The following is a 72089-nucleotide window of genomic DNA, read 5'->3' on the forward strand; positions in this document are numbered from 1 at the left end:
AAGCCCGTCAGTGAAGACCCAAAGAACTGCAACTCAGCCCAAACTTCACCAGGAGAAAGAATCAGAGGGACTCCACTCCAACAACCGCTGCAAACACCGCGCCTCCCTGAGTGCCATCACCCATCAGCTCATCAGCCATCTGCAACCAACTGCCAAGAGCCCCCCCTTTTTCCTGCATCCAAATATACCAACTTCCTTTCATTTCTAACAACCTAAACTGTCCTATTTACCTGCTATATTACTTTAGGGTTGTGTTTCCACAAACTGCTTGCTTTGTAGAACAGTTTCCCTTTTTTAAAGTTACTCATTTTAAATCTGGTCATTGTATTTTCATGATTACATTGTTTGTGTCTATTCCGTTATTTTGTGTAGTTTGTTAGGTGTAATGTCTGTCTTATGTTAGTTGTAGGAATAAATGCATGTCTTTTACACAACTTCAGCCTCCGTCATTGAGTGCTCACAATAGTCCCTGCCTCTGTGCGATCTGGCTACTACGCTCTGAAACCTCAAACTCGCCTGAAATATCGCGAGACTCTCTCTCATCGGCCGTGAGGGGAGCTTCGCTACTGATCGTTTACATTACCTGGTGACGCAGCTCGCTGGACGAGTCTACTAACCCAGGTTATTAAGCGATACTGGTTATTAACGAATCCAATTTAAGTCTCACATTAACAGACTCACGGGGATTCACAATTGAGTTTGGAGGAGCCGCCCATTCGGCTTAACAATTGGTTAATAATTAGCATTAAATAATAATTAATTAATTAATTAATTAAAGTTAATTAATTTCAAACATATTGGTGGAGATATTAAAATTTACCTGAGCTAATAATTCCTAATAATAATAATAATAATTCCACAGCATGGTTCACAGGTCCCCCATCGTTATCTCGAACTGAAGATGTACAGTCTGGAGGACAGAGATTTGAACTCCTAAAACCTGAAGAAGACATAGAGGTATGACCAGAGGTAAAGACACTGGCCACAAACGTGCTGCGCCATTTCTCACATTGCCATTCAGGTCGCGGGTTTCTGGGTAGTGGGGAGTAAGAGGTACATTAGCAAGTTGATATACGAGTGCATCGTACTGTATGTCGTAAGCTTAGGAGAAGATGTGCGGTATAGAAGATGGCTGAGTACCAACCCCCCATTCACATATGTCAGCATGGATGTGTTTGGGCCTTGGAACTTTATCAGAGCCTCCAAGGATTTGGGAATCCCATCCAACGCTGATGAAAGGAAGATGACTAAGTTCTTCATGGACAAAGGATGCACGTGGACTTTAAACCCCCCTCATGCTTCGCATATGGGCGGAATGTGGGAGAGGATGATCGGAGTCACGCGTAAGATTTTGGATTCTGTTTATGCATATAGGGTCATCTAAGCTCAGGAAGTGCTCCCTACCTTCCTGGCTGAAGTGACAGCGATCGTGAATAACCGCCCATTGGTACCCATGTCAACCGATCCATCGGATCCGTTCATCCTCACTCCTGCGTCCTTACTGACTCAGAAGATTGAGCCATGTCTTCCACCACCAGGAGAATTCAACCAAAAGGATTTGTTCAGACAACAATGGCACTGAGTCCAGAGTTTGTCTAATACATTCTGGGACAGGTGGAGGAAGCAGTATCTAGCAACTCTTCAGTCCCGCCTAAAGTGGTCTGCAGAATGTGGAAGCATTGCACTCCTAAAAGACATCCAGAACTCACGCAATGACAGGCCTTTGGGTGTGGTCACAGTCACTTACCCTAGCAAAGATGGGCAAGTGCGTAAGGTTAAAGTGAAGGTTGTCAGAGGAGATGTGAGTACATCTCTTTTGAGACCTGTGACTGAGCTGGTGTTACTTGTTTCCCCTGTAGGGTAAATGTGTTTACTTATCTCAAGTGACGATCTCTAGTCATCTTCTAAAAGGTGGGATACATACGAGTAATATTTCACACCCTTAAGGTGTCAGGCGGGGAGTGTTCTGCCTCTGTAGTATTTATGTTTATTGTGGCAAGGTCAGAGATAGATGTTTGATATTTGGCTGCCATCTAGCATCAAAGAGCAAGAAGTGCAGGGATACAAGTCGCCGCTCGATGACATCTCTGGGAGGAGACACTGCACGCAAAAAGGAATATCCTTTATCGTTCATTCCTGCCTGTTTATTCTTCTGTACGCATCCTCCTGCTCTTTAAGTCGATCTGGGAAGGCATCGCTGGTATGTTTATGTTGTGATGTTATGAGAAATAGAAGGGAATAATTATATTAGACTGAGTTAACAAAGTTCTGTAAACTATTATGTTAGTAAAAGTAGTCTCATTCAGATTTTTTCCTTTATGTGAATAGAGCTCTGTAATAAGTCATACTAAAGGCTATTATTTGTTTTTTCTAGCTTCACTGTTCTTCCACCTCAATTATATGAAGATATAAATGGATTCGGTGTCTACGTGCTTTGTGGGGAAGAGTTAACTCACTGTCAACCCTGGCAAGATGCAAGGGAGGGGCAGTACAATAACGTACATACTGTAAAATACAAAGAAAACAAGAAACAGACATGAGATGATGTAGCAGGACAGCTCCCCAAAGCAAACATATGAGAGCTGAGTATTACGAGGAAACTACGTATCGATTCACATTTGCTTTTTAATGATTTTTATGCTATCTAACTGACGCTAGGGAAGAACTTCTTATTTCATACCTCAGCTCTCCACATGGTGTTACGGTCTATGCACAGACTCTTGTGTACATACTTCATCTGTCCTTGTGCACAAATGAGTGCAGTCGGTAGATGGAGGCCCACAGAAATGATAGTTCCCCAAGCCAGAAGTAGGCAGATGATGTCTTATTGGTCTGAATGAATATTTTTGTTACCCCAGTATTTGGAGTTTGTGTTCCACTAATTCATCACCAGAATTCATCTTAGTGCTATATATATATATATATATATATATACACACACACATATACACACTCACCGGCCACTTTATTAGGCATACCTGTCCAACTGCTTGTTGACGCAAATTACTGATCAGCCAATGACATGGTGGCAACTCAATGCATTTAGGCATGTTGACATGGTCATGAAGAACTGCTGCAGTTCAAACCGAGCTTCAGAATTGGGAAGAAAGGTGATTTAAGTGACTTTGAACGTGGCATGGTTGTTGGTGCCAGACGGGCTGGTCTGAGTATTGCAGAAAGTGCTGATCTTCTGGGATTGTCACACACAACCATCTCTAGGGTTTACAGAGAATGGTCCGAAAAAGGGAAAACATCCAGTGAGTGGCAGTTCTGTGGGCGAAAATGTCTTGTTGATGCCAGAGGTCAGAGGAGAATAGCCAGAGTGGTTCGAGCTGATAGAAAGGCAACAGTAACTCAAATACCCACTCGCTACAACCAAGGTATGCAGAAGAGCATCTCAGAACGCATGACACGCCGAACCTTGAAGCAGATGGGCTACAGCAGCAGAAGACCACACCGGGTGCCACTCCTGTCAGCAAAGAACAGAAAACTGAGGCTACAATTCACACAGGCTCACCGAAATTGGACAATAGAAGACTGGAAAAATGTTGCTTGGTCTGATGAATCTCGATTTCTACTGCGACATTCGGATGGTAGGGTCAGAATTTGGCATCAACAACATGAAAGCTTGGATCCATCCTGCCTTGTATCAACGGTTAAGGCTGGTGGTGGTGGTGTAATGGTGTGGGGGACATTTTCTTGGCACACTTTGGGCCTTGTAGTACTAATTGATCATCATTGCAATGCCACAGCCTACCTGAGTACTGTTGCTGACCATGTCCATCCCTTTATGACCACAGTGTACCCATCTTCTGATGGCTACTTCCAGCAGGATAATGCACCATGTCATAAAGCTCAAATCATATCAGACTGGTTTCTTGAACACGACAATGAGTTAACTGTACTCAAATGGCCTCCACAGTCACCAGATCTCAATCCAATAGAGCACCTTTGGGATGTGGTGGAACGGGAGATTCGCATCATGGATGTGCAGCCGAAAAATCTGCAGCAACTGTGTGATACTATCATATCAATATGGACCAATACCTCTGAGGAATGTTTCCAGTACCTTGTTGAATCTATGCCACGAAGGATTAAGGCAGTTCTGAAGGCAAAAGGGGGTCCAACCTGGTACTAGCAAGGTGTACCTAATAAAATGGCCGGTGAGTGTGTGTGTGTGTGTGTGTGTGTGTGTAATATATATATATATATATATATATATATATATATATATATATATATATATATATATATATATATAAAAGGAATAATTGACGACGGGCCGTTGAATTATTAGAAAATAATAATTTCTAATCGTCGTGGCCGCATCACCACCTCGGGTGTGCATTATTTTTCTAATAATTCAACGGTCCGGAATCAATTATTCCGCTTATACTACGGTTGCCACACCTCAAGACATCGATCAGATGATATATTTCAAGGGATTCGTCCGGTTTTTCTACTTAAATCGCTATTGTGAGTAGGATTATTTCTTCCACATCTCATCCAACGACTCTTTTGCTAGTTCAAAAACGTCATTTTAAAGCTGGTAATGGAGGCTTGAGCCGTTGATATCAGACTAATGCAGTTAATAATGAAGTTATTAGAAAGAGAGCGAGAGAGACAGAGACACAGAGAAAGAGAAACAGAGAGAGAGAGCTTGTATGAATTAGGCTACCTCTGTGTGTCCCTCAACAGTGTTCTGAAACACCGTCTCTAAACTGTAAGTCTGCTTTAAGATGCAGCGCTGTTATTACCTCGCTAGTGAGAAATGTCATGTGTAGCCTTTAAGTTGGTACACTAGGCTAACTAATACTGCTGCAGCCCAGTTGTTGAAAGTTTCATATTCACCGTAAATATTAAAATTTACTTTCGGAAAATCGTCTGTCATGTTGTTGTTTTTGTTAGTCCTGTGTGCTGTATAGGTACTGTATGCTAATTTCCGTTATTACAGTTAACTATGCGAAGTGATATGGAACTGTAATGCGGTCAAGAGAGCTGCCTGGAACTACGTTCGCCGTGCGTTTCCCTGAAAATAATTGCACACCTCAGAACGTTCGTCAGCCAATCAGATTCAAGCATTCAACGGTCCCGTAGTATAAATATATATATATATATATATATATATATATTCTACTCTTTCTTTGCTGTTCGCATGCAGTCAGTGCTGCCACCTATTGCACCAAATTAATCTTTTTATTGCAGTTGCCAAAGGATGACTACTGGAAGCTACAGAGGGCCATTAAACAGGTATAGATGACACAGAACAGCAAAATTGGGAAGTCGTCGCTAACATCCCAGGATAGCCAAACAAATTTATACTTCATGTACTTAAGCAATGCTACCTTAAGTAGGTAGCATTGCATAGAGCTCACCTTCACAAGGCAGCAGAGCAAGACAAAGCAGCATGAAGGATGTTGAGAAATTCTCATCTTAACACCTCACCAGCACAAGCTATTTCCTTTTTTTTTTTTTAAAAAAAAGACCCCTTCATTCCAAAAGTGCCTGAATTAAAATTAAAATGCCTAAAATCCAGTTGCTTGGAGTCACATCAGTGGTAGTGAAATGCCTGGAGAAGCTTGTATTTACATTAACAGCACAATCCAAAACTTCTTAGATGTTGTACAGTGTGCATTTCGTAATAACACATTGGTGGATGTTATTAGCAGATGGAATACCCTTGTTCATCTGCAGTTCACAGATAATACCTCAGCTATTATTTTTACTTAGTTGGTATCCAGACATAGGGATCTGTATCTGCCCAAGAGGATTTGGACTTTTTACTAGAACAAAAGTAGTGACAATAGGGCCATACATACAAAGCACTGTGGTGCCACATGGGTCATAAGTGCAAAACTTTACTCATTATTTAAAGTGGAACACCACTTGATCACTAGTGATAGATCAAGTAAGGCTTCCTATTTACTTGAATGAAAGCAAAATTTTCTTCCTTGATATCTTTATATTTTATATCATTCCATTCCATAAATAACCAGGAGGGGGAGCCACTATAATCATATATGTCTAAGAGGAGGGACTGTTACCATTTTTACTGTTGATTTTGAAAATGTCACCTTATATTTGTGAACTGGTAACAAATAACTTGAGGACAATTCACTGGTGTAACTGGTGTACTGTAAGTGTTAAAATCTCTGCTGGCAACAGTGCAGCAATAATATGCCTCTAATTACAGTATGTTACAGCCAAGGCCAATATTAAAAAATGTTTTGTTCCAACCGTTTGTGCTGACAGTAATAAACTTTGTTTTAAATTGTAATTTGGTTTAATTTGTTATTACCATTAGCTGGCATTACTACTTCATTTTCAATAGATTCATCTGCTTTTGATTAATTTCATATGTGTTCATATTTATATTTAATATTATTTACATTGCAGAATGCAAGGGGATTTTATTTGATTAAGGGTTGTTTCCTTTAAATATTTTGCATATATTTTAACTGTTTCGGACGTATATTTTATACGTCATTTCCTGTGTGCTTGCGGGAGAGGAATAAATTTTGCGAGCGGCGCTGGAGTTTTAGACTGCATAAGAAATTAAGAGAATATCCATAAGCAAGGATTTTCAAACATTCCCTCTTAGCTCACAAGCAGGCAAAAGTGGTATGTTGTACTTTGAGTTTATCGTTGTATATATGTTATTGTTAGCGAATATGTAATATGTATTTTCTTTGTATTTGTCCTGTATCTTTAGTTCTACGGTGTTTACGTCAGTGCTAAGTGTGCTGTAAATAAACATCAGTGTGCAAGACGCTTGGAACTTTGTGACTAAGATCGGCATACCGTTTTATTATTCTACTACACAACTGGACTAAGAAAACCAGTCAGATTTTAACAGCTGCTTCATGCATACAATACTTTGTTCATGAAGTAAGTATGCTGGAAAGTGTACTGGTTCACACCCAGTCTCTGCAGAACCCATCATGATCTTTCAGTGTAATGCTCTGTGTCTCTCTGTGTCATCCAGTTAGATCCCTTGTGGTAAATCATCATACGTTTAACACTATGAAATCCACAGGTAATGGGGCAGTAAGTGGCTCACCGGGTTCTGCTTCTGTGTCCAGTTCAAGCCCCAGCCTTTGCAAATTAATCACATCCCTGCTTAATCCTCTGAAAGGCTCCAGATGCGATGGGTGGATGGTTGACCCTGCACCTGAACCCTAAGCTTCTCTCTCAACTCTTATATGTTTGCAAAGCTTGTTGTAGCAATTTCTGATCTAACGGAAAGGAAGAAGAGATTTGCGAAAAGAAGCATTTTATTTGTGCAAAACAGAAAAGCAATGCATAATTTTTAAAAATATGTTGAACTTGTTTAAAGCTGTTAGGACACCTTTCTGAATGTGAAGTTTAAGGACAGGCCTTTTAAAACAGATTTAAAAGCCATAAAAGCCCTCCGCTGCACTTCATTCACCGGTGTTCCGCTTGTCTAATGGAATGCATATTTCCTGTCATAGTTGCCACTCAAAGAAGCTGTGCCATGGCCTAGAGGGAGTTTGGAGTGGCCCAGTAAAGGTCACAGCCCAAAATGCAACCACTGAGAGGCAGGGCTTGCTGTAATGGTTTGACACAGTTTATAGCCTGAAGTGGTAACTGTCTCCTCCTTAGCAATGCTTTGCTTTGTCACACCCCACCATCCTGCACCACCATGACATGTAGGTTTTACAAGACTACACACATACACAGCCCTGCCTCTTTCAGTAGTTGCATTTTGGGCAGTGATCTTTACTGCTGGAACGACAACAATGTGTTTCCAGGACAGCCCTGTCACCCTTCCCCCATCTAATCCGGATTCCTCCCATAACCTCCAGCCCCTACAATTCCTAGAATCACTGGATGGATATACATATGAAATATGAATGTCAATAAATGTCTTTTCACCTGAATGCCGCAAGTCTAACTGTTAAACTACATCTATTCATTTATTTCACATTCCACTTACATTCCAATTCGCAAAATCACTACCAATAACGTGGCTAACTGAATTTCTTTGTGTCTTAATGTCAGTCTTCAAAATGCTATGTCCTTCATACATCTAAATATTCATATTCTATTTATTATTTTTTCATTTGGACTATGATCCAGTGTTTTCCAGTTAAAAACCATAACAGGAATAGGAATAAGTAACTACAATGTATAATGTCAAACACACACATACAGACCGTATTTTGATAGTGATTTGCTTCTACTACCTATCGAGTATTTTAACTTTGGAAATAAACATATACAGGTGAAACTCAAAAAATTTGAATATCATGCAAAAGTTTATTTATTTTAGTAATTCAAATTAAAAGGTGAAACTAATATATGATATGGACTCATTACATGCAAAGTAAGATATTTCAAGCCTTTATTTATTATAATTTTGATGATTGTGGCTTACAGATTATGAAAACCCCAAATTCAAAAGCTCGGAAAATTAGAATATTGTGAAAAGGTTCAATATTGTAGGCTCAAAGTGACATTCTAATCAGCTAATTAATCCAAAACACCTGCAAACGGTTCCTGAGCCTTTAAGTGGTCTCTCAGTCTGGTTCAGTAGAATTCATAATCATGGGGAAGATTGCTGACCTGACAGTTGTGCAGAAAACCATCATTGACACCCTTCACAAGGAGGGAAAGCCTCAAAAGATAATTGCAAAAGAAGTTGGATGTTCTCAAAGTGCTGTATCAAAGCACATTAATAGAAAGTTAAGTGGAAGGGAAAAGTGTGGAAGAAAGAGGGGCAGAAGCAGCAGGGATGACTGCAGCCTGGAGGGGATTGTCAGGAAAAGGCCATTCAAAAGTGTGGGGGACCTTCACAAGAAGTGCACTGAGGCTGGAGTTAGTGCATCAAGAGCCACCACACACAGACAGATCCTGGAGATGGGCTTCAAATGTCGTATTCCTCTTGTCAAGCCGCTCCTGAACAACAAACAACATCAGAAGCATCTTACCTGGGTTAAAGAAAAAAAGAACTGGTCTGTTGCCCAGTGGTCCAAAGTCTTCTTTTCTGATAAGAGCAAATTTTGCATCTCATTTGGAAACCAAGGTCCCAGAGTCTGGAGGAACAATGGAGAGACACACAATCCAAGATGCTTGAAGTCCAGTGTGAAGTGCAGTGTATGCCTACCAATAATGAGACCTTTGAATCATTCATTCCTATTACACACTCAGAACTTTTGAGCTTAATTTTCTCCTGTAAATCCTCTACTAGCCTTGTAGACCCAATTCCTACAAAATTCTTCAAGGAAATTGCACCACAGATTGGCACTACCGTGTTAAATGTGTTAAACTCTTCTCTTAGGCTTGGATATGTTCCAAAACCTTTTAAAATGGCTGTTATCAGACCCGTCCTAAAGAAACCAAATCTTGAACCCAGTGTTTTAGGAAACTATAGACCTATCTCAAATCTTCCTTTCATTTCAAAGATCATGGAAAAGGTTGTAGTTCGTCAGTTGTCCTCTTTCCTACAAAAAACTAATGCCAATGAATTATATCAGTCTGGCTTTAGACCAAACCATAGCACAGAAACTGCTCTAGTCAAAGTAATGAATGATTTACTTGTGGCTTCTGACCGTGGCTGTGTATCTCTGTTGGTATTGCTAGATTTAATTGCAGCGTTCGATACTGTGGACCATAATATCCTCTTGGACCGGTTAGAAGGTGTAGTTGGAATTACAGGGACAGCACTTTCTTGGTTCCGCTCATATTTGTCTGATCGCTATCAATATGCCCATGTGAACAATGAATCATCCAAGGCCACTAAAGTTGAATATGGTGTCCCACAGGGATCAGTCCTGGGCCCGCTACCGTTTACCCTGTACATGCTACCTCTTGGTAACATTATTAGAAATCATGGTATTGGGTTTCATTGTTATGCAGATGATACACAGTTGTACATATCTGTTAACCCTGATGATATATCACTGCTATCTCGGTTAGAAGACTGTCTATTAGATATCTAGTGCTGGATGGCAAAAAATTTCCTTATGTTAAACACAGAAAAAACAGAAGTTCTGGTAATTGGTCCCAAGGCTGCTAGAAATAAGTTCCACCACCTCAACGATGGTAACCTTCCTACACAACCTAACATGGTAGTTAGAAATCTTGGCGTTCTTGTCGATTCAGATCTATGCTTTGATGCTCACATAAGAAGTATTACTAGAACTGCATTTTATCATCTACGGAACATAGCCAAGCTTCGTAAGATGCTCTCACTTAATGATGCAGAAAAACTAATACATGCCTTCGTAAGTTCCAGACTGGATTACTGTAATGCCCTCCTATCGGGTTGCCCGTCTGGATCCTTGCATAAACTTCAGATGGTACAGAATGCTGCAGCCAGAGTTCTAACAAACACAAAAAAATTTGATCATATTACACCGGTCTTATCCTCTCTTCATTGGCTGCCAGTTAAGTCTCGAATTGACTATAAAATACTGCTATTAACTTATAAAGCACTAAATGGCCTTGCACCAGAATACCTTAGTGAACTGCTGACCACATACAACCCTCCACGCTTGCTTCGCTCTCAAGCCATGGGATATCTGTTAGTGCCTAGGGTAGAAAGAGCTACGGCAGGCTGCAGAGCTTTCTCCTACAAAGCTCCTCAGCTGTGGAATGGTCTTCTACCGGATGTGCGGGTTTCAGGTTCACTCTCAATATTCAAGTCCAGACTAAAAACACACCTGTTTAGTTTAGCGTATAGGGACACTAGTTCTAGCCCTAGCTAACTCTTCACTCCCAGTCAGACCTGTAGTGTGAGGTGTAGAGCTGGGTGGGGATCGGTGCCATTGGCTTTGGATGAACTGGATTGTCAGTGCTGTCACTCTAGCTTTGCAATCTCTTGTAGAACTGGAGTGCTGACATTTCAGGGACTCCCCATGCCGGCATTCCCACTTGCCTCTCCCTCCTACTGATGCTGCCATAGCCATATCTGCCGGAGCTTGCAGATTGCACTTCATATTGTACTCACCTAGCTTTTAGCACTGCCAATAGCCTCCTCTACTATGCCTAATTGTACATTTTATTTCCCCTACTCCTCCTGGGGGGTGATGCCTGGAGACCTCAATCTATCAAGATATCCAGCACACCCGACCACCACCAGTGACGTCCCTGCATCCAGCTCGCCGTTCTGATCTTCCATGTATGACCCGCTGCCTTACCTCTGGTTGCCTGGCAATTGGAAGAAGACTCGGCTTCGGCATTGGCTTATCTTCCTTGCTCTCCTCTCTCTATTAGACTATCCCTGCCGGCCCCTGGAGGATGGGCTTCCCCTATGAGTCTGGTCCCTCTCAAGGTTTCTTCCTTCTAGGGAGTTTTTCCTTGCCACTGTCGCCTATGGCTTACTCACTGGGGGCTTTGGGTGAGGATACTGTAAAGCGCTTTGAGACAATGTAATGTTGTGATAATGCGCTATATAAAAATAAATTTGTTGTTGTTGAAGTTTCCACAGTCACATTTTAGAGCAAGCCTCATATTACCAAGCGCAATGTCAAGCATTGGATAGAGTGGTGTAAAGCATGGTATTACTGGACCCTGGAGCAGTGGAAATGTGTTTTGTGGAGGGACAAATCACACTACTCTGTCTGACAATGTGATGGACGAATCAAGATTTGCCAGATGCCAGGAAAACGTTACCTGCCTCTCTGCATTGTGCCAACTGTAAAGTTTGGTGGAGGAGAGATAAAAGTATGGGGTTGTTTTTGAGGGGTTGGGCTAGGCCCCTTAGTTCCAATGAAGGGAACCCTTAATGCTTCAGCATACCAAGACACTTTGGATGATTTTATGCTTCCAACTTTGTGGGAACCGTTTGGGGAAGGCCCTTTTCTGTTTCAGCATGACTGAGCCCCAGTGAACATAGCAATGTCCATAAAGACATGGTTGGGTGAGTTTCGTGGGGAAGAACTTGATGGGGATGCATAGACCCCTAATCTCAACCCCAACAAACACCTTTGGAATGAACTAGAACGGAGATTGTGAGCCAGGCGTTCACATCCATGCCTGACCTCATATAGGCTCATATGGATGAATGAGCAAAAATACCCACAGACAAACTCCAAAATCTTGTGGAAAGCCTTCCCAGAAGAGTGGCAGCTGTTATAGCTGCAAAGGGGGGACCAAATAGATCTTGATGTTTATGTATTTAGAATGGGATGTCATAAAAGTTCCTGTAGGTGTTTATGTCAAGTGTCTCAATACATCGGTATCACTCATAAGAAATTTACAAATGAGAAGAGGCCATTCGGCCATCAAGCTCATTTGGGGAAAACTTAACTAATAGGTCAGAGTTGTTAAAATCTTATCTAGCTCTGATTTAAAGGAACTCAGCGTTTTAGCCTGTGCTACACTAGCAGGAAGGCTATTCCATACTCAAACTTCACGCTGTGTAACAAAGTGCTTTTTCAAATTCATTTTAAAATGTTCTCCTGCTAATTTCCACTTATGGCCACAAGTTCTTGGTCATGACAACTGACAAACAACGGGAAAAGCAAAAAGACACAGGGGCAACAACAACGGGAAGAACAAAGGAGAAACAGGAGGACAAGGAACATACACAGGCGGCACAAAGGGCAGGAGGAAACGGGGAGCCGGAGGGAACTCCAGCAGGCGATGGGCGGAAGCCGCAGGGCCAGCAAGCGAGCGTGACACCGGAGCCAAAGGAACCCCCAGCGCACGTGAGGGAAGCGCAGGAGGGAACATTGAAAGGGGTGAGGAGGAAGTCGGAGGGACCAACGAATGGGGCGTGGAGGAAGATGAATGGGACACAGGTGGAGGGGAAGAGGGAACTGAAGCCGTGGCAGGTTTAGGCACGCCCGACCAATGAGTCAGAGATGGGGAACCTGCAGGCGACCGACAAGGCGTAAGAAGCAGGACCGCGCCACAGGCAGAACCGATGGTGACCCCCGAGCCGAAGCCAGGGGGATCACAGGTAACCACCGAGCTGACAGCAGTCCAGATAGAGAGCTGAAAAACTAAGTATAAGGCCTCAAAAATATTTAAGACATTGTATACTTAAATTTAAGACTAAGACCTTAACTTGGTTCAACTTCAATTTAAGACTTTTTAAGATGTTTTAATACCCGACATACGCCTAGAACAACAACAAATTTATTTTTATATAGCGCATTATCACAACATTACATTGTCTCAAAGCGCTTTACAGCATCCCCACCCAAAACCTCTAGTGAGTAAGCCATAGGCGACAGTGGCAAGGAAAAACTCCCTAGAAGGAAAAAACCTTGGGAGGGACCAGACTCAAAGGGGGAGCCCATCCTCCAGGGGCCGGCAGGGATAGTCAAATAGAGAGATGGTGAAGTGACCGAGATGGGGAAGCGCCAAGTCACATTGTCCCAATCATAAGATTTGGGAAATAACTGGAGAGCAAGGAAGATGACAAGCCAATGCCGATGCCGAGTCTTCTTCCAATCACCAGGCAACCAGAGGTGAGGCAGCGGGTCTTACATGGAAGATCAGAACGGCGAGCTGGATGCAGGGACGTCACTGGTGGTGGCGACGTCACATGTAGCCGGGTGTGCTGGATATCTTGATAGATTGAGGTCTCCAGGCATCACCCCCCAGGAGGAGTAGGGGAAACAGTTTAGACCAAATGATCGGCCTGTCCGGGGAATACAATGCTGCTGTTTGCAACAGCAATTTTAGTTTTTGAGGTATGTTGATCACAACATCTACTGTCTGAGCTGCTCCTGACTTTGCTATTGTTATGCAGGCTTGCTTCGATTTTGGTGCGATTTGACTCACTTTTTTGGTACCACTATGCAGCTTTTCTTGAATTTTGTAGCGCTGAGTCTCAAAATTTTATCATTTCCAGTTTGTCAACCCTACAATGTGCCTGCAAAGTTTGAAAAATACTTTTACAGTTATTGTGTTCACAAGACCAAAAGTCTTCTATAGCTGCCTTTCCTTCCTTTGCAGCTTCTTTTATGGGGCAATTTGTCGGAAGATGAAACCAGATGTATATCTTTATCCATATACTGTTTTTGTAAAGCAGTAATAAGATCCATCTAACACTTTTGACTTACCACATTCATAAGGACAAATGGAGTCTATTTTCACCCTTCCCTTTGCTATCACTAATTGTTCCTGGTTTAATTTTTTGGTGTTATCAGTTCAAGCTTGTCACCCCTAAAATCTTGTCACACCTTTGCCTCTGCAAAGTTTGAAAAAGATTCATCAAATATATGTTGAGTTATTGTGTTGATTGGGTCAGTTGCCAAAGCTGCCTTTATTTCGCTATCACTATGCAGCACTGCTTCAAATTTTTTCCAAATTTAATATCTCACATATAATTCCTCTGCAAAGTTTGAAAAACATCCATCATACAGTTTTTGAGCTATAGTTTTAACAGCATGTCCAGTGGCAGCAGCAGACCAGTATCAAAACCACAGGAATTCCCAAGCATCCAGGGAATATAAATAAAGTAAAATCTTTAACTCAAAAATGAATTTCATTTTGGTACAGTGTAGCATGCAAAATCAGTCCTTTTTCAGAATCAGCCACCGTTCCATATAATATCCAGCCAAGGCTGCGTTGATGTGATTGCATGTCACTGAGTAGAATGTTCCTGATATACAGTGGGATAGTGTTAAATAAAAAAAAAACAGTAGCATTGCATGTCTTGATACTCCAAACAGTGCACCTGGTATCTAACATATCCATTAGACCCCCTGCTAGCTGTTAGATGACAAAGGAACTTTCAGTTCATGCTCCTGAGATAAGCATAGGCTCAGCACTTTTACCAGGGGAAGATGTCAGGTGCTTCTGAATAGAATAAAAAAAAACTGCAGGAGTCACTATACTGACTAGAAAAACTAGCCTATCAAGTCTTAAGGGCATCTATCAATATCATGGTATAAATTAACCCTCTGGGGTATAGGGGTAAGAAACTGTCTGGGGCATGATCACACATTTCTTCAAATATAAACTCAATTCATGGCAAATACAACCCCAAATCAAAAAAAGTTGGGACAGGGTGGAAAATGTGAATAAAAAAATAAAGCAGTAATTCACAAATGTCCCTTAACTTTTATTTCATTGCAGACAGTATGAACACAAGATAATTCATGTTTTTTTTGGTCAACATCATTTGATTTGTAAAGAAACATCCATTCTTGCCATTCAGGCTTGCAACACATTCCAAAAAAAGTTGGGATGGGGGCAATTCAGGGGCAGTAATAAGACATAATAACTAAAGAATTATGTGATTTGAAACTGGTGATGTTAACAGGTGATTGCAATCATGATTCGGTACAATAGCAGCATCGAGGAAAGGCCTATTCCTTTAGGAGCAAAGATGGGCAGAGGATCGCCAGTTTGCCACCAAGTGCGGGCAAAAATCCTTGAAATGATGAAGAAAAACGTTTCTCAAAGAAAGATAGGAAGAGATTTGGGCATTCCTCCCTCTATAGTGCATAACATAGTGAAAAGAATCAGGGAATCTGGAGAAATCACCGTGCACAAAGGCCAAGGCGCAAGCCTAAACTGAATGGCCGTGATCTCCGAGCCCTCAGACAGCACTGCATTAAAAACTGTCATTCATCAATAAATGATATAACTGCATGGGTTCAAGACTACTTCAGGCAGTCACTCTCAAGCATTACAGTACGTAGTTACATTAGGAAACGCCGGCTAAAACTGTACTGTGCCAAAAGAAAGCCCTACATAAATAGTGTCCAGAAGCGCCGTCGACTTATCTGGGCTCGGAGGCATCTGGGATGGTCCATTGTGCAGTGGAAACGTGTATTGTGGTCAGACGAATTGGGGTTTCACATCTTTTTTGGAAGAAATGGATGCCATGTGCTGCGGACCAAAGAGGAAAAGGACCATCCAGACCATTACCAGATACAAGTCCAAAAGCCAGGATCTGTCATGGTATGGGGTTGTGTCAGTGCCTTCGGCAAAGGTAACTTGCACTTCTGCGATGGCACCATCAATGCTGAGAAGTATATCTCATTTTTGGAGGAACAAATGCTGCCTTCAAGACGACGTCTTTTCCAGGGACACCCATGCTTATTTCAGCAAGACAATGCCAAACCACATACTGCACGCATAACAAAAGCATGGCTGCTTAAGAAGAGGGTGTGGATGCTTGACTGGCCTGCTTGCAGCCCTGATTTGTCTCATGTAGAGAATGTTTGGCGCATTTTGAAACGAAAAATGCGTCAACAAAGACCCCGTACTGTTGCGCACCTAAAACGTTGTTTGCAGGAAGAATGGGACAAAGTAACACCTGCAACACTTAGTTACTTGATTTCTTCAATGCCTAAACATCTTTTAAGTGTTGTTAAAAGACAGGGGAACTGTACAAAGTGGTAAATGCTGTACTGTCCCAACTTTTTTTGGAATGTGTTGCAAGCCTGAATGGCAAGAATGGATGTTTATTTACAAATCAAATGATGTTGACCAAAAAAAAACATGAATTATCTTGTGTTCATACTGTCTGCAATGAAATAAAAGTTAAAGGACATTTGTGAATTACTGCTTTATTTTTTTATTCACATTTTCCACCCTGTCCCAACTTTTTCTGATTTGGGGTTGTACATTTTTTCCTATACATTTGTTTTTCCATTACACTCATCTTTATTTTCGTGTATATTGTAAATGTCACGATCGCCGGTAATTCGGGTGATCACACGGGCAGGTAGCAAGAAAGGAGATGAAGTACGGGGAAAAACGGGGATTTAATCAAGGTATGGGGACCAGGAAACATCGGACATAGTTCCTTGTCCGTCATTGATGTTAGTCTAAGGCAAGACATGGACTGAAATAGACGAGACTGGGCAAAAATAAGTGGACACAGCTGGGCAAGATCAGGGAAGCACACGTAGGTAATCGGGGGGTGTAGCATACACGAGGATCTTACAAGTAAATGTGTCATATTTTGGTTAAGTATGTAATTTGACGTAAAAGTATAGACATTGCAAAATGCAGTTTGGAACACTTGCAGAAACATAAAATCTGATCACCAAAGTCTTGGCTACATGAAGATGACTACTAATAAGTACAAATAAGTATAATGTTAGTAAGCAAAACAAAGTAAAAACTACTATCTATAACTTTAGAAGGGAAAAAGCATAAAAAGTGATTTTGTTGTGGCTTGATACTTTTCCAAATTTGTCTATGGGAAGTTTGGCGCAGCACACACCTAACCATGACTCAATAAATGGATGTTTTGTAAAATGTTTTCTTATTTCTGTTTCAGTTGTGTGACTCAACAATTGAATATATTACAGAGGGCAAGAAAATAAATGCAACATCCAAAACTATATATCACCTAGTTTTTTGGTGATGAAATTGCTGAGCAGCACAAACACGCCAACATGCAAGTATAAATGCATAAAATGATGTAGGCCACTTGCATTTCTCACGCTAAAGACTTGACACAGAAGTATACATCAAACTTTACAAGAAAATACTGTTAAAATCTTAGCAGAAAAAGTAAGTGCCTGGTGTTGTTTATAGAATTTTTTTAATTTAACTTGTGATTGATTTATGAAGTGATGCACAGGTTAAACTGGAGAATTTCCTAAAATCTATGCCTAAAGAGACACACGCATTTACTGAATCATTGATCATCCAACACGCATTATAAGTGAAAAGGTCCTGGACTTCAATTTGACTGCTTGAAAGAAACTGGAAAAGACTTGTTCCTCAAATAATGTACATAAAAAAAATTAAGCAAACCATATTTACTAATGAATAATATATAGCAACTTCCTTTTGACCACACTTCATGGTTAATTCTTTCCAATTCATTTTCTCGTCTTGAGTAACAGTGTCTGTAGCTTGTCGTCTTCAGATAACACCTGTAAAAAAAAAACAAAAACAATGGAGATCATTGTTTGCGGTTTTTTTCTTAGAAATTGTGGATTCTTATTTGCCCTACTAAACCTTTTTGTCTTGTCCCTAAAATAAGCAGTGCCAGAATATTTCTGTTTGTGTCTCTGCTAGTTATCATACTGATGCGCTGCATGACTAGTTGAGCTGTTCAGTGTTTGTATTGCTCAATGTAATGTAAATTCTTTAATATAAACATTGAGGCTGTCAAAATTAATGTAACATGCAAGATTAATTTGACAATTAAGATTAACACATTATTACTCTTTAATCATGTTAATAAAGCCTACTGTAGAAACCTATTTGGGGTCAGGATGATGTGTTTATTGAATATTTGTTCATCTACTCCTATCAGGTTTTTGGTGGTTTTGAGATTACTGCAGTAACTTCTGTATGTTTCCGACAGGAAGTTCCAGTGGGACAATGCCTCAGGCAACACAGTACTCATTTTACGCTACTGATTTACAACACTTGATAAAATCAGCAAAAGAATCTTTTAACAACGAAGCAAGTCCTTTGCTTGGTATTAGGGCTACACGATAAATCTTTTCGGCATCGTCATCGCGATGTATGCACGTGCAATAGTCACATCTCAAGACGTGTGATGTCAAGTTACGCAAATTCAATTAAGTGGCGTGGACAACACTTTTGGTGTTCTTGCAAAAGTAATAAATGTCACACTGTTCTTGTTCTTTTTAAACAATCCACAAAAGTCTGTCTAATATTTTAGGTCAATTTAACGGTTTTTGGGTACGGACCCGACACGCAGCTTTGCACTTGCAGCTAACGAACATATCGATCATAGAACGAAGCACCAATCACAAACATTCTTGATCCCAGCGCTATTTTGTCACTCATGTTAACTCCCATATGAGATAAGCTTCCTTAGTTTAATGCTCATGCTCTGTTTAGTACTGATTAAGTAATCATTACCATTATATTTCGGCAAAATCAGCTCAGTCTTTCTAGAATGATTAATTATACCAATAGAGCTACTTGTCACGGGTCGAGGGCAACGATCGCGAGCGGAGAACGGCGATCGTTCGGAAGGAGCAAGCAGACAAGCGGGATACGGGAAAACGGGGGTTTAATCGGGGAACGGGAAGCAGGAGACATGGAACGCCAACTAACATCAATGACAGACAAAGCAAACTGGGGAGACCAGGACTTAAATACACGGAACAAGGCAGCAGGAAACAAGACACGACTGGGCAGGATCAGGAAATCACACGTGGGTAATTAGGGGGCGTGGCACACAGGAGGAGCGGACGAGCCGGGCATGACACTACTGAACTAATCAGATTTTTAAAAATCCTAATATCGCAATATATATCACAGAAAGAATAAATATGGCAATGTCATTTTTTCCCCAATATTGTGCAGCCCTACTTGGTATTGCTCATTATAATTACTAATAATACTTTTACATTGTTACATTTTGGAAATTATTTATACGAGATATATAAATAAGGAAAAATCCTGTTATCCTCTTATGTTGTCACATGTGAACAATTATTTTAACAATATTGCCTTAATTGTCCAATAATGTATTAATGTACTTGCCCAGTAATAAATTGTTTTCCTGGAGTTGAACAGTTACAGTGTATTTTCAAAAGTATAATGTGACTGAACATGCAATTAAATTGTCTAATTAATCGCTATTTAGTACCTTATTCCATGCCGCAGTACTTCAATAACTCTGCATTATTAAGAAGATATCAGCAGAAACGTGGGCTGCGTTTGGCTCTAAAAAAGGATGTTGCTTTCCCTTTTTGTCTTCCCTTGAATGAAGATCCCTCATGAAAAGCACCAATACATCTGGGCATTTTGGGGATCCCCCTTGTTTAAAGGAAAGACAACTCCCAGAAGAAAACAACTTCTGGTCTCATTTGTTTTAAGGGATGTTCCTGGTTTCATAATGAGTATTTCACATGTTTTTGTCACGCCCAGCTCGGACGATCCTTGTGTGTGCCACACCCCCCTGATTATCCACATGTGCTTCCCTGATTGTACCCTGTTGTCTGCTCTATTTCAGTCCCCGTCTTGCCTCAGTTCAGTGTCTGTCATTGATGTTAGTAGATGTCAGTGCTTGTGTACCTTCTGTTGTCCCGTTTCCTTTCGAATAAATCCCCGTTTTCCCCTAGTTTGCCTGTTCCTTGCCGGCTTACCTGCCTGTGCGCTTCCCAGCGCTTCACCCGCATCGTGACACTTTTCATGCGTTTTCTAAATTTTTTCTTTTTTTTCCCCATGAGAAATATGTTCTTCAACAAAGGGGTGATGTGTGACTCAATGGGTTAAGACTCTGTGCCCGTGATTGGAAGATCACTGTTTAAAAAATGGTTTGCAGTGATTAGGCCCTTAACTCCACTTGACTCAGGGACATCGTCTGACCTGTCTCATCCTCACTTGTATGTGCAAAAAAAGCATAAAATAAATGTAAGGGGTCTCAACCTGCGGTCCGTACCTGTAGCAGGCTGGCTCAAACGATGGTCCCTCCTCCATCTCAGGAACAGTTTTGCTTTCCAGTCTCAGGATCTGAAAACATTACAATACACGGATCAACTCTGATTTCATATAACAGGCATATTCTTTAACTGCCACAATGAAAACAATGGCTCTACATTTTCAAAACACAAACAAGATGGGATGCGTATGTAGGATGAAACGGTTACTGGTTTTCCAGTAAACCGTGGTAAATTTTCCAACTGTTAGTATTACCATTTAAAATCTGAATTACCATTAATGTCATTAATTACCATTAATGTCATTATCATGGTTTGAAAAACTAATCAACTGTGGCAGAATGATGCAGCGCGACAATGGCGAGAAATGAGGATACTTGTTTTTAAGGGGAACCAACCCCCTTTTCTTAAGTTTCTAAAGGAGTTAATGCACACATTAAACAACCATCAAACACACATAATAGGGAAACACACAGAGGTCTGACGCCAGACAGTAAGGGACACACACGGAGGATAGTTTACACAAATAGTCAGACATACGAGAGGACCGGACAGGTTCCATGCAAAGCACAGGCAAGGGCACCGACGACAATTGGTAACACAACAAGTATTAACGATAACACACACAGGGGTTATTTACAATTTTCCCAGCATACTCCTGAGCCATTATTCGGCTCCACTACGCAGAGCCATCATGGTGGAACATGGACTTTACGTTAAATACCATGCAGTACAAACAAAAATGAGCAACAATCTCCCACATGCAGTTTCGCAGGCACAGCATGCAACATGGGTTTGTTTAGTGTTGAAAACATGGTGGAAGGTGGTGGAACAGTGCTCGGGAAATTTTTCAGCAGTCTGGAGGACTAGGTCAAAGGTGTGATCCTATATTAGCTTTTATAATACTGCAGAAGAAAAAATGATCCAAGATGGCCACCTCAACTGCAGGACATGCAAAAAGAAAATATCTGCAAAAGGGGCAACAGATTTAGTCTTGGAATAGGGGAAAATTGTTTGTTTAACTTGGTAACAGCTGGTCAATAATGTAAACTGATTCTTTCAGTGATGTTATTCATATTATTATTATTCATTATTATTATTCATATTATTATTATTGATATTCAGTGATTCTCTTATAAAAATAATGCACTTTGTTAGTGGTGTAACGGAGCTGGCAGTTTTTGCGTATGTGCTATTAAGAATGAATTTTCTGTATGTTTGCATTCGCATATTCTTGAAATGGAAAATTGTTTAAACCAATTTATTTCCTTTATATGGAAACAAATCAAAACGAGACTGAGAATAGTCATAATTTTGGGCTGTGTGTTGTTTTAGAGGTGAAATAGTCATTTTTAGGATGGAAGTTCCCAGTCAAGAGGGACCAGGAGCTTGGAACCAGGAACTTGGTTCCTGAATATCGGTGAGAAAGCAACTTGTGATACACTCGTAAAGCACAACAACCTGAAGCAGAAACTATGACGGGAGAGATGTGCTGACACAATAGCAGCTGACCAAATACTTGTTTACCTTTGTAAATGTGTTATTTGGTGTTTGTTTTTAAAAAAACACCATTTAACTTTTTTTTCTAAGTGTTATTCAATTTAAAATAAAACATCACATTGTTCTTTCTATAAATTGAATATTTATTACCAAAGCATTTACAAACAGAATGGAACAAATACGAATGTGCTGCATTGAATGATTTGAGGGGTACTCCTAAAATGTTCAAAGAGAAGCACCAGTGCTACCAATAAAAAAATATCAGTTTGAAGCCCTGCATATGTTGATTGATGTTGATTATTACTTCACTGTTAAATAATTTATGAATGATTGCTGCTATTTGTGTTTGTAAAATAAGGTTTTTATTTTTTTTAGACTATAACCTTCTTCATTAAGAAAGTGTCTTTATTTGGACTAGTTAAATTCTTTTTGGCCTAGCAAAACATGAGGAGAGCCAGCTCAAAGGGCTACCTGGGATGCTGAAATTTTGTGTTTTATTATGATACTAAATGAGTTTTTTAAAAATAATAATAAAAAAAACCTTTGTTATTTTTTTTGGCTACATTAATATAATGTTGAAAGTGTATAGTGCTGCTTATTTTATTTGTGGTCTTCAATATAAATGTTGGTGAAATTATTTCAGTTTGTGTATCAGTACTATTTGAGCATCCATTCATCCATCCATTTTCCAAACCGCTTATCCTACTGGGTCACGGGGGGTCCGGAGCCTATCCCGGAAGCAATGGGCATGAGGCAGGCAATAACCCAGGATGGGGAGCCAGCCCATCGCAGGGCTACTATTTGAGCATTTTCTGCTCAATTTAACAACACCGCAATAATCATATCATATTTTCACGTTTCACCTCTTCAATATAGCTGTCATTTTACTACGTTACTGGTGCAAACACACACACACACACACACACACACATCTATACATACATACATATATGTGCAAGATGGTGTTTTTTTCCAACATTTAAAAAAAAAAACTTGGAGTTGTCATTTTCAAGGGCTAGAAAGGGCTAAAATAGTCTTTACATAACAGCAAATGGCATACCAAATGGTTTAATTAAAGGGTGATGCATTTCTTTTTCTTAAATACAAGGATAAATTATCACCACCAACTGAAGTGATATTTAACACGTGCAATAAGCTCATATGTGCTATGCTCATTATAACACAGTAACTAAGCAATTACCATTATATAGTAAATGATGTGGACCTGTTTTATGTCTGCTTCAGCTTATTGGACACTGTACATACTGCTAATTTATATTCCATACTTTATACTCCAATACCTCTATATTTAACTTTTATCTTTATAACTGTGTAAGGCTAATCACTTATCTGTGGCCTGAGTACTTAATTTCGCTCCACAGCATGTGCAAACATGTGTGGAATGACAATAAAGTTTCTTGAATCTTGATACAGAAACCTTAGTTACCATGGCTCAGCCAGTATCTTCACTGAAAAAGTTATTGCGTTATTTTATCAACAATGCATTCTAAACTTTCAGTCCAACCTGCTATTAATACTAAAGTTTACGCCATATCACTTAGGCATATTAGCTTGTTTAAAAAATTATGTTGAATGCAAGGATGCACAATATGAAGTCCTTGTTATGGCAGATTCCGATACAGATAACCAATAAGTAAATTATGTTATATTTACTATAACTTTCATATGATCTGCAGTCTGTACACCCAAGAGACTCGAAAATCTAAGATGCACTGCGCATGGCATAGTCTAGTGTTGGCGCAGTGTTGGGGCATGGCTTGGGGTAGTGTTGAGGTATATTCTTTATCGTTTTGGAAGCCATAAAGAAAAAAATATTTGTTTTTTTTTAACTTTACACATTGTTTGGATATATTTATTTTCTTACTTTACAAATTACTCTTTTGATAAATGTGCTTAGATGTATTTAGTATATGCTCTTCTTGTTTTATCTTGTTCATTTTGTTGTTGTTGATCAGAACTCGAACTTTTTATGATTCAAACCCGAGTTCTGAACAGATTAAGTTCGAGTTCTGAGGTGCCACTGTACTAATAATCCAATAAAACATGTCAGTTGTACTAATCAAGCTAAATGCAAAGAAACTCTTAATAGTAATTAATAAAAACACGCTTAAAAAAACATTTATAAATGCATTTTACTGATGTGAACTCTTGCTGCAATGGTTAGAGTGCACTATCAAACATTGATCGCTATCGAGCTAAATGCACATTAATAAACTAATAAAACGTCAGTTGTACTGTCGAGCTACATGCAAACGAGTTGAAAGTTGAAAGGCCCTTACTTTCCCAGTGGAAGTGCTCTCAGGTGCAGGGGTTTTGTTGGAACATCTATGCAGCGGCTCCTGAAAACCTTTGGTCTCACAGACCACAGGAAGAGGAGAGCAATGCAAGATCTAGCTCATGAGGCCGAGCAAGGGAGCTTCTGGCTCTGGCTCCGAAGGAAGGACAAGGCATGGGGGAGAGAGGGATCTTAGGGCAGGTTGCAGGGAGTGTTAGGGAGACGTCCCTTTCGCTGCTCCACCACCCTGAGATGTTCTGGGATCAAAGGAGCGAAACATCTGTGAAGCGTGGCTCCCAGCTGATGACCCTGCAGCCAGCCAAGCGGCACCGTCGGAGGTGCGTCAGGCAGAAATGCTGAGCAGGTAGCTTCACCTGTGCTTGTATCTAGCTCCTCTGGTACAACAGTGACCACTGAGAATAGATCAGTTGGCATCCAGGAAAGACTGGAGGGCAGTCAGGGAAGACAGCAGGAAAGATTGCACCCGGGGTGGAAGGGCTGGTTACCCTCCCCACACGTCCAACTAGCATGGACTAGTGGGACACCCAAACTAACTACAAGCAGGATGATAAGAAAACAGCCTGAAGGTCCTCCAAGAGGCGGGATGGAAGATGGACCACAAAGGACGAATAACACGGTAACGACATACTTGAAAAGGACAAAGGACCAAAGGATCCAGAGAGAATGTAGCTGCGGGTGGTCCAAAATAATAATGTATTTGGGCTGCGCATCCACCAGGGAAAGTCTAAATGTGGTGGAATCCAACAGCTGCAGGCTTGCGCTGCGCCAGCAGGTCAGACAAGGAGATTTCACAGCCAGGTTGAGCACCACAGTGCTAGTGATTCCAACTCTGCATTTATTAGGAGAGCACCACCAGCCTTCCCAGCAAACGTCACAAAACGACACAACAGGAAGGCGAGAAAGGGAAATCCTACAGCTCGTTAAAGAACAACAGCTCCTGAGGAAATCATGGAGGATAGCTGAGCCCCATGAGAAAGAAGGCCTGAAAGACCTGTGGAATACCATCAAACAAAGGCTTGCTCATCTCAGGAGAGCAGAAAGGATAAAGAGATGCCAAAGCTGGAGGGAAAAGGCAAGATCAAGTTTCTTTCAGGACCCATTCAAATATGCCTGCAGTTTTTTGGAGGAAAGGAAGAACGGGACACTTCAGTCCACTGAGCAGGAGCTGGAACAGTACATCAAAGACCAGTTACACGACAACCTTGGAGGAGAACCACTTGCATCGCCAGGCTATGTATCCAGTCCACTTGAGCCCTCAACGAAGTTTGACACTACTCCCCCAAAGTGAAAGGAGGTCAGACAAGTCATCCAACATGACAGAGCAGCATCGGCACCTGGTCCAAATGGAGTACCTTACAAGGTCTTCAAGAATTGTCCTGGGCTCCTGAGGCTGCTGTGGAGGCTTATGGTGACTGCCTGGAAGACCGAATCTATCCCATCATCATGGTGCAAAGTAGTTACCACCTTCACCCCAAAGGAAAAGGAGTCCAAAATCCTCAGCCAGTTCAGAGGCATTGCTCTGCTAAATGCAGAGGGGAAAATCTTCTTCTCAATCCTGGCTAAACACCTGACTAACTTCCTCCTGGTCAACAAATACATCGATACTGGTTGCCAGAAGGCAGGCGTCCCAGGGTTCCCTGGCTGTGTGGAACACGCTGCGATGATTTGGGAACAAATCCAGAGAGCCAGGCATAGCAAGTCGAACCTGCATGTTGTCTGGTTAGACCTCGCAAATGCCTTCGGCTCAGTTCCCCACCAGCTCATCACGTTCACCCTGGACTTTTTCCATGTATCATCAAGCATCCAGAAGCTGATAGAAAACTACATCAATAGCCTATATGTTTGCTACACAACCTGGGACATCACAACTGCCTGGCACCAGCTGGAGAAGGGAATAGCAATTGGGTGTTCCATCCCTCCCATCCTCTTTACTTCTGCATTCGAGATTATCCTGATAGGTGGGAGACAAATGGCTGGACGGGCAAAGACTCCCCACCCATACGGAGTTACATGGATGATGTCACCACTCTCCTCCAAACAGCAGCATGCACAGTAAGACTCCAAAAAAGGCTGGAGGAATTGTTAGCATGAGCCTGTATGAAAATCAAGCCCACAAAGTCCCGCAGCCTCTCAATCCGGAAGGGGGTTAGGAATGACATCTGTTTCACCGTTGATGGCGAAAGGATTCCCCTGGTAGTGGAAGAACCAGTGTGAAGCCTCGGAAGGCTATATACAGCAGATCTTCCCGACAAGCTTATGGCCTCAGCCGTTACAACCCAACTCATGGACGGCCTTCACAAGATCAATCAGTGCTCCCTGCCCAGAAAATTCAAGGTTTGGTGTTACCAGTTCACCTTGTATCAACGCATAATGTGGCCACTGAAGCTATGCAAGATCACCATGATGACAGTCTTGAAACTGGAAGTAAAGGCCAACAATTACATCAGGAAATAGGTCGGCCTCCCTCGCTGCCTCTCCAATGCAGCACTCTTTGTAAAAAATATGCTACCGCTCCCATTTCAGTCAATCAGCCTGGGCTACAAGAAGGAGAAGGTGAGACTCCTGTTCCGAGTTAAGAGACTTGCCAGACCCGTCTATCCGAAATGTAGACGTACAAGTCCAGACCGGACGAAAGTGGAATGCAGCACAAGCAGTTGAAATGGCTACAGAGAGGCTGAAACACCAGGAGATCGTGGGCTTTACGCAGCCTGGCAGAGCTGGATTAGGATGGGGAGCACCAGCGCTAAGATGGTCTAAAGACAATAAGAAGGAGAGGAAAAATCTCATCATCTCTGAGGTGACCAAAATGAATGAGAATCACTACAAAGTTATAGCAGTGAGCCAACAGCAGCAAGGTAAATGGTCCACCTGCGAAGCTGTGACTAGCAGGACCATTACCTGGTCGGGTATGTGGAGTATACCCCAGGCAAGGCTGAGCTTCCTCATCAGGGCCACTTACAACACACTCCCCAGACCCCGCAATCTTTGCACCTGGTATGGCTCAGAAGAACTCTACCTCTACAGCTCCCCAAACCTAGGCCTCAAGCACATCCTTTGCAGCTGCAAGGCAGCACTGGCACAGGGCAGATATAGATGGCGGCACAACAAAGTCCTGTGCAAGTTGGCTGAGCTGCTGGAGACACGGAGGTGGAGGTAAACTATGCCAGCATCCCATCATCCCATGGATGGATCCAGTTCGTTAGGCAAGGGGAAGTAGTACAGCGCAGCACCAACGCAGGGTTCACCCTCTTGTCCCCGGGGGGAAAGTGGCAGCGGATGTAGGTCGCAAGCTGAAATTTCCGGCCGAAATCACCAGTTCACCCCTTCGCCCTGACATAGTGCTCTGTTCAATACCCGCCAAGGTAGTCATTCTGGTGGAGCTGACCGTCCCATGGGAGGAGGAGATGGAAGCTGCCTATGAGAGGAAGAAAGAGAAGTATGCAGACCTGGCTGCTGCATGCTCTCAAGCCGGCTGGAGGGCCCTTACTTTCCTGGTGGAAGTCGGGTGCAGGGGTTTTGTTGGAACATCCATGCAGCGGCTCCTGAAAACCTTTGGTCTCGCAGACCACAGGAAGAGGAGAACAATGCAAGAACTAGCTCATGAGGCAGAGCAAGGGAGCTTCTGGCTCTGGCTCCGAAGGAAGAACAAGGCGTGGGGGAGAAAGGGATCTTAGAGCAGGCTGCAGGGAGCATTAGGGAGACGTTCCTTTTGCTGCTCCATCACCCTGAGATGTTCTGGGATCAAAGGAGCGAATCATCTGTGAAGGGTGGCTCCCGGCTGACGACCCTGCAGCCAGCCAAGCAGCACCGTCGGAGGTGCGTCAGGCAGAAATGCTGAGCAGGTAGTTTCACCTGTGCTTGCATCTCACTGTAACATCTCACTTTTGTTGAAGGATTCCCATGTTCATGAGAATGACCAAATGTGGGTGTTTTCAGAATAAAATGGTTAGATACTATAGGTAACCTAGAGATGATTTAAAGTATATGGGAGTACTTGCATAGGATATATGCAAAAACTGTGCCATTTTATACAAGACTTGAGTACCTGGGGATTTTGGTATCTGTGGGGGGAGGGTCCTGGAACCAACCCTCCACGGATATGGAGGGCAAACTCAAAAATCGGAAAAGATTTGTCAGCATAAAAAAATTATGTCTGGATAACCACTCCCTCTGTACAATGACCTTTAAAATGACTAAAAACTAGGGCTGTGCAATTAATCGAATTTCGATTTCGGGTGTCAACGATCACAAAAATGGTGTAATCGAAAAAAACGATTATTCACTTTTTTTTTTTAAAGTTATTTTGACCTGCGCTATGACGCATGCGCGCGCGCATCCGCACTTTCGCCCTTCCAGAAGCCTGAACTCTCTCACTATATAGTCAGCGAAGAAGTTGTGTATGTGGCATCTGATCGCATTTAAAAATCAGCGCGAGTGAAGATGGCAGAAAAAGAGCAGCCACAGAAGTCTTTGATCAACAAAAGAGGTAGAAGCAATTCTGTTGTTTGGGAACAGTTTGGATTCCAAGACGTGGATCAAAAACATATTAGGTGCAAGATTTGCTACGCGGTTGTGTCGGGACCGGTTGGTAACACCACAAATCTTTTTAACCATTTAAAATTTAAACACAGACCGACATATGACCAACTAATAAAGAAACAGAAAGAACAGCAAACAACCCCCACAACATCCTCCGCAACACAGTCATCCATTAAAGACACGCTCTTCAGTGGAACTCCGTATCCATCCAGCTCAGAAAGGCACAAAAAAATAACAGATGCTGTTGCATACTTTTTAGCCAAAGACATGTGCCCTATTAGCACGGTTGAGAATGAAGGATTCAGGAAAATGATAAATACTCTGGACAAGCGTTATGCTTTGCCATCTCGACACCATTTTACGAGAGTTGCTCTGCCTGCTTTATTTGAAAAATGCCGTTCAGAAGTGGCTAATGAAGTATTAAAAGCAAAGTACTTCGTCACCACAACAGACCTTTGGTCTAGCTGCACAATGGAGCCATATATATAAGCTTAACAATACACTTCATCGATGCCGATTTCAATTTGAATACGAAATGTCTCCAAACTGCGTTCATTCTTGAAGACCATACCGGGCAAAACATAGCCCATGGACTCAGGGAAGCTTTAAACTCATGGGGTTTAAACGAGGAAAAGCTCACCTGCATCACAACAGACAACACTGCAAACATAAAGCTGGCAGCTGAGCTAAATGGATGGATGAGGCTTCAGTGTTTCAGGCACAGACTCCACTTGGCCATAGGTGAGTAGGAATCCTTCATACAGATTATATGCAATGTGGTGATTTAATTGTATGTAATTAAGTGATTTTAACAACAGTAACAACAATACTAGAAATAATATGGCAAAAAAAAAAAATTGTGTCACTGTCTCTCACTAACATTTTACCATTATTATTATAATTATTATTATTACCACTTGAACTACTCTTTGATGCTTTCTTAATCTGTCTTAATATATATTGCTTTGATGAGGGTTGCAACTGTCATATAGTAATTTTTTGTAATTTTAGAGAATGCAATGAAGGATCCTAGGATCAATCGTGCAATGGGAGTCTGCAAGAAGCTTGTCAGCAGCTTTTCCTATAGTTGGAAAAAAAGAGGGATCTTGCAGAGGCACAGAAACAGCTGAAGCTACCTGAACACTCCCTTAAAACAGAATGCTCAACCAGATGGGGATCTAGGCAGGCCATGATAGACAGAGTTCTTGAGCAGCATAAGGCCATTGCCCAGGTCCTTTCTAGCGACCGAAAACTCAGACATCTCACCCTCTCTTGGCAGGATATTGACATACTGGAGGCCATCAATAAGTCTCTTAGCCCCCTTGTTGAATTCACTGATGCACTTTCTGGAGATAAATACATAAGTATTTATAAACCAACCCTCCATCTCTTCAGAAATTCAATATTGGAAGTGCAGGAGGATGACACAGACCTTGTCAAAAGCATCAAACAGAACATAGTAGACTACCTCAATGACAAATACAGTGACCCAGAGACACAAGAGTTACTCGACATGGCCTGTGCCCTGGACCCAAGGTTCAAGTTTAAATATGTTAATAAAGACAACTGGGGGTCTATTGAAGACAGACTGACAGCAGAGATGAAGAGTGTGATGACTGCCATGGTAGTAATAATAATGTTAATAATAATAATGATGGTGATAATGAAAAGTTAACTGGATTAATGTGTTGACAAAATAATTTGAAAGTTTAATACCATGACATTAATTCTTATTTTTCTTATAATATGTTCCCTCCAAGGAAAATGCCCCTCTTGTGACAGCAGCAATGTCTGCTGATGTTACAGAGGATGCTGCTGCTGCTGCTCCAAAGAAGAAGAAGGGCCTGGGCAGCTTCTTCAAGGTTACCACAGACAAAGCTGCTGGACCTCCTCTGCAACAGGACCAGGCCATAACTTTTGAGCTACAGTCGTACCTGCAGACAGAGACACTGGATGCTGAGGAAGGCCCACTGAAGTGGTGGAAGGAATCTCAGAGAATCTACCCACGTCTTTTCAACCTGGCAAGGAAATATCTTTGTATTCCAGCCACAAGTTCTTCATCAGAGCGAGTCCTTAGCACTAGCGAAAATATTGTCTACTGCTTACGTTCATCACTGAAACCAGATCATGTGAATAGGCTGGTGTTTCTGGCTAAAACCCTTTAAGGTTTAGATCTGTAACCCTATCAGCATTTTGGCCATGTTGAAACATGTTTACATAAGCTAAAGTTGAAGTTAAACATATTTGCTGTTAGTTCTGAGCGATAGTGTGCCAGCCTTAAAATATTCTTGGACTGAGTTACTGACCGGAATTTTATTGTTAATTATGTTTAAAATGTAGAATGTTGTAAAATGTTGTTTTGAATTTTTCAGTTTGTTAAGGCACATACGTGAGCAAATTTATTTTGGACTAATTTATTCAATATTTATATTTTATTTACTACTTGTTTTCAAAAGATTGTGGAAGTGCACTACATTGTTGATCTTGTTTGCCTTTATCTGTTTTATCTGTCTTAATCTGTTTTAAGGAGAATTCACTGTTCTGTTCAATAAATGCAACATATTTCCAAAGTCAATGAGTAATCATGTAAAATAATCTTGATTTCAATCATGACCAAAATAATCGATATGATTTTTTCCATAATCGAGCAGCCCTACTAAAAACTATAATATACAACTAATTCAGTGCAAGGTAAATCAAAGTACACTTAAGAAAGCTGAAAATGTACCAGATTACCAGCCTCACAAACACTGACAGCACAGAAAACACACCAAAAAGGGCCTTCATGCCATCTAGCGATATTCTTCCACTCCTATCATGAAAGCAGTCACTGACCACTTATATTACTTAAACTGCAGCATCCCACTACGTGCATCATTCTGAATATTTTGTGAAATCACGGCAATTAATCTTCCTTCCTTAAATACTTGGTGCACATGTCTAAGGCACTTGCAACATTTAGTATCCCTAAATACAATAGTAACAATAAGGTCATTATTATCATATTATCCATCCATCCATCTTCCAAACCGCTTATCCTACTGGCTCAAGGGGGGTCCAGAGTCTATCCCGGAAGCAATGGGCACGAGGCAGGGAACAACCCAGGATGGGGGCCCAGCCCATGGCAGGGCACGTTCACACACCATTCACTCACACATGCACACCTATGGGCAATTAAGTAACTCCAATTAGCCTCAGCATGTTTTTGGACTGTGGGGGGGAAACCGGAGTACCCGGAGGAAACCCCACGACGACATGGGGAGAATATGCAAACTCCGCACACATCTGACCCAGGTGGAGACTTGAACCCGAGTCCCAGAGGTGTGAGGTAACAGTGATAACCACAGCACCACCATGCTGCCCCTGAATATTATTATTATTGTTGTTGTTTGTTGTTGTTATTAATAATAATAACAACAACAACAACAACAATAATAATAGCAGCAGCAGCTGTGGTCAACCATAATAAAAAGTGGTGTGAATATCCATAGAATTTTCCACAAATAAGCATGACAATTATTCTTACCCACTGCAAGCAGGCATTTCCATTTTCAATGCCAGAAGTTTTGTGAGCAGAGTGACAGACATTCTTTCTGTGATGATTAAAGCACCAACTATTTTCTTCTACCCGAACTCCACACAGCAATCGTATCACTGCACAGAATACATTTCCAGGGTGCCCGCATCTTCTGCATAGCAATACGACAAGTGTGTAGAAGAAAATAGCGACTACATTAAACTGCTCACTACAAAGTCTATGGATTATTTTGAGTAACCGGGTCATAATTTCTAGTAAAAGACATTAATGTTGAATTTTTCTAATGTATTTTTTGTATTAAACACCACAGAAAGAATTACATTCACCCCCATTATATTGAAGAGAAGGCCGACATTTCTACGGTCGATATCTTCAAAACTAGGCAACTCCCAGCAGAACAACCATGATGCATAGATAGCACCAAAGCCTGTCTAAAACTTAACTTTTTTTTTAGTTTGGGCTGAACTGCCACTAAGTTATATTTAAAATCAATGGTATATTTTCAGAGGACCAAAAATAACTAGTGCAGGTTTTTTGCCAAATATACCAGTATAAAATCATATTGTGTTACCTTGTGGGGATCGATCTTCCTTTTCGATCATAGTTTTGCCTGAAAAGAACAGAAATAGCATGACTCGGATGCACTCAAACAAGTTGTCTGTATTAGGTATCAGTGATCATGATGTACAATATAAATGACTTTTCCAAAGTCCATTTGTTTATATAATTAACCTACTAGCAAATCAAAATTAATATTATACATTATGAACACAAGAACATAAGAAATTTACAACCGAGAGGAGGTCATTCGGCCCATCAAGTTCGTTTGGGGAGAACTTAACTAATAGCTCAGTTGTTCAAATCTTATCTAGCTCTGATTTAAAGGAAATAGCCATTTGGCTGAACAGCATCCAGACCTGTTAGAAACTTATATACCTGGATCATATCCCCCCCCCCCTTAGTCTCCTTTGCTTGAGGCTAAATAGCTCAGCTAACCTCTCCTCATAAGACATTCCTGAGTGGGACATGGAAGCATCAACATAAACACCAAGGTCTTTCTCATAATCAGCTACCTTTATTTCAGTGGAACCCATAAAATATCTGTACTTTATATTTCTGCTCCCTGCATGAATTACCTTACATTTATCTATGTTAAATTTCATCTGCCAAGTATCAGCGCAGTCGCTAATTAAATCCAGATCCCGTTATAGCCTCTCTGCTGCTAGATCAGTATCTGCTACACCACCCACAATATCATTAATGTAGATTAGGAACAATAGTGGTCCTAAAATTGAACCCTACGGTACCCCATTATGAACGCAGGCCCACTGTGACATTGTGCCTCTAATGACTACTCGCGGCTTCCTGTCTGTTAACCAGTTTTTGATTTTTGATTGTATACAATAAGACTGAGTTACCTTCTCCAGTTTCACCATTATGATGGTTTTGACGCTTGTTTTTTTCATCTGCAGAGAGAGGTAAATAGCATGACCTAGAGGGACTCATACAAGCATACAAGCTGTCTGTATCAGGCATTGTAAGTGTAAAGTAGTCACATACAGTCACAGTGACTTCATTAGTTCATGGTGAGCAACAGGAATTCATGATGCATCATGCATTAACGGATGCATATCATCACGAATCGTGAATTAGTTAACCATTACTTAAGTATCTGCTTTGTACCATTTTTAAAAAGGGTTATCCATTATGCTAACTGTGGCTGTAAGTTAGTTACAGCTCATGCTGGTAACAGTCATAATTGGCAGTTCAGAAACATATTGGTTTACCAATAAATTACAGGAGCATTGGAGAAAGAGCAGCTAAGACCAACACTGTCTGTCGGCTCTGTTATACCGAACTCAGACATGTTGCTGGATACACATCCAATATTCTAATGCATTTGAGACATCATCAGCCAAGTGTGTGTACAAATGGACCAAGGCAGAAACAGCCTCCACAAGTTAGTTTCCACATGGAATTTAAGGAGGGTTTGCCAGGAACTTCGAGTCAGGCTAAATAAAGCAGTAGTACTAGTAGTACATAAGAAACGAGAGGAGGCTATTCGGCCCATCTAGCTTGTTTGAGGAGAACTTAACTAATAGCTCAGAGTTGTGAAGGGGGGCTAGGTTGCGTGCTAAACTTTGTCACACTGAGAAAGGGGAACAAACTGGAACACAGGCAGGAAGAGAAGGGGGGCTCCAGCCCTCCTCGTAGTGTAAGTAAATTTAGAAAAGCAGAAGGTACATTGACAGGGTCGTGGTGACATTAAGCTTACGCTCGACCTGCGGGGACATAACAAGGGAGGGGGTCGCTGACGCTGCTAAATTGCAACATAACAAGATAAGATAAAAGGGAACGGGTGTGGGGACTAACGCCAGCAATGTCCAAACAATAGTTATATGTTACGTCAACTGGAAAGAGACCAACAAGAACAGTAGACGCCCTAAACGGGGTATAAAAGTTAGACACAGACAACAGGGAGCTGAGCTTCCCCTTGGTGTGTACTTTTGTGCATCTGAGAGTGGCTCCCGGATCGATCTGTACAACAAATAAAGAGAGCTGACTTACAACCATCCTTTGCCTCACGAATGCATCTTTTCCTCATCAACGGACTCGGTGGAGTCTAACTCCAACAATTTGGGGGCTCGTCCGGGATGAGGAGGAGGTTGTTCTAATTGGAACCAGAGACGGGGTCTTGCAGACGCGGACAGCCACGGGGCCCAGAGAAAAAAGGTAGGCAGAGCCTGTTTTATCAAACTCTGCATATTGGCTATTCCTAAAAAGTGGCTGGAAGTGTCTCAGGATCTGTCAACCAATACTGGGGCGAGGGTTTGTTGGGTGTGTAGCTCTGAAGGCCTGTTGTAGAGGGTCTGGGACCCTTGAGAAAAGTATTGTTGTAGAGGGGTCTGGGACCCGCGAGAAAAGCACCGGTGTAGAAGGGTCTGGGACCCTGGAGAAAAGTACTGTTGTAGAAGGGTCTGGGACCCGTGAGGAAAGCGCTGTGATAGAGGGTCTGGGACCCGGGAGAGCCTTCGCAGGGGGTCAGGGACCCTGTAAAACAGAGAGCTCTCGGATGTGACGGAGGGTCAGGGACCCCCGTGACAGAACCTATTGGCAAGGGTCTGGGACCCGTCCGTGGATTGGCACCCCACCTACTGCTGGCAGGTAGTAGGACAGCTGGGACTGAGCAGCCCGGGGATATAGGACCCCCAAGCAGCTCGTTTGGCTGGAGGAGTCAGGTTCATCCTCCCGAAAACGGGTTAGTGTAGGCCCGAGGTATAGAGTCCTCGAAGCTACAATTGTACATTAAGTGTATTTAGTGCGAGTTGGTGACTGTGTGTTGGTGGGGAACTGGTGTGATATAAGGTGTACATAGAGCTATTTATTATTTACCATTTACAATTGATTACTTACTGTTTACTATTTACTGTTGTCCGTGGCTTGGTGATTGTGTGTGCGTTTATGTTTTGGTGGTGTTTGTTAGTGGGGCACTCAGTAACAACTAAGAGGTGTACCAAGTGTGGGTGAGTAAATCCATCGCCTGAGGCATAAGGACTGTTGGATCAGGAGAAGCGTAGGTCGACTAAGGTAAAACATGGATCACGAATTTGATAGAGAATTGGATGACAGAGGCTGGGGTCCACCAGTGTGCGGGCGGTGGAAGCCTCTGTGTGAGCAGATGCAGCTGCTAAAAATAGCAGTGGGTAAAGCAGCACAGGAAAAGGGCAGAGAGAGAGAGAGACGGCAGTGGAAGCGTATGGGTATTGCAGTGAAATGTGCAGGATACAAACCGGAGGATAGGCAATCATTAGGAGCACTTTTATGGCGTAAGGAAAAGGAGCATAGCGGCCTGAAAGATGAGGCAGGACGCGAGCTAGAGAAAGCAAGGGGGTTACAACAGGGAAAGTGGAGAAAAGAGGGAGAGAAACAGGAGCAGGAGAGGCAAGCGTGGGCTCGCCTAGCCATTTTCTGGCAGTGTGTCGATCACCTGCATAGGGAAAGTGGAGATAACGACAACTGTGACCCAGCCCCAGCTGGGCAGGGGTCTGGGAAAGGCGACAAGCAACCCTCGGCGTACACCAGCCGTGGGGGTTTTCCCACCGCTTCCCCTGCGCACATGTGTCCAGTAATACATGTTACAGGTGGAACTGTTCAGGTTCAAACGCAGGGAGAAGGGAGCCTCCTAGGTGGGGATTGCTGTAGTGGGGAGGAAAAGGATTCAGATTGTGAAACCGTTAGGGAATCCGAGGGAGAGAGTAAGGGAACCCCTGGAAAAGGTATAACTAAACCAGCGTTTCAGGAAAGGGTGAGTAGAGAGCAAAAGGAGGAGGCAGCCCAGGGTAATCGGGGCAGCCTCACCCCTCTCCGCGAACGGAGCCGTATCCAGAGAGGGGAAGTGGAGATTATCAGTGAGTTGTCGGGGTATTGTGATGAGGAGGAGGATGAGGATGAGAAAGTGTTGATAGATTTGGAAGGTGAGCAAGATGAGGGACCAGAGCAAGGTAAAAGGGAGTCAGGGAGAATGACCCTCAGGTCCCGCACCCTGAAGCAGCAAACAAACCTGAAGCCTAAGCAGTTCCCCTTATTAAGGGGGGCTTCAGAAGGACCTGAGAGATACAAGCCGTTCTCCTTAGGAGACGTGCAGGCACTAGCGGATGAGATGCCTCCCCCTGCAGACGGGGGAGGTCACTGGATGGATAAACTAGACCAGCTGACGCAGGGAACAAAGTTGGCCTTGGGTGATTTCAGAGCAGTGGCTGCGAGGTGCCTAACTAAACACTCTCTGCAGAAAATAGAGGAAATGGCAGGGACACTCACTCGCGGTGACAGTGTGACTCTAACAGACGTAGTGATGGACTTGGGTGAAGCCATGCGGGAGATGTTCCCCGCCCCGAGCGGGGCCAGCATTCCAAAATTTACTTGGGACCCTAAAATACACCCCAGAGAATATTTGGACAAATGTACGGAGGATTGGACTGGGAGAATAGGGTGTCACCCTGGGCAGGCTGGGGTTCAGCAGGAGTGGTTCAGGCGGGCGGTCATGGAGTGTGTCTCGGAGGAGGTTAAGGCAGTTATTTTGGCTAATCCTGATCTCCCAGGAGCTGATTTACCCGTGCAGGATAGACAGGTGTTGCATCATCTCCAGAGAGCGAGGGATGAGGTCACAAAAGAGGAAGGTAATCTGAATAAATTTACAGACACAGTTGTTGAAACTGCAGGTGAGAGAAGCGAGACAAAAAGTACAGGCTCACAAAAAGAAAGGGCAGGGGAGACAGATGATGGCAGGAGCACCACAGCCCCTGTTCGGCTTATGGGTCGGACAAACCCCCAACTACAGCAATCAGGGTTGGGGTCCCCAGCTATGGGGAAGAGGCCGTGGGGGCCGAGGCCGGGGAGCCGGGAACTGGGGGCGAGGCCGGGGCAGGTCGCAAAGGTGGCCACCGCAGGGAACCTGTTTCAGGTGTGGTAGGGCTGGCCACTGGGTCAGAGAGTGCCCAACAGGACGGGTCCCTCCCAGGGGACCCCCAGCAGGACAAGCAACCGCACCCAACCCACAGGCTGTTCCCGGAGGAGGACAGTATCTCATCCTCACTGGATCCGAGGACTGGGAGTTGGGAGACTCCTCCATGTGACGGTGTCCACGGGTGGCCCGGGACGCGGGGGAGGCAGACCCCATGCTGTCCCTAATGGTCATGGACAAAGAACTGCCGTTCTTGGTGGACACAGGGGCCACATATTCGACATTGAATGTGATGCCTAACCAACAACACCTTTCCACCACTACAGTGACCGTTGTGGGCTAATCCGGGAAGGAACAGAGACTGCCAGTGACTAAGCCTGTGAGAGTGCGGTGGGGGGACAGACCTTTCTACACCCGTTTGTGGTCTCCGCTGCAGCGCCTGTGAACCTTCTGGGGTGGGACATGCTGGTGAAGCTGGGAGCTTCAATTTTGTGCAGTGCTGATGGTTTGGTTGTCACCCTCCCAGAAGGGTTCCGCCTGCCATGTGACGGAGCGACGGGTAGCATGGGGCAGTGGCTGATGCAACCTGTGTCACAGCACCCAGTGGCTGATATCTACTGGGTATCCTGCAGCCTAGCCCGGCAGGTATTCTGGCGATGTACACCGCGTGGCGTCCCTGGATAGCCCTCCTGGAACCCTATGTTCCTCCGCCCGACCCCCCACATGTGACATTGTTTTATGACCGTAATTCCACAGAATGGTATGGGGACCTGTTTTCTGAGCAACTGGAAGGCCACGAGTGGCAAGTTGCATCTCAAAACATTTATGTAGGTCCCGAGGGGTTGGCCTCAGCAGTCCACCTGTCTCCTGAGCAACTGCCCTGGTACAGGATGGGAGAGGAGGCGGTGCCACACGTCTCTCTCGCCCTACATCCTAAGCATCAGGCCAAAGATTTAGGCCCTATGGTGAAAAGAGCCATTTCGGCTACGGACTGGGGTCCCACCCAGATCCCTCAAATCTCGTACTCCCCCTCCTGCAGTTCCTACTGTATTCAAACTAAGGTGACAGACACAGCCAGGTTACAGCATGAACAATTGTCTAGGGACCATGGTAGGGAAAAAATGGATCATCCCTGTGCAGCAGCACTACTGGCTTCTCTGCCAGACTCACTGTGGTCCACCAGCCCCACTGATGTTGGTTTGGTGGACTGCACGCCCGTCGACTTCCTATTGCGCCCTACGGCAGGACCCCTTTGGGTCAGGCAATACCAACACAAACCAGCTGCAGAGGAAGGGATAGCGGAGACTGTTGACGGTCTCTTACGGGCAGGAGTGTTAGAATGTTCCACTTCTCAGTGGAATACTCCGATCCTCCCAGTGGAGAAGGTAGGAACAGGCAAGTATGGAATGGCGCACGACCTGCGCACTATCAATGATCTGCTGCTGACTCCCACTGTTCCAGTTCCTAATCCCTACGTTGCTCTCACCAATCTTACTCCGTCCCAGACATGGTTCACGTGCATTGATCTGGCTAACGCTTTCTTTTCTTTACCACTAGCACCCCACTGCAGGGACGTATTCTCATTCACGTACAGGGGATGCCAGTTCAGGTACACGCGTCTCCCACAGGGATTTGCTCTGTCTCCCGGGATTTTCAATCAGGTGTTGAAGCAGTCGTTGCAGGGCTGCCCTCTCCCTGATGGGATCACCCTCGTCCAGTACGTCGATGACTTGCTTATCGTGGCTCCAACTGCGGAGGTGGCACTCGAGGCGACTCGGTCAGTGCTCCTCTGGCTGGCAGAAAGAGGATTCAAGGTCAGTAAGGACAAGTTGCAGGTGGCCAGGACGGTGGTTTCCTTCCTGGGGAGGGTCCTATCTGGTAAGGGGACAGGGTTCTCTCCGGCCCATCGGTCAGCCATCCTGTGTCACCCTAAACCCATTACTGTGAAGGACATGTTGTCCTTTCTGAGACTGACCGGCTACAGCGGAACTTACATTGCAGATTACACAGGTCTGACGCAACCCCTGAGGGCTCTGGTGCGGCCACATGGCCTGCGGAGCCTCAGCGCCACTCTGACATGGGATCAACCTGCAGAGGAGGCTTTCATCACTCTCAAGCGGAGGTTAGCCCAAGCAGCTGATCTGGCACTACCTGATTGTTCTCTTCCGTTCCATCTAGATGTTTCTGAAACTGAAGACGTTGGGAACGCCATTCTGTTTCAGAAAAAGGGGGGTGAGAGAAGGGTACTAATGTATATTAGCACTAAACTCGACACCACAGAACAATGACATCCATCATGCACCAGACATGTGGCAGGAGTGGCAAAAGCCGTGCAGAAAACAGCACACATTGTGATGGGCCATGCCCTACACATCCTGACCACGCACAGTGTGGTGGCCTACGTGAACTCACAAACGTTCACAATGACGTCTCTAAGACAGCAGAGACTCAGCAAAATTTTAGAAGCACCAAATTTAACTTATGTCCACGAGGGCATCAACATGGCTGATCGAATGGGGGGAGGAGAACCCCACGAATGTGAGGCAAGGGTCAGGAAAGAGGAGAAGGTCAGGGAGGATCTCGCAGCCGAAAAGATAGAAGGTACAGAGGAGTGGTTTACCGATGGATGTTGTTTTCGAACAGAGAGTGGAAGTTTGCAAGCAGGTTTTGCAGTGGTAGCGAGAGAAGGCCTGGGATGTAGGACACTGAAAGCAGAGAGATTGGAGGGGGCCCAATCGGCCCAGAGAGCGGAGATCAGGGCAGTCATCGAAGCTTTGAAAGTGGCAGAAGGTAAAGAAGTCACCCTCTATTCAGACTCAGAGTATGCCGTAGGGGTAGTGCATGTGGAACTCAGCCAGTGGCTGAGAGCTGGATTCTTAACTGCAGGAAACAAACCGATTAAGCACGAGGCAGATATGAGAGAGCTAGCGAAAGCATTGATGCTTCCTGAGAAAATAGCTGTGGTAAAGTGCAAAGGACATAAGGGGTCAGGGACAGTGATAGCACAAGGAAATCAAGTAGCAGATGCGGAAGCAAAATTGGCAGCAGGGTATGTGGTAAGCAGACAGGTGGTTACGGTAGAAGAGGAACTGGAGGGACAGGGCAGGCTGACCTCAAGCAGGATCCGAGTCATGCAGGCCCAAGCCTTCCCAGAGGAGAAGAACATGTGGGTAGAAAAGGGGGGCATAGAAACAGAGGGCCTGTGGTGTAACAGGGAGGGGAAGCCAGCCCTCCCTATGGGAATTAGGCAACAGGTCATAGAGGAGGCACATGGGGTGGGGCATGTGGGGGCAGGACAGATGCTTCACAAATTGAAAGGGTGGTGGCATCCGTTCCTGAAGGACATGGTGAAGGAGTTTGTTAGAAGCTGTGAGATCTGTGCGCTGCACAACCAGAGACCCACGGTAAAACCAGAAAAGGGTCAGTTTCCAGCATGTTGTAGGACTGGAGAGGAAATAGTCCTAGACTACACAGACATGATAATACCGGTGCGCGGGATGCGATATGTGCTGATGTGTGTGGATGCATTCTCTGGATGGCCAGAGGCAGAAAGCAGAATGGGCGTTGGGACGTAGACATGCTTTTGGGACAGTGTATCATCCCCAGTCCCAGGGGAAGGTGGAACGCATGAACCAGACGGTCAAACAAAAATTGGCAAAAATCTGTGCACAGACTAAATTGAATTGGGTTGATGCATTACCCCTGGCACTGATGTCAATCAGATGCTCCATAAATCAGGGTACAGGGTTTACTCCGTTTGAGTTGCAGACGGCACAACAATTTTCGGGGCCCCACAGAGAACTTAAGTGGAAATCGGCACAAGAAGGGGTACGAACGGCCAAGGCATATTATGATGGATTACAAGTTCTTGTACAGGTTTCTCCAAGCAGGTCCAGGAGGCGAGACCAGAGGTTTGACCAGCCGAACCACATACGGCAAAGTGGGGCCTTGCGTCTCACACAGTGCGGCTGAAAGGCAAAGGTGAAACCTGGTACCATTGGAGCCAGTGCGCAGCGGTAGCAGAGCCCAGCAGATCCCTTGCCGAGATCCAGGAGGACCTCGCCGACAGCGCAGACCAACCTGGTTCGGGCGAACCGGCAGCAGCTCAGGTCCCAGCAGAGGGGCAGAATGATCCCCTGACCTGAGGCAACCAGCAGGGTAGTCCACCCCTGACTGAAAGAAGAAGACTACACCTCATCCGCCAGCGGGAAGATCAGGACCAGGATGAAGATGATCCAGATAAAAAGGGGGACTTTGGGGGGAAAGCAAGTAATGTGTATGTTGTATAACGTGACTTACATGCCGATGGTGAAAATGTACGGTTCTGTCACTAAGGCGCTAGAGGGTCTCCACACCCTCTCCAAGGCCCTGCACGAGCAGTCTGGCATAGGGAACCTTTGGGACGACTGGATAGCCTCCAAGTTTGGGCAGTGTAAGGGGCTAATTGCTTTGCTACTAATATCGAGTGCTACATTTACTGGTCACTTGTGGCTGTTGTTGTATTCCCTGCCTAGGTGCTCTTGCAATTCGGCTGATCACATCCACTATAGAGAAGAAGGACAGGGACTCCCACACGTACATGCTAACGGTGTCCCTCCTTGCGACCTCAGAGGAAGGAGGGCCGGTAGAGGTACCCTTGCCTGTTTGGAGCGTCCTCCTTGATAGGTGATCTCCTTGCGGAGATCAAAAGGGGGATACCGCAAATTTTCCATGAATCAATATAACCAGGAGTAATTTTACACGAACCAATGTAATCAGAAGTGATCTCTTAGTAGAGATCAAAAGGGGGAATTGAAGGGGGGCTAGGTTGCGTGCTAAACTTTGTCACACTGAGAAAGGGGAACAAACTGGAACACAGGCAGGAAGAGAAGGGGGGCTCCAGCCCTCCTCGTAGTGTAAGTAAATTTAGAAAAGCAGAAGGTACATTGACAGGGTCGTGGTGACATTAAGCTTACACTCGACCTGCGGGGACATAACAAGGGAGGGGGTCGCTGACGCTGCTAAATTGCAACATAACAAGATAAGATAAAAGGGAACGGGTGTGGGGACTAACGCCAGCAATGTCCAAACAATAGTTATATGTTACGTCAACTGGAAAGAGACCAACAAGAACAGTAGACACCCTAAACGGGGTATAAAAGTTAGACACAGACAACAGGGAGCTGAGCTTCCCCTTGGTGTGTACTTTTGTGCATCTGAGAGTGGCTCCCGGATCGATCTGTACAACAAATAAAGAGAGCTGACTTACAACTATCCTTTGCCTCACGAATGCATCTTTTCCTCATCAACGGACTCGGTGGAGTCTAACTCCAACAGTTGTTAAAATCTTATCTAGCTCTGATTGAAAGGAACCCAGAGTTTTAGCTTGCGCTACACTAGCAGGAAGACTATTACATACTCTAACTACACGCTCTGTAAAGAAGCACTTCCTCAAATTCGTTTTAAAATGTTCTCAAGCTAATTTCCACTTATGGCCATGAGTTCTAGTATTTGAATTAATATTGAAGTAGCCATTTGGCTGAACAGCATCCAGACCTGACCAGACCAGAATCTTATATACCTGGATCATGTCCCCTTAGTTTCCTTTGCTTGAGGCTGAACAGATTCAATTCAGCTAACCTCTCCTCATAAGACATTCCTCTAAGACCAGGAATCATTATCGTAGCCCTGCGTTGGACCTTTTCCAAGGCAGCAATGTCCTTCATAACCCTACTATTACCCTAGGGTCGGTACTGACCCGTTTTCAAGTTTTAAATGCATAAAAGTACCACATACATTTTGTTTACTGCATCAAGGCTTTTTCTATTTTTCTGAAACTTCCATTTAAACAAAAAAAAAAAAAAAAAAGGTAAATTATTTCTCTAATCAGAAATTCACTGCCTGTGGTCTTAACGGGTCAGCCACGACCCAGGGTACAATAAGAGATCATAAAACAATAAATACTGGCCAAACTGAAGTTACAGTATAAACACACTCTCAGTTCACTCTGGCCCCACACCCCCACACAACTCTGTCAGGTAGCAGGCCTCTCCCATCCCCCGAGCTGTAGTCAGGGGCTTATCTCTTCACACCTCCCCCGAGTAAAAAAACAGAGACAGCCCAGGCAAACCTGGCCCAGACCAGTTCAGTTTGGTGATTGTGACTGGAGAGAAAGCATCTAATTTGCAGAGATAAAAATGGCCAAATTCACAGCACTCCAAGCTATGGATCATATCCTAGCTGAAGGACAAGTTACAGAGTGGCACAGCGACACTGATGAGGTGGACTCAGAGGAGGAAGACATTGTGGAGTGTCAGTCAGAAGACACAGACACAGAGTCTGAGGAGGAGATCACCTCTGAAGCAGTTTCCCCACCAGCTGAAGTACTACAGTCCAAGAATGGCAGCATCTCCTGGAGGTTAGTACCACCTGACGAGACTCGCAGGACAGCTGGCAGGGCAGCTGCTGAAAATATCATCAGAATGACTCCTGGGGTCAGAAGGTTTGCCATAACAAGGATAAGTGACATCAAAACAAGTTTTGAACAGTTCATGCCATCATCGCTGAAAAAAATAATACTTGACATGACAAACCTAGAAGGACAAAAAGTCTACGGAGACACATGGATTGACTTTGACGAAGAATTCCTGGATGCTTATATTGGAATTCTTCTTCTTGCTGGAGTGTACCGATCCAGCAGTGAGGCCACAGCCAGTCTCCGGGACACAGCAACAGGCAGAAATATTTTTCGGGCCACGATGTCACTGAAGAGCTTCCACATGATCTCGAGAGTCCTCAGGTTTGACAACCGAGACATGAGAGCAAGACGTGACAAGCTTGCTCCCATAAGGGATGTCTGGGAGAGATGGGTGGGCTCACCATGGTGGGCACTATCAAAAAATATAAACCTAAGCTGCCCGCTGAAATTGTGAATTTGAAGAACAGGGCACCACTGTCTTCAAAATTTGCCTTTACAGACACAACCACTATTTTGTCATATTGTCCAAAAAAAAACGGAGTGTGATTCTCATGTCCACACTCCACAAGGACACTGCTGTGTCATCAGCAAAAGAGAAAAAGCCCATCATTATTTTGGATTACAGTAAAAACAAAGGAGGGGTGGACAACCTGGACAAGCTGACTGCCACCTATACATGCCAGCGCATGACCAGGAGATGGCCAGTGGTATTGTTCTACAATATCCTGGATGTGTCAGCCTACACCGCATTTGTGTTGTGGACACAAATCCACCAAGGGTGGAATGCAGGGAAGAATCAAAGGCGAAGAATGTTTCTCCAAGAACTAGGGGATTCTCTTATAAAGGGACACATTGAAAAAAGGCAACGTGTCCCCCGAGACCCAGCCGCTGCAGCTGTGGTCAGACAGCTGCAGACCACGGCAAGCACTCCGTCCACGTCAGCAGGAAGATGAAGAGCTTCAGCACCAGCATCCTCCTCAGCCAGCCCGGCCACAGCCAGCCCGCCCACAGCCAGCCCAGCCACAGCCACAGACCCAGAGATGCCGCTGGATTACAAAAGAAAGCGCTGTCAGGTCTGCCCAAGCAGCAAGGACAGAAAAACCAATTCAATGTGTGTCAAATGCAAGAAATATATTTGCAAAGAGCACACTAAAAATGTCACTTACTGTCCTACTTGCACATAGTGTAAACATACAGTACCAATCCTGCTCCTGGAGAGCTACCACCCTACCACCGTACTACTAATTCTATTGGTTTGATTGTTTGTTTGATCTACATTTTGTAATTTATTTTGTATTTTATTTTGTCTTACTTGTTTGGCTTTGTCTTTGTGATTTGAATTAAAGTTTAAACTTTTGGAAAAAAATACTTTTTTTGCCTTCTTCTTGAAGTAAATATATATGGGTCAAAACCGACCCTAACACCACAGATGTAACTAATATTAATAATATTGATATTGATAGTAATATTATTAAAATAAAAAAAAATCATTTTTTTTTTTTTTTTACAGTTGTGTTCTAATACCCCTCAGTAATAGTCAGGTAACATATAAACCTTTGATTTATTTGTATAATTCTCCTGAGGTTTATTTTACCAATTTTTTTGGACTGGGCCGTTCTATTGACATCATACGTCTCATCTTCAGAGGGCCACACCAAAAATTTTAAAACCAATTTTAAAATCTTTTCATGGATAAGGAAGCATAACAAGGCAACCAAGAGGTAAGGAAACAAACTGGATGATAAAAAAATGTTTAAGGGATGAGGGAGGCTGATTTAGGACACGGGTCAGCACCGACCCGACCGGCCACGCCCAAGATAACAGATGGGTGGAAATGCTAGGATAATAGTAGGGTTAAGGTATGGTGACCAAACCTGCACACAATATTCTAGATGGGGTCTTACCAAGGAATTGTATAATCTTAGCATCTCCTCCCTTGACTTAAACTCCACACACCTAGAGATGTAATCCAACATCCTTTTGGCTTTTTTAATTGCTCACTGGTGAGAGTGGGACATGGAAGCATCAACATACACACCGAAGTCTTTCTCATAATCAGCTACCTTTTTTTCAGTGGAACCCATAAAATATATGTACTATATATTTCTGCTCCCTCCATGGATTACCTTACATTTATCTACGTTAAATTTCATCTGCCAAGTATCAGCCCAGTCGCTAATTAAATCCCGTTGTAGCCTCTCCGCTGCTCGATCAGTATCTGTTACATTAACATAGAATAAGCCCAAATTCTTGCCTAAATGTTTTCTCAAACACTTATTCAATGGAGATTATAAGCCAGCAGGTAGACAACTCTATGGCTTTAATAATGAGCATATTTAGCAGCTACAAAGAAACGAGATATAAAAAAGCTCTCCATACTAATGGTAATTTAATAACCATGAATAGACAATGGGGGCAGCATGGTGGTGCAATAGTTAGCACTGTTGCCTCACACCACTGGTACCCGGGTTCGAGGCTCCGCCTGGGTCACATGTGTGTGGAGTTTGCATGTTCTCTCCATGTCGTCGTGGGGTTACCTCCGGGTACTCCGGTTTCCCCCCACAGTCCAAAAACATGCTGAGGCCAATTGGAGTTGCTAAATTGTCCATACGTGTGCATATGTGAGTGAATGGTGTGTGAGTGTGCCCTGCAATGGGCTGGCCCCCCATCCTGGGTTGTTCCCTGCCTGGTGCCCATTGCTTCCGGGATAGGCTCCGGACCCCCCTCGACCCAGTAGGATAAGCAGTTTGGAAAATGGATGGATGAATAGACAACACGGTGGTTTCGCCTGCTCTGGCTGTCCACCATCCAGAATACTGCCTCTGCGTTTCCTCTTCAGGCACTAGTGCATAGCATCAAAACTTTGTACAGTTTAAAACCACCTTTTTGTGATAATTTGAACTGCTCCCATAATTATACAGTGAAATTAAAGGAAAACAATTGTTATAATGAATTTCAATGATTTTAGAAATCATAAAAGGTAACTGTTAATCACAGCAGCCTTCATTTTTACAGTGTGCAAATAAGTGCCTGTTAGGTTTTGTTATTCGGGTAGGTTCAAGTAAGGAATAATTGACGACGGGCCGTTGAATTATTAGAAAATAATGCACACCCGAGAGTGTGCATTATTTTTCTAATAATTCAACGGTCCGGAGTCAATTATTCCGCTTATACTACGGTTGCCACACCTCAAGACATCGATCAGATGATATATTTCAAGGGATTCGTCCGGTTTTTCTACTTAAATCGCTATTGTGAGTAGGATTATTTCTTCCGCATCTCATCCAACGACTCTTTTGCTAGTTCCAAAACGTCATTTTAAAGCTGGCAATGGAGGCTTGAGCCGTTGATAGCAGACTAATGCAGTTAATAATGAAGTTATTAGAAAGCGAGCGAGAGAGACAGAGACACAGAGAAAGAGAAACAGAGAGAGAGAGAGAGAGAGAGAGCTTGTATGAGTTAGGCTACCTCTGTGTGTCCATCAACAGTGTTCTGAAACACCGTCTGTAAACTGTAAGTCTGCTTTAAGATGCAGCGCTGTTATTACCTCGCTAGTGAGAAATGTCATGTGTAGCCTTTAGGTTGGTACACTAGGCTAACTAATACTGCTGCAGCCCAGTTGTTGAAAGTTTCATATTCATCGTAAATATTAAAATTTACTTTCGGAAAATTGTCTGTCATGTTGTTGTTTTTGTTAGTCCTGTGTGCTGTATAGGTACTGTATGCTAATTTCCGTTATTACAGTTAACTATGCGAAGTGATATGGAACTGTAATGCGGTCAAGAGAGCTGCCTGGAACTACGTTCGCCGTGCGTTTCCCTGAAAATAATTGCACACCTCAGAACGTTCGTCAGCCAATCAGATTCAAGCATTCAACGGTCCCGTAGTATAACAGAAGATAATCTGAGATGACACTTGCAAAGTTGAGTCAGTTGCAAATAAAACATCGGGGATTCTGTCCTAGTACTCAGTTGCACCCAGTCTCAGAAGCCAGTGCAGCACCAGCCAGTCCACCAGCACAGCTGTAACCTGGTACCATGTTCAAAGGATTATCCCTCACATACACAACCCATGCATCAGCTGCCCCAAACATTAAATGCCCATTAACTGATGCCCCCCCCCCCCATCAGTGCAACTAAAGTGTGTCTAACACTAAGTCAATTAGGATTCATCTTTACAATTTCAATAAATAAGCATGCATCCCTAAAGTTATGGATACTGTAATGCAAAGTAGGAGGTATAGAGGTGAGATATAAATTAGTCTTCAGAGTACAAAATTTATATACTAAAGACTCTAGTGATTTAATTTTACAAAGGACAAGTTAATTGTTATACATACCATTTTGTTTATTCTTGAAACATGCTGTAACAATAAAAGCATTTAAGTTAAATTCCTCAATTTTTTCATTAATAGTATAAAAAATACAATAGGTTTCAGTAATAAGTGAAAAACAACTTTGGTTGTTTCTGGTAAGTCCTCAAAACGTGCATGCCATTGTGAAAAGTACTCCATAAAGAAATTCCAAAAATATAAAATTCATTTACACATGCATAAAATGTATCAATGGAGATAAAAAAAATCATAAATGTATTTTAATGAACTGTTAGTGATAAGTAACTAAGCCACATTCTGACAAAAGTTTTTTAAAAAACCTTCCCTGAGAGTACTGGCTATTAATGTAAGGCACCTCTATCAACAATAATGCCAATTATTACACATCAGTAACATGCTACTGACCATTACAAAATATAACAATAATGCAACCACTATAATATTAGAAGGTGTACAATATTACTATTGCTTAACACTACCAGATAATCAAAGAATTTATTTTGTGTTATGTAAAACATATCCAGCAAATACACATGAAAAATCTTACCTTGTTTCTTGTAGTATAAAATACCTGCACCGGCAACTGCTACCAAAATGATCAAAATACATATTATAGCTGTAGTGATCCCACCATAGGTGACACCACCTATGGAACAGATAGTATTTTACTTTAGTACATCCACACCACACAGTAAAATAACACTAAAATATAAAAAAAATTCTGAGTGACTGACCTTTAAACAAATCTGCTTCTCTGATAAGGTCACTCTTCTCTGAACTCAGAATGTTGTTAGCTTCGCATCTGTAGGTTTTATCCAGTTTGTCACTCTTATAAACAGTGAGGTTTTTGCTATGAATTGCCTTGTTATTCTCCATCCAGTAGTAGCTGGTATATTCTTTGTCGTTTCCCTCACAGACCAAATCACACTGGTTATTTGTGCAGTTTATCCCGACACTGGGTTTGGACACATGTCCTGTAGAATGGTAGATTGACACAACGAACTGTAAAAACTAAAAACACAAAGATAAGATAACAACTACTTTTACATGTTATTGTCCATAGTATAAGATATGTGATTGGACTTCCACAGGAGCTGGGTCAATAGCATGCCCGTTTTTACCTTATGTACATACCAAGCAGTTAATCAAACAACCAATGACAGCAGAGCCCTGCCTGGCTTCATAATTGAAATTAATATGTTATTTATTATTATAAACAGTGTGAAAAAATATGGACAAGTATATAGAATGAAACTGACCTCTAAAATAATAAGCTTACTTACCAAGTGCAATCACTGTGAAAAATGACTTAGCTGCCATTCCATTTATTTCAGCAGACAAATTCAGTTTTTCATTCGGCTTCAATTTCATAATTGTAAGCTCCCCAGTGCTGTGATTCAACTGACACCTCGGTTCGGTCTTACATATGGTATAATAATCAATATGTAACATTTTGTCCCATTCTGCTGCTTTGTCCTGGCCACGTTTCCATGTGATGGAGGAGATGGACTGGTCCACTGAAGGCTTGAGTGTAACATTTCCTCCTACTAATCCAAGAACCTGTTCTCCTGCATGAGTAGCAAACAGATAATATGAGATGTTTGACGAAGTACAGCAAGTCTTCATGAATGGATCATGTCAAAGCCTTTCTTTATAGCAGTGTTTCTCAGTCCAGACTATGGGGATCCCCAGCAGTCCACATTTTCGCTCTCAGTCAGTTCCCAAAATACCCACACCAGGTATTTGCCATTCGTCATTGGCTGGGTGCTGAGAGGGAGTAAAAATGTGGACTGTCTGGGGGTGCCCAAGGACTGGGTCAGCAAACACTGCTTAAGACAGGGGTGGGTTATCTTATCCACAATGGGCTTGTATGCAGGTTTTTGGGATAACCTTTAAGTCAGCTGTTCAAACCCAGGTGTGAGGACTCTTCAGCCAATTAGTCCTCTAATTAGTGACCTAATTAGGGAGTTTCAGCGAAAACCTGCATATACACCTGCCCTTAGCGGATACGATTGCCCACCCCTGGCTTAAGAGGAACTGCAGCACAGGGGAGCCTGCAGCTTCCTCTTTTCTGTTTTAATGAGCATACAATTTGATCTGAACTGCATTCCTCGGCCTTTATGGTTACCTCTTGTTAACTAGTCAATACTCCAAGCCACGGAAAATGAAATGTTAAAAAATAATAAAAAAAAAAAACGGAAGTTTAAGCAAATAAATGACACCGTTGTATTAAACAAGTATATGATCAAAATGACACTCAACACACAGGACGGTATGGTTATTCTACTTCTACTGAATAACAATGATATCCCCAGGTTTTATATGATCTACAACCTTTATCTGCTGTCGTCATTAGAAAAAGACGTTCTTGGTAATTCATAATAAAACATAAAGCTAATTATCTCACGAACTGAAACAAGTAGAGTGCAGGGCGTCACGTTTTACCTTCGCGCAGTATGCAGGCATTTCACTGTAAATACGATCTACATAAATAAAAACAGCACCTCGGACATTTGTAGGGGCACCACCTAGCATTAATTCACCGGCAATTCTTACAATAACTTCTGATTACTGGATTTGTAAAACTACAGAAAAATATAGACTAATTCCAGAAGGGCGACGTCATATAGTTCTGTTGTTTTTCATAGTATACATATTACGGTACGAATCAGTATTATATTCACTTAATAAAAATGAGCAAAATCGGTAAAGAAATCTTGATTTTTTTTCCCGTGAGACAAACTGGCACGATATATGGGAACATAACCTGTAACATGAATTAGCGAACATAGGCCGTACTGCCATTTGAGATAATAATGAACTTACCATCAGAAATACTTCCCATGGAACACACGAGGCCAGCTAAAATTAGAATTAGGAAATCCATGATTTTTACTACTTACTATCTATGTATAAATGTGATAGCTGATAATACAGACTAGTCTTTCTAAATCAAAACTGGAAAAACGCATGCGCACAAAGCGAGCCCAGTGAGTGATGTCATTACATTTTAAGTTTTTTTTGTCACATATGTTAGGAGGAATACACTTCAATGCTTATGCCACAGTTGTAGCGGAAGGGACGCGTCAATGGGGGACAATAGAACAAACAGTTGCTGAATAGAGAGCAAGATAAGAAATAAGTTTGATGCTGTCGGACAGTCGTATTCCCAGGATGCGTGTATTTTTTTCTTAACTCGGTACAAGACCACTCCCATGCCAATATGGCGTCAGTACAGTAAGTTCCACAAACGGGGATCCACAGCCAGCCAGAAGCTATAGGAGGAACCCGGAAGAACCAGGCTGCAGTAGTTCTTCTCCTTCTGGCGTTTTAATTGGCGGTTAAATGGTGCATTACCGCCACCAACTGGTAAGGAGTGTGGTTCAGGAGTCTAATGTGTACGTTTTTATATATATAAAAATCTTAAATCTTCCCAATCAGTCCAGTTATGGAATACTATTTAGCACTTCATAACGCAATGACAATGTAATCATTAAGACTCTATTAAGAAGCTGATGTAAACTGTGTAGAGAGTGACCTTGTAACCTTTAGAGAATGCAGACCAGTTATTGTTGTGCACAATGTGATGAAAAACAAGTATGAATTAGCACCTTGTGTTGGCTTAGAAGTTTCTGTATCGGTTAGCTATTTTGTTAGCTTTTCATGTATGAATATGTACCTTATTAGTGCTGCAGCTTATGACTATGTTGAAGGACAAATATATTATTAATAGTGATTTAAAGGTAACTCCCTGAGAGAGGGAACGGTCTAAGTTAATGGTTTTGAGTTGCTGTTGTGAGGCCTGTTTGACATGATCCATTCACTGCCCTAAAGACAGGGGGGTCTGTTTTGTGGAGTAAAAGTTGTATTCCCCTAGAAACAGGGGGTCTATTTGTTGTTACGCCCTGAAGAGAGGGGTCCGTTCATTTTTATGGAGCAGAAATATTGTGTTCTTGAAGTAAAGACATAGTTGCGGTAGACAAAGGCCAGAGAGAGCCTGCGTATTAAAAGTGATTCAGAAGTTCCACCCTAGAGAGAGGGGGTCTGTCTGTTTGTTTTAAGTTGTGAGGAAAGAGTACTATTACGTTGTAAAGCAATGCATTGTTTTAGGCAAAGATAATTTTGAAGTAGATAAATAAAAACTGGAGATATTGTGTTGAGAGAAAAAGGTCAGCTGGATTGGACTGATTGTTGCAGAAATAGTTGTTTCAGTAATAAAAATTGCATGGAGCTTAAATTAGTAGGAGGTGAATTGATAGAGATGCAGAATGAAGTATTTGCGAGCTTTAATGTAAAAACATTCTCTGTAGTATAAGTGTGGGTAGGTTACTGTAAAATTTGGACAGATCTTACACTTAAAGCAATGGTAAGGTGTTGCAATTGGGGAGTACAGTATAGGATTAAGCACGCAAGGGAAGAAGTAGATTATTAGTCAAAGTTTTGACCAGGCTGGAGATCTGAGGAGTCATACATGGATGTATGGCACAGGTGCTCGAGAGAAGCAAAAATGAAATAAGGATTTTACTGGAGACTAAGGATATTAAAACACATTTTGTGATAGAGCAGGAGCACATAATATGTAGAAAAACAAAGTTAGGTTTCATCCAGGAGAGGGAGCGAGTAAAAAATGTGGATTACTCGTTTAGCCGCATGTAATTGTTGACGATTTGGCATGATCCTGGATCTTTCCATTTTTCGAAACTCCTGCTGGATGTGTTGTCATAGCAGCACCTCCAAATCCTCAGACCTGCTCGGAGCAGGTTTGTTCTACGTAAACAATGATTAACTCACACATTTAATCAGTGTCCGTGCATGGAAATCCGTTCAGTCATGGCCTCACCATTCATCATCTGGGTCCTCTCAATGCGGAGGAGCAGCGGCTCTATTCTGAGTCTCTTCCAAATGACAGAGCTCCTCACCCTATCTCTAAGGGAGAGCCCAGCCACCCTGCGGAGGAAACTCATTTGGGCCGCGTGTACTTGCGATCTCGTTCTTTCGGTCACTACCCATAGCTCATGACCATAGATGAGGGTAGGAACGTAGATCGACTGGTTAATCGAGAGCTTTGCCTTTTGGCTCAGCTCTTTCTTCACCATGTCAGACCGATGCAGCGCCCGCATCACTGCTGATGCCGCACCGATCCGCCTGTCGATCTCCCATTCCATCCTTCCCTCACTCGTGAACAAGACCCCAAGTGTTAGGTTTTTAATTATTATTAATTAATGATTAATAACTGTTATTAATCATTTGTTATCATTTCTGTATAATCAGCAATCAGTGTAAATATGTATATACATTATTTTGTTTTCCTTTATCTTCATACTTTAGATTATGTTAGTTTACACGTATCCTGAGCACGTGTTTAAATAGTTGTCCACCTGAGGAAAACCAGAACTTCTTCTTACTCTCACAGTCCTTTCTTTGTTCTCACTCCAAGACCCCTGCCCCCCATTAACTTTAAATAAAGGTGCCAAGGGGAACCACCCTTTGTAACACATTCCTTTGTAACCTAGCATGCAGAGTGTGGTTACCCTTGTGCAAGTAAAACTTTAAGTGTGTTGTCTCGTAATTAATGGTGTGTGCAGAGTTGGAGTGGAAAGCCTGACGCTTTCTCCAACATATACTGTACTGTAGTTTGGTCCTGTGTGCAGAGTTGGAGTGGAAAGCCTGACGCTTTCTCCAACACCAAGATACTTAAACTCCTCCACTTGGGGGTGGACCCCCCTCCCTGACCCTGAGAGAGCATTCTACCCTTTTCCGACTGAGGACTATGGTCTCGGATTTGGAGGTGCTGATTCTCATCCCAGCCGCTTCACACTCGGCTATCCCAGTCCCAGTGAGAGCCAAAGATCATGGTCCGATGAAGCCAACAGAACCACATCATCTGCAAAAAGCAGAGACCTAATCCTGAGGTCACCAAACCGGACACCCTCAATGCCCTGGCTGTGCCTAGAAATTCTGTCCATAGAAGCTATGAACAGAATCGATGGCAAAGGGCAGCCCTGACAGAATCTAACCCTCACCGGAAACAAATCTGACTTATTGCTGCCCATGCGGACCAGGCTCTGACACCGGTCATACAGGGACCGAACAGCCCTTATAAGGAAGCCCAGCACCCCAAACTCCTGGAGCACCCCCCACAGGACTCTCCGAGGGACACGGTCGAATGCCTTCTCCAAATCCACAAGACACAATTTTGCCAATTGCAATCAGTGCAGAAATAATAAGAGGGGAATGTCAAATTAAGAGAATTTGCACGATTGGCAAGATTCTTTATTGTTGCCTGATGACATTCTTTTTGAAAGATACCGCTTCAGCTGAGATGGAATATTATATCTTAAAGATTTATTAGCTCCGTATAGTAGTCCAACTAGGCTAATTCACGTCGGGCTCTTGATCACAACCACATGTGCATTGCCTGTAGATATTTTTCAAACGGGACTTTTTTGTATACTGTTGGCGACGCAGAAACTGTATTAAAGAGTACAGTTTGCTAGGCAATTTGCAAAGTCTGGGCTGAAATATTTGTCTGCCTTCTTCGTATTAGCTTCCAAAGGAATGTTGTATAAATACTGAAGATTTCCTAAATTTCATTCACATAAAATTGACAAACACACACACACACACACACACATATATATGAATGAAATGCCGTGTTTACCAGTTTGAAGTATATTTTTGTACTTCACTTTAACTTGTCCTGCATGATTGTGTTTGTATTTGATCAGTAATTATGACAATAAAATAATAATGAAACATTAGAAACATAATACTACAGTCAAGTGATAAATGCAATAACTAAAAACTACTTACACATTTAATTTGTTGGACACTTTTTGCCAGTCGTTTTTTCTGGTTTGGGCTGCTTTTGATGTGTTTCCTTTACTACATATTAAATCTTTGAATTCATCATACCCCTCTAATAAAAGGACCTGCTAGGATTGCGAGAAAAATTATGCCCTGTTTTTTGACATTTTGTGGAAGCCAATGAGAGACTTGCCAGCTAAGTTTTCTAGACTCGATATAGCCTATATGGGCTTTTCAAGCAGCACAGGTGCACACAATCATCTCACATGAATGGATCCAGCTAGACCAGGGGTGCCCAACTCCAGTCCTGGAGGGCCAGAGCCCCGCACATTTTTGGGTTTCCCCTAATTTAACACACCTGATTCAACTCCTTGTTCTAATTACCACACAGCTCTTGAGCTGAATCATTTATGGTGGAACTGGGAAAGAACTAAGCCACACAGGGCTCCGGCCCTCCAGGATTGGAGTCGGACACCCCTGAGCTAGACTGATCTACTACACAGCTGCGTTTGAAAAATCGACTTATCCCGGATGAGTTTCACCGGCATTAACTCATCCAAGATGAGGCATCTGATCTCAGATGATTTAAGCGACGTACGGAAATGACTTCTTTTTGACTCAGTCTTGAACAGAGAGGATTCAAAGTTTTATTTCAAGACCAGTCAAGACCACTCATCAAAACAATATTTATCACAACCGTTTAATATTCATCTGTTTATTAACATAGTACTCTGATTGGGTTTAAAACATCCTGTTCCAAAGCTCAAATGCAACCAATAAGATGTTGTATTTGAAAAAAATGCATTTTTAGAGAAACATTTATATTGAAATTATAAGATAAAAATGTCCATGGTTCTTTTCTCAATTATACTGTGACACAAATTATAGGCCATATTGCATAGCCCCAAGATGGTGCCAATGCTCCATATGTTATATGGTATATTCTGTTACAGTATGTAGTCTGTTTCTGATTTTGACTTGGTCTAGCTATAGCTTGGTCTTGGTCTTGGTCTTGTCTCAGTCTTGATACACTCTAGTCTTGGTAATGACTTGGTCACAGTTTAGGTGGTCTTGACTACATCACTAGGTTGCAGTTTGTAATATATATATATTGTCATGCCTGGCTCGTCCGATCCTCATGTGTGCCACGCCCCCTGATTATCCACGTGTGTTTCCCCGATCTTGCCCAGCTGTGTCTGATTATTTTCGCCCAGTCTTGTCTATTTCAGTCCGTGTCTTGCCCTGGTTTTTGTCCGTCATTGATGTTAGTGAGTCTTAGTGCTGTTGTTCCGTCCTGCCCTGCCCTGCCCGTACCTTAATAAATCCCCAGTTTTTCCCCGATTTTCGCCTGCCTGCCTGATCTTTACCTGCCAGCCTGCCCATTCGCTTAGCTGGCGCAATCTGACACAATGACGGACCACAAAAAAAGAGAGGCACAGCAGCAGACTGAGGACCAGCGTCTCGGTCTGCTGCAAGAAGTCTACTATTGGCTTAACCAGCCCGACATCCAGGATGACCCAGTCACGTTGGAGTTAGCCACCGAAAGCAGCGATCTCCTGATGGCGATGTCCCCACCTGAGGGCAGGCACCGCCTAGGAGAGGTGCGCGCCAACCTCCATCAGCTGGTTCAGCACCTGACGGCGTGGAGGTTGGGGCATGATGCACCGAGCGTCACGGAGGTTGTTCCCCAGCCGTCCGTCTCGTCGGATATGGAGCAGTCTCCCGCGGCCACTGTGACCCGAAGCCAGAAGAGGAGGAAGCAGCCGGCGATTTCCCCAACGATCGTCCTAGGGGCGTGTGCACTCGTCCCCGCTTCCCTCCCAGCCAGTGAGCGGGAGGACTCTCTGGCCGAGCCTGACATCACCACCGCTGCTAAGCTGCCTTCACGGGCAGCTTCTCCCGTCCTGGGAACGCGCCTGGCCACTGCGGAGCTACCACCGCCCCTTGAGAGGTACTTTTACCGGCCAGCGCAACTGGCAAACAAAGGGGCCAGCGCAATTCGGGACACTATCCCACGTGTTCCCCAGACGCTTAAAGGGGCCATGCCCGTCTCGCCTGCGTGGGACCAGTGTGTCCCGCTGGCCGAAGACCCGCTTCTGGCACCTGCCATGCCCAAGGTGCCGCCTCCGGCACCTGCCACGCCTGAGCAGCCTCCTCCGCCTGCTCCGGCACCTCCGCCCGAGCAGCCGCCTCTGCCGGCTGCAGTCGCTACGCCCGAGGCGCTCCCTCCACCTCCGCTGCCTGCTGCAGCTGCTACGCCCAAGGTGCTCCCTCTGTCGCCGCCTCTGTCCGAGGCGCTTCCGTCCGTCCTGCCGTCTGCTGCAGCTACGCCCAAGGCGCTGCCTCCGCCGCCTGCTGCAGCTACGCCCGAGGCTCCTCTGCCTCCTCCTGCGGCCCTGTCTGCACTTGTGACTATAACCCCTGTAACTGCAACCCTTTTGACTCCAGTCCTTGTCCACATTCAGACCCTACGCCCGGAGAGCGCGCTTTTGGGGGAGGGTTCTGTCATGCCCGGCTCGTCCGATCCTCATGTGTGCCACGCCCCCTGATTATCCACGTGTGCTTCCCCGATCTTGCCCAGCTGTGTCTGATTATTTTCACCCAGTCTTGTCTACTTCAGTCCGTGTCTTGCCCTGGTTTTTGTCCGTCATTGATGTTAGTGAGTCTTAGTGCTGTTGTTCCGTCCTGCAATGCCCGTACCTTAATAAATCCCCAGTTTTTCCCCAATTTTTGCCTGCCTGCCTGATCTATCCCTGCCTACCTGCCAGCCTGCCCGTTCGCTTACCCGGCGCAATCTGACATATATATACAGTGCGTGTATATATATATATATATATATATATATATATATATATATATATATACACACATACACAGACACACATCCATAAATTGGGAAATGAGTTGAACAAAAAATTGTGCCGGTCTCTTAATTATTTTCTATGGCTGTATATAGAAAATTATGCTCATTATTATAATATTGTTACAATACTATAATCATTTTTAATAATTATGGTAATGTCCTTTATATCTACAATCTTCAATAAAACTCTGTTAGCGTTCAGTCAGAGTCTGAGCTGTACTTGCTATTCCGATAATCCGAAATGGTTACAGATATAACAAAAGTGGCGACAAGGACATCTGAACCGACACATGTTGTTCATGGTGGGAAAGCAGTTTTCCCCTGGAGTTTTCCTGTCAAGGTCAGCACTCATCTGACCCTGCCTTTCATGTCTCATCCCTGTTTGGCCAGCAGATGTTGCTGGCCATCCTGTCTTCATTGTCACTCACCCTTCAGCCTCTATCTGCTTTTCCAACTCCCTGGACTGCTGCATAGCTCAGTGGGCTGAGTGTGTGGCTGAGGCTGAGAGTCTGTGAGTTGTAGGTTCTAAGCTAGCTAGGATTAAGTCTCACCTATTTTGTTTTTTTTGTTTTTTTCCCCTAGTATTATTGGTCATCGGTGCCTTCCTATTTTTGGTCTTTTTGTATTTTTTTATGCCACACCTGTTCCTTGCCCTGAGTCCTGGTGATTGGGTAACTGGTTACGATTCTCACCTGTCCTGCATTGTGTCTTGTTCGCTGTGTATTTAAGTGACTGTTCTGATTTTGTTCTTTGATGGCTCATTGTAATTGTAGGCAGTTGTGGTTAGGTCCTGTGTTAGTCACTCTATTCTGGTACTTAATCCTATTCCTTGTGTTCCCACTGTATTTGCTGTATAATTTCTCGTTAGATTCTTATCTCTCATTTTGTTTTGACCTCATGCGGTCCTTTTTTTGTGCCTTTCCTATTGTGTTCTATTTTGTTAATAACCCCCTTTTGCCACTGAGCCACAAGTGAATCGTCACCCCATTTTCCTGCCCATGCCATGACAGAATGACCCATACAACATGACAATCCTCTGACTCAGACACCCCTTGCACTGGAATCTGTTACCCTCATCTCTTCTATAGTTCCTGTCCTTGATGATACTGAGATGAATGAACTCTGAACACTTTAGGCTGTATGGAAACGCCTCTGAGACCCCAGTTGTCCTTCAGTCCCCATGGTTGTGCCAGCGACTGATGGAAGCTGGAAAACCAGCTTTTGCAGATGTCCACCGCTTCACCTTTTGGAGAGAGAGAAATGTTTGAGAGCCATTGGGCATATGAAGGACCTAGTCAGGTCATTTGAGTTTTCCAAGCCTTCATTGTCGTGCCCAGGGGACGTCGCCACATCTCCAGTGTCCTGCCCAGGGCCAGTCCTGAGCTTCCCATACCTGGCCCACAGGGTCCCATTCCCACTCCACCTGAGCTTCCCAAATCTATTCATCAGGCGCCCACATGTTCTATGTTTGCCTCCTTAGTGCTTCCTGATGCCATCGTCACCCCTGTTACAGTACTCCCTGAGACGATCACCCCTGCAGTACTCATCTTGATCTCTCTCTTTTCCTCCTCCTCCGTTGTTGTTGTTGAGAGAGATATCTCTCTCTTTTCCTCCTCCTCCGTTGTTGTTGTTGAGAGAGATGGGGTCCCGCAAGGGGCCAGACTGGTCCTCCAACTTCGGAAGGAAGAGATGGGGACACAAGATTCAAGCCAGCCACACAAAACTAGGTTCTGTATGGCAGTCTTCCCCTTGTTTTACATTAGCCCTATCCTGTCCTCCCTGCACTGGCTACCAGTCAAATCTAGGATTGACTACAAAATACTGCTATTAACCTACAAAGCTCTGAATGGCCTTGCACCACAATATCGTAATGATCTTCTGGTCCCTTACAACCCTTCTCGCCTGCTTCGATCACAAGGAGCAGGATATCTATTAGTTCCTAGAGTAGACAGGACTACGGCAGGCTGCAGAGCATTCTCTTACAGAGCTCCGCAGCTGTGGAATGGTCTCCCGGCGGATGTGCGGGATTCAGGCACACTCTCGCTATTCAAGTCTAGATTAAAAACACACTTGTATACTTTAGCGTATAGGAAACCTAGTTCTAGTTCCAGCTAGTCGCTCACTCCCAATTAGACTAACAGTATGAGGTGAAGAGCTGGGTGGGGATCGGTGTCCTTGGCTTTGGATAAACTGATGCGTCAGTGCTGTCACTCTAGCCTTACACTAGAGTGCTGATGTTCAGGGAGTCCCCATGCCTGTGTTCCCGCCTGTCTCTCCCTCTTTCTCATGCTGCTATAGCCAGATCTGCCGGAGCCTAGATGAATATTGCACTCAATCATTTTGCTTGCACTGCCTCTAGTTTCCTCAACTCTGGCTAATACACTATTTTCTTACTTCCTCCCCCACCCCAACTGGGGTGTGCTGCCTGGAGAACCATAACATCGAGGAATTTATGCTTCTGCTGCCTGCAAGACCACTACCTCCACTTCCGGCAACTACCCTCCAGCCTGCCTGCCCTTGGCTCATGGATGCCTCTCCTTCCTCCCCTGCTGCTGTGCCACTGTTGATCTTCCCCGTGCCTGCACCGGTCTGCCCCTGCATCGAGACTGAAATTTCAACCCCTGTATTAGCTTAAATTATATAATCTTGTTTTGTTTGACTCTTCTGCCGGCCCCTGGAGGATGGGCCCCCCCCTTTGGGTCTGGTTCCTCCCAAGGTTTCTTCCTCTTAGGGAGTTTTTCCTTGCCACCGTTGCCTTTGGCTTACTCACTGGGGGGTCTTTACGTGGCAGAAATGTAAAGCGCATTGAGACAATGTAATGTTGTGATAATGCGCTATATAAATAAAATTGCATTGCATTGCATTACATTGTTTTTGTTCCTGTTCTGCAGTCCCCACATCATGCCCCGGTTCTGGTTTTGTGATGAATTAGGCAGCATGAAAGATATTACAGTAAAGCTACAGTGGAGATCAAAAGTTTGGGCACCCCAAGTAAAAATGTGTATTAGTGTGCATAAAGAAGGCAAGGAAAGATGGAAACATCCCCAAAAGCCATTAAAATGCAAATGAGACATTCTTATAATATGTAATCCACCGTTGATTTTGAGGTGTGTTTCGGATCATTATCCATTTGTAGAAGCCATCCTCTCTTTAACTTCAGCTTTTTCACAGATGGCATCAAGCTGGCATCCAAAATTTGCTGAAATTTTATTGAATCCATTTTTCCCTTTTACTCCTGAAATGTTCCCTGTTCCACTGGCTGCAATACAACCCCGAAGCATGATTGATCCACCCCCATGCTTAACAGTTGGACAGAGGTGCTTTTCATTAAACTCTGTGCCCTTTTTTCTCCAGACATACCTTTGCTCATTCCAGCCAAAAAGTTGAATTTTTACCTCATCGGTCCACAGAACTTCGGGCTTGTCTATATGTTCTTTTGCGAACTTCAAATGCTGATTTTTGTGGTGTGGACGTAGAAGATGTTTTCTTCGGATGACTCTTCCATGTAGACCATATTTGTACAAGTATCTCTTTATAGTAGAGTGGTGTACCACAACTCCAGTGTCTGCCAGATCTTTCTGGAGGGATCGTGCAGTCAGTCGTGGTTCTTGATTTGCTGTTCTCACAATCCTGCGAGCTGTTCTGTCTGATATTTTTCTTGGTCTTCCAGTTCTTGCTTTAACTTCCACTGTTCCTGATGACTGCCATTTCTTAATTACATTCCGAACAGAGGATATTGACATTTGAAAACGCTTTGCTATCTTCTTATAGCTTTCTCCTGCTTTGTGAGCTTCAACTATTTTCAGTTTCAGTGTTCTAGACAATTGCTTAGAAGAACCCATGGTGCTGATTGTTGTAGCAATGCCAGATGAGTCTGGGCATTTAAAACCTTTGAGATTGACAACACCTGGTCTTTCCACACAATGATTGTGAACAGTCCCTGACACTGTCAGGTCTCAGCTTTCCAGAGGGGGCAGTACAAGGTATTAACTCTGCAGGGTGCCCAAACTTTTGCAGACACCATTATTTGGTTTTCTGTTATTTTGAAAGTGTAAATGAAGAAAATGAAATCCAACTTTTTTTGACATATTATAAGAATGTCTCATTTGCATTTTAATGGCTTTTGGGGATGTTTCCATCTTTCCTTGCCTTCTTTATGCACACTAATACACATTTTTACTTGGGGTGCCCAAACTTTCGATCTCCACTGTACATGTTAAACCTGGTAGCAAGCCTGTGTTCCTGAAAGCGAGACCAGTGCTATATGCTATCAGGCCCAAGATAGAAGCTGGACCTGAACACCCTGGTCAAGAATGGAGTTTTGGAGCCTATGATGACAGGCGAGTGGGCTACACCAATTGTTCCAGCACACAAAGAAAAATGGGGAAATCTGGATCTGTGGGGACTTGTGAGGACCCTGTGCTGGCAGTAGAGCAATATCCACTCCCCCTAATTGATGAATTGTTTGTGGGACTGAGTCGGGGTTCAAAAATGCCAGACTTACTTATAAATGTGTATAGAAGTACATCCATCCATCCATCCATTTTCCAAGCCGCTTATCCTATTGGGTCGCGGGGGGTCTGGAGCCTGTCGCGGTGGCACGAGGCAGGGAACAACCCAGGATGGGGGGCCAGCCCATCGCAGGGCACACTCACACACCATTCACTCACACATGCACACCTATGGGCAATTTAGCGACTCCAATTAGCCTCAGCATGTTTTTGGACTGTGGGGGAAAACTGGAGTACCCGGAGGAAACCCCATGACGACATGGGGAGAACATGCAAACTCCACACACATGTGACCCAGGCGGAGACTCGAACCCGGGTCCCAGAGGTGTGAGGCAACAGTGCTAACCACTGCACCACCATGCCGCCCCCCGAATAGAAGTACAGTGATGTGAAATTCTAACCATCAACATGCATAAGGGGCTTTACAGGTACTGCCAATTGCCTTCTGGAATCATGTAAGCTCCAGCACTGTTTCAGCAAGCTATGGACCAGATTCTCAGCAGGTTGCCAGGAGTGTAGTGCTATCTGGATGATATCCTACGCACCGGAGCAAGTGGTGATGAACATCTATGTAAGTTGGATGCTGCTCTACAAATACTGAAAGAATACAGCTTGAGTCCATAAGGAAAAATGTGTTTTTTCAACATTTGGTGGAATACCTGGGGCATGTGATTGATTTAATCTCCAAACCAACCACCAACTCCACATGACCATTTTCAGTCTACACACTGGTATACTATCTCTTGCTGCATCCCAATCGCAGAAGTGGGCTTTACTGTTGTCAGCATATTTGTACGATTTAACAAAACAGTGGCATGTGGCATGCGCTCTAACAGAATTCAATAAACATGACGATATACCGCATTTATACAGATTACTAACTGTTGGTGTCACAATCTCTCTCATTAATATTTTATGCTTACTGTATCAAATTGTGGGAATAAGTAAAGGTCTGTATAGTGCCAAAAATCTGGTGTCTGTTATCTAAAGCCCTACAATGACATACAATATGTTGTCAAAATAAAATTAACTTAAATGAGACAGTCAGTTTGATTTTCTGGAGGAAAAAATAATCGTATAGATTAATCAAACCATTAGTGAAATAGTTGTTAAATGAATATATAGAAAAATAATCGTTAGTGGCAGCCCTAAATGCATCACGTACCTATATCTTTGATATTGCAATATAACACTTTTTTATCACATAAAAATTAATACTGGTGTTATCATGGACGGTATGATATGACACAACTCTAACTGGCTGAATTTAAATAATCTGATAGGAGATTCATGCAGCAGTGAAAAAAGGGGACAATGTGAAGAGTATTCCGTTCAGACTGCTTGCAATAAACAGGTGTGAGTTGACAGGGTTAAAATTTTGGATTTAGGACAAAGCTATTAACTTTATATATTGATCTGCATCACTGTTTTTTGTAGTGTCGGCAGACTATGAATATCCTAGCATGCCATTGTAAATAGCCCCGGTGTGTAATTGTTGTTAGTGTTTGTTGTAACTGTGTAAATATTGTAAGTTGTATGTTGTCCAGTAGGTGGCAATGTTGTTTCTGTATATATTGAGTTAGAGTGTTAAGCGGAGACGACCAAGAAGATCTCGCGATAGAGAGCACGTGTGAGAGCAAGAATTATTCATAGAAATGGATGTAGTTTTGGTGTTCTGAGTTAATTTGGGGAGACAATAAAGAGTGCTGTGCTCATATCCAGCTGTCCCTATGAAGTTACTACATAAATGGCGACGAGGATAAAGCAAGTTGGAAGTTTAATAAAGGGATTTAAAGTATGAACGTGTGAAGAAATATGAGCACCCACTGACCCACTATGGTGCTCTTGAGGACATCTCAGGCTGCATCTACACTGCTACAGTACAACATCATTTAAGAATGCGGACATTTCAGCTTTCATCTGCACTGCAAAAACTGAGACCTTTGAAAATGCTCTCTGAGCTATATACGGTACTTGTGAAAAATTAGTTTTAGCATTGAAAATGGTGATGAAAATGCAAACTAATTGGTCCCAACTCATTACATGGCCCCACTAGTTATAACCTCTCAATGTCTGATTGCCTGGGGAATTTATCAGCATGTGTGCTAGACCATTCTTGGGATCTCACCTACCCATTCGACATAATCTTCCATTGCCAAAGTACAGTTATAATACTGAAGAACAGAAGTGCAAAAGACGGTTAAAATTCTCGGATGTTGTGCTTGCCAAGCCTGAAATATCAAAGATGCCTCGGCTGCATTCTCAAAAATGAGAACAATCCCATGATTCATTGGTCCCAAGTTTGTGGACCGGTCATGCCGAGAACACAAGTATGCTCTTGGCATTCTTGGTACTGAGAAACACCCCTGGTCACCTTACACCTGGGGTGGGCAATTTTTTTGGTATAACCTTTATAACTTGATTGATAATCAACCTTTATAACTTTAATTAATAATCTAATTGGGAAGTTGCAACAAATTCCTGCATACCCAATGGCCCTTTCTGGATAAGATTGCCCACCCCTGCCTTATATGGAAGTAAACTGTATTCCAGCATGGCAGATTTGGAGGAGCTGCTTTCAGTGGCACTTTCCCTGTTGCTGACCAGTATGACATATATAACTAAGTTACACAGTTTGACTGCTGCATATTTCCGCAAAAAGAAACTAATTTACCAGCCACTGTATCAATGCCCAATATAGAATATATGTGTATTTTTGCTCATTTTAGCATGGATGGAAATGCTCCTCGTAAAAATATGAAAATGCATGTGTAGATGGAGATTGTTTTTGTCTGAAGTGTGGACGAGTTACTATGATGAGATTGACATACGGTCAATTGTGAAATCTGCAAATTGTTTTTAAAATGAATTTTTTTCTAGTTTCAGGTCTAGGAATTTCTTAAGTTTTACTGGGATTTTTTTTTATCTATAAGCTCAATGAGGATAAAGTAATACTAGCACAATAGGATGCCGTACTTCCTCAGTGAAAACACAAGATATGAGATACAAGATATGAGCCTTTTAGGTCAACTTCAGAAATGATCTATAACGTGATCATGGGTCTGATATGAATTGTGCACTTAGTGTAATTGTATCACAATTTGGATTGCTGCTCCAATTGTTTTTATTATTCTTTTCAGAAATTGGTTTGTTTAGAATCAATTTAACTTCACACTTCAATAGTACTTTTATTTAAAAATACCATTTACAAGAAAAATCCACAAATATGCAAAAAAAAATAGACTATAGTAGAATTGATCTAGTTTCCGTCGTCAATTGAAAAAAGCAGTTGCTTGCAGTGGGGATAAAGAGGTGCTTGTGCTCCCTTTGTTATGTAGTACCAGATGCCGGTACTCACCTTGTTAATGAGTAACAGCAGATATTTCCACTTAAAGCACTGGAAACAAGGAAGTTAATAACCAATATTTTATCTAATTTCATAATCAGTCAAATTAAGGATTATGTGAACATGTTTTTGTCATATTTAATTGGGTAAATATGGAGAATCTCCTTGAGCGTTTGACAAACATCGAGCCGAGGCACTTCACACCAGTCATTTCCTCAGTGTATCTGACCTCCTTCTTCCTACTTACAGCTACATGCTTGCGCAAGGTTCAGCTCTGCTTTATGCACAAAGCTGAGGGCACAGGCAATTATGAGAGGAATTGTTTTAATTTTTATACTTTACTGGTACGGTATTCCTGTTTCAAAAGGTAAGTTTGCTACTTATTATACATGTTTGGTTTCTATACAATTTATAAATCTTTAGATAAAATGCCAAATTCGATATAAAATTATTATGTTGGAATTGTATCTTCAGTAATGTTTCCATTCTAATTTTATGGTTTTTCCTGTTGCTGTATTCCTAGTACTAGGAATTACGTAATTTATAAATTGTAAAGGTGTTGTTTCCAATCTGCTCCATCATATGTTTTCGATAAAGACAGTGGCAGATCAGGTAGAAGGTACATTACTGAAAACAAAGTTTAAAATTGTATCATTTGAAAATGTTTAATTCTAAATGTTTTCTTTTCTTCCTTTTGAAAAGATTTATGGAAAATTATAAAGTAGGCCTATGCTTAGCTTTCATAAATATATTAGAAGTTACACTTCTATAGTCAATATTTCAAACCATAAAAGACAAATTAGTACCATGATAGAATTAAAGCAGGAAAAATGTATGTAATTTAAATATACATATAGCAACAAATCCTGGCTCACTAGTTTCCACTGTTAAGAAAAGCATTTTTAAAAGTAAGCGGTAAACTTTCATCTGAATTGAGATTTGTCTCATTTCTTGATGGTGAAACTAAGGAGGTTCATTTGTTTTAATGTTCAGTATCAGAATTGGCATTTAGTGATGCTAATGAGATCTAGAGTTTTATAGACATCTACTACATTTAAAAAAAAAAATCATGGATACGATACACTTGTCAATCACACTGAAATTATTGAATATTTGTACATATTTAAGGTAATATTTCACCTCATGCTTTACATACAAGTTTGCGACTCCTTGGAAAGTCGGTGACAGCCCTGAATTATAGGTTTTATGGCTAGCATATGGTTAACTGCATATGGAAGACAAAGCTAAACGCTGGACACATTCGCTATATTGAGCACCTGTGCTCTGAATGGAGTCTTTGTTATAAGATGAAAGAGTTTCATAAGACTTGCCAACTTTGTGAGCAGCAGTATGGACTATGAAGAATAACCACTACACGATACTAAATTTTGAATAAGCAATTAATAAGCAAAATTCTGATTGACTTGATTTGATTTACTTGATAAGGCTACATATTCAAAATTTAAAGCAGTACTTTTTTATCAGAATATATATTGCATTATCATATACGTTTCAGTGCATTTTCTTCTTTTTAATAAGTTTATGACTGATTGTCTTTCTTTTTTCTACTCTGTGTTTTATGGTGACAGCCAGTGAAAAATGCACTTTTGCAGCTTTAGGAGATAATTTTACCATCCCACTGGAATACAAAGAACTCAGAGAAGATCATGAATTGATCTGGAAGAAAAATTCAGAAATAGTGCATAAAAGGAAGAAAAGCAGCGTCCAAAGAAATACAATACATGTAAACAAATACGGCTCCTTAGAGCTAATTGATCTGAAAATGACTGACTCAGCAAATTATTTAGCAGAGGTATATGACAAAGAAGGAAAATTCCTTATTATGGACAAGAAATGCCTTCAGGTCATTGGTGAGTAAATTACGAAACATAGCAAGTACATTCGTGTACACATACAATAGAGAACATTTCTGGTTGTGCCATGTCCAGAAAGTACAAATCCAGACCAAGATTTTGATTCAACCAACCAGCTGAGTACTCTGTAAATGTGACTCCTTATACACAACTAGGTGGTTGAAACAAAATCTTGGTCTGGATTTGTGATTTCTGGGCATGAACTTTCCACCTCTGAATTTCTATGTGTAGTATCAATATCACAAATATTGTCCTATAACTAAAACTATGGTTTGGTTGTGGAAAAAATAGTTTGGAATATAAATTGTGAATATAGCTTTATTAGATGCTAATTGGTAATTAATAATCATTTTCATTGCTTTTCAGAAAAAATTTTATCAAAGCCTCAAATTCAGCAGCCTGATTGTAGCAAGTCAAAACTGACCCTGACTTGTTTTTTGGAAAAACCTAATAATGTGAAGTATGTCTGGCATAAGAACAAGAAAGAAGTGAAAGAAACTACCAAAACTCTGACTGAAGAAAAAAAAACATTGAAAAGCAGCGATACGTTTTCATGCAACGTCTCGAATGAAGTTGGTTACCAGATGAGTGACGATATCACAATCAAATGTGGAGGTGTGTCAGCTCAGTTGTGATATTTGCATGTCTTTCTAGTACCAGTTATTAATTGTGTTTCATTACACTGACTGTTTGTTATGTACAGGTGATCACATTTGTAAATCAGTTTTGTATTCCTTTGTACTTCAGGTGACAAACTGTTTGGGTTGGATTTTTGGATCATGGTAGCCATCTTGGTGATAGGAGGGGGTCTTATTCTTATTCTCATCTTGGTCATGGTGGTGTATCTCTGTCGGCGACATAAACAAAAGAAGGATCGAGAGCGAGGTAAGACATGGCGTGTGGTGTTCCGTCTACTCAAAGGGTATTTAGGTTTTTTATTTTACAAGAAAACATGGGGAGGAACAAAAACAAAAGGTAGCAATTTCAATCACAGGGAAAGGGGAGGCATGCGAGAGAAGAAAACTCTCATCAGACTGCAGATGAGTATCTGGGCTTTTTCTCAGGAAAAAACAGGGAAAACAGCTCACATATACATAATGATCAGAAATAAGCCACAGGAATAACTGTATCTCCTCTTACATACCTCTCTCTAGCATGTTGCATTCTCCATTCATCCATCAATCCATCCATCCATCCATCCATCCATGCATCTATCCAGTTGCTTATCCAGTTTAGGATCACAGAGGGGCCTGGAGTCCATGGCAGCATGCACCCTTATACAGTGCACCCAGTCCAGTTATTGCCATTTATGTAGGATGCCTTTGTTGTTGAGCTGGTGATTTGGGCTGCCACTGTCACAGACAGACCTCATACTGACCGTTTGACGTGATGTTCTCCCAACAGAGGAAGAGGAGCTTCGGCTGATGCACATGACGCAGCAGGCCCACCCCCCCAGGCCGCAAGAGGCCCCCAGGGGCCACACAGCTCCCTACACACACCCACAGAATGGAGAGGATAACACCCCGGCCCCCCCCAGGCCCAGAGCCAAACGGCCCAGGCCTCCGCCAGTGCCGGTCGCAGATGAGGAGAAACCCCCACCACGGCCAAAGCCACGGCAGTCAGCGCCCCGCCACAACCGCACTTAGTTCCCCACCAAGCAGCTGCCAGAGCAACTTCATTGGCACCTGCTAGATACATGATTCAAAATAACCTTGAAAGGAAAGTACTATATGTCTTTTGTTTTAAATAACTGCAGAAGTATTTGTGCCACAGAACAAATGTGTGTGTGTGTGTGTGTAATATGCATTCATATACAGTCAGGTCCATAAATATTGGGACATCGACACAATTCTAATCTTTTTGGCTCTACACACCACCTCAATGGATTTGAAATGGAATGAACAAGATGTGCTTTAACTGCAGACTTTCAGCTTTAATTGAGGGTATTTACATACAAATTAGGTGAACGGTGTAGGAATTACAGCAGTTTGTATATCTGCCACCCACTTTTAAAGGGACCAAAAGTAATGGGACAATTGGCTGCTCAGCTGTTCCATGGCCAAGTGTGTGTCATTCCCTCATTATCTAATTTACAAGGAGCAGATAAAAGGTCTAGAGTTCATTTCAAGTGTGCTATTTGCATTTGGAATCCGTTGCAAAATATTGTCCCAATATTTATGGACCTGACTGTATATATTTTTTACAGTGTTTGGTGTATATAAGAATGAATATTGTATTACATATTTTTGCATGAGAGTTAACGATTCATGACAGAGACAGAGGCATTGTTAACCCATAAAATTTAACCAGCTTTGTTTTTTCGTCTCAAATATATATATATATATATATATATATATATATATATATATATATATAGTACAAAATCAAAAAAGAAAAATAAAGTGATATGTGTAATATGTACCTTGTACCAAAAGTATTTTTCTAACAGTCAGTACTGTGTTCTCCACTCCAAGTGTTGTCAGTCTGTGCTGCTATATATCTGCTTATCATATATATGTAGTGTGCAGCCAGTGTTATGGGCTGCTCAGTATGTTCCATTCAGAATTACATGTCTCTGGTGTAAAATCATCTCGTTCTAGGGGTGGGCAGTTGAAGTTAGTCCCAGTAATGTTTGCATTCATTGGCAAAAAATTGTGTTTCTGTCTGCTTTGTCACTCGCCTACACCTCCCGTTGTTCACGTACCAGCTAAGACTTCTCTTTTCCTGTTTCAACGGAACTACAATGATATGAAATGAGCCTGGAACTGTGGTTTTTAGCCACCAACTGCAGCAATGTGCAAAACAAAAGGCATCAGCAGAACAGTTTTAACCCTGCAGGAACCAGATGCACCTCCTGCCCGACTTGCTCCTCAAGGCCATTCGGCCCCATAAGCCAGAACTGAAGCTAGCAGATGATTGTGCATTGATAGGTCAGCATTAGGAAAACAGGATCTCACTGTTGGCTTTATAATGAAACTGCTGCATTCTTTGTTATTGCCAGCATCTGAAAAAAGACCTATATTTCAGTGACGGCAGTACTGCAGTTAAAGAGTAGGAAAAACATAAGTACTACAAAGCCAGCCATACTAAGACAAAATGAAGGCGCTGTGTAACTGGCAATGCATTTAATTTGTACTTTTTTGTCCTGTACTCGAGAGTCTTTTTGCATCTCCTGAGTTCACAGATTATCCAAGGGGCTTGTTATAGGTCGTTGGGCCCTAATTGTAATCTCTGTGGACCGAACAGGTCTATGAGTATCCTGAGTTGTGTCGCTGTACTTTAATCTTTTTCTTTCATGCTTTCTGAAACTTAGATGGCTCAGCAACAACCCAGCTCTGGCCCGGCTTTGAACCATCAGCTGACGATTTCCTTCATTTGACTTCATTTCCTATTTGCCATGTGTAATGCATTGAAATAGCACTTGTATTTTTGCAGAAATGTCGTGTTGGTAGAAGGTGTTAATGTGCACTGAAACTTGGACTGTGTGGTTTACACTTACTTAGTTGCACGATCTGGTGCCTTCTAAAACAGAGATGATTTATACACAACATGTGCTATTATTATTAAAATCTGAATTTTATTAATAATTCACTAGTAAAAAAAAGAAAAAAGAAGAGAGAAAATAATAATAACAATAATAATAATTCATTATTAAATATGGCACTCAGATAAATCTTTCATTTTCCATTGAGAATAAAAAAAAAGAATCCCCCCCCAACCAACCCTACCTGCTGGTTTGGCAAATCTCACCAGCAGCACACCATATTCCATCAGCATCCCCTCTTCTCACCCCAAGTCAATTAGTTTCACCAGCAGCACCTCGATTATTGAAGTTAAATTGGTTTTTATTCTCTTTCATTGCCCCCTGGGTTATGAGTTTCTGAATCAGAAAGACCATATAGTGTTGATGGTTGGAATGTCACAAAGAGCACTGCACATGCATTCAGAGAAAGAGTGCGCATATTAAGGGGATCAGCCGTTAGTGTTTCCTGGCTAAGAGCATTAGTTTTCAAAGATAAGGAGACTCAAAGAACCTTCTCTGAAGAAGGAATACTATAAAATTGTGAAAAATATTAGAAATTATTCATAGCTCTGTTTCTTTTTTGTGATGAAAAGACAGACAATATTCTTTTCTTCACGTTGTTGAGTTATATAGTATCTTTTCACATCTTAGTGAATCTTTTTAAGGTATAAAGTGTAATGCTAAGTGAAATTCACAGCTCAGGTA

General features: G+C 42.7%; 2 protein-coding genes across 3 annotated transcripts; one reads left to right on the forward strand and one right to left on the reverse strand.

The window, feature by feature from the left end:
* Nucleotides 1-16678: 16678 nt before the first annotated feature.
* LOC125709963 (uncharacterized) lies at nt 16679-51450 on the reverse strand. Of its 2 annotated transcripts, XM_048979057.1 has the most exons (9): nt 51287-51449; nt 49744-50028; nt 49195-49434; nt 49008-49106; nt 48467-48490; nt 33628-33675; nt 32781-32819; nt 20318-20388; nt 16679-17822 (listed from the first exon to the last, which is right to left on the reverse strand). In XM_048979057.1, the coding sequence occupies exons 1-8, from the start codon at nt 51345-51347 to the stop codon at nt 20357-20359; spliced, it is 828 nt and encodes a 275-aa protein (XP_048835014.1). In that variant the 5' UTR covers nt 51348-51449; the 3' UTR covers nt 16679-17822; nt 20318-20356. The 2 variants fall into 2 exon arrangements, with proteins under 2 accessions (XP_048835014.1, XP_048835015.1); XM_048979058.1 differs by lacking the exon at nt 20318-20388 and having other exon boundaries at nt 51287-51450.
* A 14670-nt stretch (nt 51451-66120) lies between these two features.
* LOC125709957 (T-cell surface antigen CD2-like) lies at nt 66121-70213 on the forward strand. Its single transcript, XM_048979049.1, has 5 exons — nt 66121-66354; nt 67577-67858; nt 68228-68476; nt 68609-68746; nt 69266-70213. Exons 1-5 carry the CDS (start codon nt 66297-66299, stop codon nt 69505-69507), a joined length of 969 nt encoding a protein of 322 aa, XP_048835006.1. The 5' UTR covers nt 66121-66296; the 3' UTR covers nt 69508-70213.
* The last annotated feature ends 1876 nt before the right edge of the window (nt 70214-72089 follow it).

This window comes from Brienomyrus brachyistius, chromosome 16 (genome assembly GCF_023856365.1).
Source record: "Brienomyrus brachyistius isolate T26 chromosome 16, BBRACH_0.4, whole genome shotgun sequence".
NCBI lineage: Eukaryota > Metazoa > Chordata > Actinopteri > Osteoglossiformes > Mormyridae > Brienomyrus > Brienomyrus brachyistius.

Coding starts and splice junctions, on each gene's coding strand:
- LOC125709963 (XM_048979057.1), bottom strand. CDS start 51,347: ATGGATTTCCTAATTCTAATTTTAGCTGGCCTCGTGTGTTCCATGGGA. Junction 50,029..51,286: donor CATGGGAAGTATTTCTGATG/GTAAGTTCATTA, acceptor CTACTCATGCAG/GAGAACAGGTTCTTGGATTA. Junction 49,435..49,743: donor TTTCACAGTGATTGCACTTG/GTAAGTAAGCTT, acceptor ACCATTCTACAG/GACATGTGTCCAAACCCAGT.
- LOC125709957 (XM_048979049.1), top strand. CDS start 66,297: ATGAGAGGAATTGTTTTAATTTTTATACTTTACTGGTACGGTATTCCT. Junction 66,355..67,576: donor CGGTATTCCTGTTTCAAAAG/GTAAGTTTGCTA, acceptor TTATGGTGACAG/CCAGTGAAAAATGCACTTTT. Junction 68,477..68,608: donor TATCACAATCAAATGTGGAG/GTGTGTCAGCTC, acceptor TTTGTACTTCAG/GTGACAAACTGTTTGGGTTG.